Source organism: Gobio gobio (genome assembly GCF_949357685.1).
Source record: "Gobio gobio genome assembly, chromosome: 6".
Taxonomy (NCBI): Eukaryota; Metazoa; Chordata; class Actinopteri; order Cypriniformes; family Gobionidae; genus Gobio; species Gobio gobio.
In genome coordinates, this window is record NC_137102.1 from 26,539,087 (window position 1) to 26,611,175 (window position 72,089).

Genomic DNA, 72,089 nt, shown 5'->3' on the forward strand with positions numbered 1-72,089 from the left:
TCGGAGCAACGACTGTCCAGCAAAGCCCCTACAACCGACGTCCACTGGCTCACTGCGTACTTTCCAGCCGCTGCTCCTGCACTCCTCCACCAGCTCTGCATACTTGGCTCTCTTGCGCTCGTTTGCCTCCTCCAATCTGTCTTCCCAGGGGACAGTAAGTTCCACTATGACCACCTGCTTGGTCGACTCTGATGTTATCACCACGTCTGGGCGGAGTGAAGTGGTCGTGATGTGCTTCGGGAATTTAAGCTGTCTTCCCAGATCCACTTGGAGGTGCCAGTCTCTTGCATTGGAGAGGAGCCCACCTGGTGAGCGTAGCTGCTGTCGTGCCTTCTCCCCAGCTCTGACAAAGGAGATGGTATGCTTGGAGGGATACTGAAACTTACTGTTCTGTATCGCTGCAGTGATTGTATCTGCCAGAGCCCTAAGGACCTGATCATGGCGCCAGCGATACCGCCCATCCCCCAAAGCCTTTGGACAGCAGCTGAGGATATGCTCCAGTGTGCCACTCCTCTGGCACAATTGGCATGCTGGAGAGTCTACCAAGCCCCAGCGGAGCAGGTTGGATGGGCTAGGTAGAAGGTCGTACACTGAACTGACGAGGAACTTGGTGCGCAGTGGTTCAGAGCTCCACAACTCTGCCCAGGTGATCTTGTGCTGCTCTGCGTTCTCCAGGTGCTTTGCTGCTGCATACCAACCATCTTGGTCAGGCGGTTTGAAACAGTTAAATAGATTAACTTGATGTAGCTACATTAACATTGCAATCATTCAATCAGTTCGTCCTATGGACGTTCAGTATTGATTATGAATTAATTCTTAGAAAAGGATATTTTTCATGGCCACAGAAAAATAATTCTTCCTTTGTATTTGCATAAGCACCTAGAGCGCATAACAAGATCGATAATTTAAGGGACAATTTGTTTGCAGGCAGGGAATCAGGACCAAACATATATTGTGCACAATTTTTAATAACTAAATCATCTACAAGACTAAACTGACAGAAGACATACATACACAAAACATATACATGGTAAGAGGCAAGGTTAAAGTGGTTGGAGGGAAAAGGGTCAGAACAGATGTATGAAGTTATGCAAAGAGTCTAAACCTTGGGAAGAACCATCTTTGATAAACTCCTTTGTCTGAACGAAGGAGTTTACAGTTTTACTAACTACACAGCGATTTCTGTTTCGTACTTTACTTGCATTTAGCCTGAGCTGTAGAAGACCGTCTGAGGTGAAATCGCAGGAGAAAGTTTCGATGGTTCCGTCCGATGGCATTGAAGTGGCGATCAATTTCTTCTGCATCGATTGAAGAAGATATGATGAGCTTGCATGGTTGTTTCGACTCTGTCGAGGTTGAGGAAGTTGCACAGGCCTTAAGGAGTTTGGGCCTGCTGGCCCATGGCTGTGTGAGGCCATCAGGTTTCCTGTTCCACACACACACATGGTTCTGTGTGTGCAGGCCTTATCCGCCTGGCCTGCGGGATGGCTGATAGACAGCAAAGATGACGCGTCGTTCTGGTCCAGAGGTAGAAGCGAAGAGAGAGCGGGAGGGGTCTGTCCCTTTCTTTTGAGCTCTTGGGAGAAATCCCGCCTTGAAGGTCAGTGAGCCAATCGTATTCAGGCTCTTTGAGAGAAAGTTTTACGACCCTTTGTCTCAAGCAGATAATTTGGAAATTGGTTGCTTGATGAAGGAACTATTAAAGATTCTTGTAATACTAATATGTTGCAAAAGGGTCGACATATCATATACACAATCATTTAGACCTTTACATTTCAACTTCATAGACACCAAACATGCTATACACATGATTTTCGTTAACCATAGTATGCAATTCTGAAACATAAATCCAACAGAGATTGAATTACCACATAGACCAAACCCTATAAAAACAAATCATGAGATGGATATATGTTTATATATTTCTCAAGTGGTTACATATAGGCCATATGAGTTTAAGATGGTTTATTTGTCTTTTTCAGAAACACAGAGTTTCAGCTTTCTGCACATTCCTTTGAGTCGTAAAACAAGGGTTATCTGATGGTAACCCTGGTAACGGAGTATCCTGGTACCCTGTGCTATTGGGGGAAGGTCTGCTACTAAGCACAAAGCATTTGAAACATATATGTTAAATGTAATCTGCGATTATGTGTCTGATTCGCCTCAGTCGCTACATTACTGTAACCATTATATTATATTATATTATATTATATTATATTATATTATATTATATTATATTATATTATATTATATTATATTATATTATATTATATTATATTATATCGTCGCTGTCCGATGAAAACGATACTCGGTTACTTAACGTAACCTCGGTTCTCTTTAGAAGAGGGAACGAGTATTGCGTAAGTTTCCTTACGCATCGGGAAAGTATTCTTTCTTCGAGATTTCTGAAAAACCCCAAAATATCCTTAATTTTGTAACATTGTCAACGCAGTGCGGCAGCCTGGCAGACCATAGCAGGCTATTCCAGCGTGCTATTGGCTGCTCTGCTGGCAACTGCAGCAGCCTATCGGTGAGCCCGCGTGACGTGGCGACCAATGAGGCTTCGCGCCCACCTGGCTTCATTTGCCTACAGGTGGGGCGTGGCCACGTGTATATAAGTGGGACTCACGGGCTGCGTATTCGGTTTTCGTAGTTCTGAAGCGTAAAAGCCCGCGGGGCGCACGGCAAGGAACGCAATACTCGTTCCCTCTTCTAGAGAGAACCGAGGTTACGTTAAGTAACCGAGTATCGTTCTCTTACGAGAGGTTCTCTCGTATTACGTAAGTTTCCTTACGCATCGGGAACACATTGTCAACGCCGTGCGCACCTCGCGTACAGCATATGTATCCCAGGGAACCGGGGACCATCACACTGCTCGGGCAGGGTGGCCGGTAAGGAAAACGGGCCACCACATATACCGACACTTCATTCACTTCATAGTGGGGCGGCAGTGGCTCAGTGGTTCATGTAGGTTGTCTACAAACCGTAAGGTTGGTGGTTCGATCCCCGGTTCCACCTGACCAAGTGTCGAGGTGTCCATGAGCAAGACACCTAACCCCAGCTGCTCCCGACGAGCTGGATGGCGCCTTGCATGGCTGACACCGCCGTCGGTGTGTGAATGGGTGAATGTGAGGCAATGTGTAAAGCGCTTTGGATGGCCATTGGTCTGTTAAAAGCGCTATATAAATGCAGTCCATTTAGTCCATTTACCATTTCATTCGAGCTGACGGGTGGTTACAACAGGTGGTTACAACACCCTGTCCCATGAATGAGGGAACGGCACCTGCCGGTCTCCTTCAAATTCGCCACACCTTGTCTCATGAATGAGGGAACGGCAACGCCGGTCGCCTTCAAATTCACAATATCTTGTTATATGAGTGAGGTAACGGCACCGCCGGTCACCTTCAAACTCACAACAGCTTGTCTCGTAAATGAGGGAACGGCACCGCCGGTCTCCTTCAAATTCACATAAGCCTAGTACCGAACTTACTACCAGTATGTGAGCTATGTCTGCGCAGAATCACTGGGCAGAACCAACAGCCCTATTGAACTGATAACACTTTCGCCTGTAAGGCAGGAACTTCCAGATTGTAAAATCTCACTAACGTAGACGGGGAGGCCCAGCCTGCCGCCATACAGATATCGTGGATGGAAATCCCTCTGGCCCAAGCCCACGAAGAGGCCATGCCTCTAGTGGAGTGTGCTCTGACACCTAGCGGGCACTGCAGGTGTTTGGAAGCGTAAGCTGCTGCAATCGCGTCCACTATCCACCTGGACAGGGTCTGTTTCGAGGAGGCGAGACCTTTAGTGCGCCCTCGAAACGAAACAAATAGCTGCTCAGAGCGCCTGAAGGCGGCGGAGCGTGTGACGTAAACCCTCAATGCCCTGACAAGGCAGAGGACATTGCCACCGTACCCCTCATCGGATGCTGGCAGAGCCGAGAGGGAGACAATCTGCGCCCTGAAGGGAGTGCCTATCGCTTTGGGGACATAACCATGCCTCGGCCTAAGAATGACCTTGGAGTCATTCGGGCCGAACTCCATACACGTCGGGCTCACTGAGATCCCCCACGCGTTTTACTGAAGCCAGAGCTATCAGGAACGCGGTTTTTAGCGAAAGGAATCTTGGTTCCACAGTCTCGAGCGGTTCAAAGGGATGAGCCTTCAGGGCCTCTAGGACCAAGGCCAGATCCCATATTGGAACCGATGGGGGCCGCGGGGGATTCATCCGTCTGGCTTCTCTGAGGAAACGGATGATGAGCTCGTTCCTTCCTAGCATGCTACCTAGCGTCGTCTGAGCGAACGCTGCTATAGCCGCCACATACACTTTGAGCGTGGAAGGGGACCTGCCCAGTTCCAAAAGCTCCTGGAGGAAGGAGAGCACCCGCTGGACCCCACATTGCTGTGGGTCCAATCCCTTGGAAACACACCACTCAGTGAACACCGACCACTTACAACTATATAACTGCCTCGTCGAGGGGGCTCTAGAGTGTGAAATCGTGTTCATAACCCCTTCGGGCAGGTCAATGGGTATCCGTTGGTCACCCATACATGCAGAGACCATCGCTCTGGATGGGGATGCCAAACTGACCCTCCTGCTTGAGAGAGGAGGTCTGCTCTCAGCGGAACTGGCCAGGGGGGTGAGTGCGACAGCTTCACCAGCTCTGGGTACCAACTCTGGTTCTCCCAGCGCGGCGCTATAAGGAGCACCGGGCGGCGCGTCTCCCTGATTTTCGCTATGACCTGGGGCAATAGGGAAATTGGCGGGAAAGCATACAGCGGGAGGCTGGGCCAAGGTTGGGACAGCGCATCCTCGCTTTTGGACAGAAACCTCGGGCAGCGGGCGTTCTCTTTTGTTGCAAAGAGGTCGAGCTCCGCTCTGCCGACTAGGCGCCATACCAGCTGGACTGTCTGAGGGTGCAGGGACCATTCTTCTGGGAGAATGAGGCCCCTGGACAGCTTGTCTGGGCCCACATTGAGGTGGCCCGGTACGTGCGCAGCTCTCAGCGAGCGCAGCGAGCTGTGTGCCCACACGAGCAGGCGTTCTGTCAGATTGCCCAGACACCTGGACCTGACACCACCCTGCCGGTTCACGTAGGACACCACTGTGGTATTGTCCGACCGGACCAACACGTGGTGTCCTCGTATAAGTGGGAGAAACTGCTTGAGCGCGTTCTCTACCGCTATCATCTCCAAACAGTTTATGTGTAGGAGCTTTTCTCCGCTCGACCAGAGGCCCGAGGCCGATCTGCCCTCGAAAACGGCGCCCCAACCCGAGGTGAGGGCGTCCGTTGAGATGACCTTGCGGTGTGAGATGGCTCCCATCGTCACTCCCCGCTGGTACCAGTCGGCTACTAACCAGGGCTCTAGGGCTGAAACGCAGCCCTGAGTCACTCTGATCCTGAAGCCTCCGGACGCCCAGGCTCTGTGAGGCACTCGGGCGTTTAACCAGCATTGCAGCGGGCGCATGCGCATTAAGCCCAGCTGGAGCACAGCTGCAGCTGAGGCCATACGTCCCAGCATCCTCTGAAAGAGCTTGAGAGGTGCGATTTTGCCCGGCCGGAAGTACGCAGCCATGCGCCGAACTTGGCGCGCGCGTTGGGGTGACAGGCGGGCTGACATTGCCACAGTGTCCAGATTCAAACCCAGAAATGAGGTTGATTGCGTGGGCACTAATGAGCTCTTGGTCCAATTGACCGTGAGCCCCAGGCTGTCCAGATGGCTGAGCAGCATTGCCCTGTGGGCGAGGAGCTCGGCCTCTGACTGCGCCAGGATGAGCCAATCGTCCAGATAGTTCAATACTCGCATCCCTCGACTTCTCAGGGGAGCGAGGGCCCTGTCCATGCACTTCGTAAATGTACGGGGTGCTAGTGACAGGCCAAACGGAAGGACGGTGTATTGATAAGCCTGGCCGTCGAAGGCGAATCGTAAGAATGGCCTGTGACGCGGCGTTATCTTGATTTGAAAATATGCATCTTTCAAATCTAGGGAGATTAGCCAGTCTCTCGGGCGAATATGCGCAAGAATCTGCTTGGTCGTGAGCATCTTGAACGATCTTCTCATAAGAGCTTTGTTCAGACGCCTCAGATCCAGAATCGGTCTGAGCGACCCATCCTTTTTGGCACGAGAAAATACAGGCTGTAAAAGCCTGACTCGCTCATAGAATGGGGAACCGGTTCTATAGCCCCTTTGCACAGCAGCGTGGCTATCTCTGCTCGAAGTAGATGTGCTACTTCCTCGCTCACTCTCGTCTCCGTACGCGCACAGAAGCGCGGAGGGCGGCGAGCGAACTGCAGAGTGTAGCCGTGCTTCACTGTTTTCAGCACCCATTCTGATACACCTGGAATGGCTTCCCACGCTCTCGCGTGTGCCACACGGGATAGAACGGCCTCCGGGCTCGAAACGCCGCGCTTCGCGGGTTTGACGGCCTGTATAGGAGGGGCGGGCGCAGTGCGCGCGCTCTCTGTGCTGTGGGCCAGCCGATCGCTCGCGATGGCTGGCCGCCCTACACACTGTATCTCTGCCGCTTCGAGCGGGGAGTGGCTTGTGTGTGGCCCTACACTCATCGCTCCCGCCACCCTGGGCGGAGAACAAATGGTGTGTGGCGCGGCGCGTAGCGCCTGAGGCATAATGTTCGCGAAAATGTGTGAGCGCGTTTGAGCGGGCACAACTCTTACGTGTGGAACATGACCGGTTAAGAGTGGCTGTGTGACAGCGCGTGTGGTGGTTAGGCGTGGACGCAAACAAGCGGACACGTGACCTAACTCTAGCACTCGAGCGGCCGGTGGCCGCTTTATGTGAGTGAGAGACACAGGGTTTATAGTGCTTGTGTGCAGGGGTGAACACAGAAAAGTGGGCACATTTACTGCATTTGAAACACCTACGGCGTGAGCCGTGCAACCAGAAATAATGCAACTTTTGTGATTTCTCTGGTTCGCCATAAAAACGGCGGTTATTGACAGGCGAGAGGGCAGTTTTGCCGGCTCGTTGGCTGTGTGAAATCCATCTGCAGCAGCCACAGTGGTGGGGGCTGACAGGAAAGAGAGTTTTGACGGTGGTCCGGCCGCGGCGGGACTTAACCGTCGTTTCTCGCCTCTGGCTAGGAGGACTTTGGAGGCTCGGACTTCAGCGCGATCCTAGGCCGGGGGCCCTGAGGGGGAGGCGGCTTACCACGGCTGGAAGAGCGCGATCTGGGGCAGCGGCTCGGTCTTCGCTGAGACGAAGGGGGCCGCGCTGGGCACTGCGCGGAGCTCGGTGCTGGCTGGTCACGAGGACGGCGAGCAACGGAGCTATTGCTAGCGCCGGGGCGTCGAGGCAGGAAGAGGTTCATGGCCTGAGTCGTCTTCTGCACTTCAGAGAAACGATCGACGATCCCCTCGACCGCTGGTCCGAAGATCCCAGACGGGGAGAGCGGGGCGTTTAGAAAGGCCGCGCGCTCTGTTTCTCGCAAATCCGCGAGCGTGAGCCAGAGGTGGCGCTCAGCTACCGTCTTGGTAGCGCGAAGGGCGAGATCCGTCGCGCTTCGCAAATCCGTGACCAACTCAGTGTCATAGCTTTTCTCGTCCAGGTCGCGGAGGAGATTAGCTTGGAGTATTTGCAGCACGGCCATACAGTGCAGAGCAGATGCCGCTTGACCGGAGGCAGCGAAAGCGCGGCCGATCAGCGATGACATCACTCTGCAGGCCTTAGACGGGAGGGCTGCCTTTGAGCGCCAACCAGAAGGCGGGCAAAGGTGCGCTGCGACCGCCTCTTCCACCGGAGGGATAGCATTGTAGCCTTTCTCAGCCGCGCCGTCAACTTGTGAGAGCGCCGAAGAAGCCTGAGACGAGACCCTCGCGGAGAATGGCGCGTTCCAGGACTTCGCGAGCTCCTCGTGAAGCTCTGGCAGAAAAGGTGCAGTCCTGGAGGTGGGCGAACGGCGGCGACTGTTTAGGAAGCATCCGTCAAGTCGATTCGGCGCTGCCACCTTGGGCGGGGCCCATTCGAGGCCTAGCTGCTCGACAGCCCGGGTGAGAAGGCGCAACAGTTCCGCGTCCTCACCCGCTCGAGAGCGTCCGGAGGCCCGGACTCATCCCCGGAGGCGGCAACAGAAATGGCGGTCTGGGGTGGGGACGGGGAAGGCGATAGTGAAGCCGGCGGGAAGGGTTCCGGCGAGCTTCTCTCTGCGAACTCCGGAGTCCGCTGCGAGCGGCGCTTCTTTCTGCGCGGCTTAGCAGGGACTGGAGGGATGTCGTCATCGAACTGATTGAGTCGAGCCCGCAGGGTCGACATCGTCAGTTCCTCGCACATCCGCCGGCGAGTAGTGCGGCGGTGGCATGATCACGGCCCAGGCAGAGAGCGCAGATCACATGGCGGTCCCCGGAACTGAGCTGCGCGTGACACGAGCCGCAGGTGGAACGAGACATTTTGTATCAAACGCTCGGCTCTTTTTGAGAAAGTGTGACGCAGTGGCGACAACACTTGAGCATAAAAGGATATGGGCTGCCGGATAGCAGAGCAGGCACGGATGGCTGAAGGTGGCGCGATGCTGCCGGCTTCTTCAGGCGCTGTCCTCTGCTTGCTCGTCTGCACGATCACGGCGGCGGGTTCCAGATCCAGATGCCGCACTGCGTTGACAATGTTACAAAATTAAGGATAATTTTGGGTTTTTCAGAAATCTCGAAGAAAGAATACTTTCCAGATGCGTAAGGAAACTTACGCAATACGAGAGAACCTCTCGTAAGAGAACCACGTATGTCCATATTGCCGATTTTGAGATTTTTCGACGGATTGAATGTCCAGGTTCATTTCCGTATATAGTATGCTTCACATATCTAAATGGCCAATGAAAAGTTGTGAAATCATGTCATCTGATTTTCACGTATATCCATTTGGTGTCAAAGCTGTCAATCACGCCGTGTATCTCCCGCCCTGTGGAAGCATCTCGCCGGTCTCGTGAAGTTTCATCGAAGCTCAGCACTGGATAGCCGAATAACACTGTGAGGTAAAGTATCAGCAAATGTTTGTTTTTGACAACTGTTCTCAAGTTTATTATATATTCACAACTATTATTTATCGGTAAATGGTCTAAATGAAGTAATTGTCACAGAATATTGTTTTTTTTTTTATATATTTGTGAACCTGGCTGACGAAAGTACGACATTGAAGCTCTCCACAGTTTAGTTCTAATTTAATAAACTAAGACGTAGGCTATTTAATAAACTGAGCGTATTCCTCTGTCAATATGAAACGCGAGTTGGCCATTCTAATTAATGATCGGAAGAACGCGTATCGACCACCGTTACTGTAAAATATGCACGTATGTCCATTTAAACTCCATTTTGGTCAAATGTGGATTATATCATTACACTGGCAAGAATATGGTTACATGTAAAGATGCCGTACCAAGTATGACAACGCTACATTCAACTGCTTTTGAAATACAGTGTTTTTTTTTGTTTTGGACATACGTGAGTTTCATCGGGCAGCGATGATCTATTATATTATATTATATTATATTATATTATATTATATTATATTATATTATATTATATTATATTATATTATATTATATTATATTATATTATGTTTCACACTGCAGCTTTTAGGGTTAGTCAGTCAAAGTTCCTACTACATGGATGGGATAAGAACATCACAGAGGGCAAGAAAAAAACTGCAAATTCCTTTAAAAACTCTAAACACCTCTCCTCATCTCTACTCTTTCATTTGGTGGCTAACGGATGTAAACATCAAGATAACAAGGGGTTTTTGATGGATGTACCATAAATCAAAAAAAAGAAAGGAAAATGAAATGATTTTGGAAGAGAACAGACATGCTTTTACTTCTCAAAAGTGACGAGGTGAGTACCATCAATCCAAAGCTCACAGTATGTGTGTGTCCTCGTTTTCAGAAGCCACAATGCAATGGCAGCCAAGGGTCAAGATATGGACCTTCAGCCCAAATGTCCATCATGCTGTGGCCAGAGTGGATTTTCGGAATAGTAATTGCAATTTTCTGAGACCAGGCTCAACTTGTCCTAACCATGTCCTCACCTGCGGTTCATTGGGGAATGATGTGTTTCATGCTTTTACAGAGCCAATAAAAATGCTGGTGCTGTCTTGAGTTTAACATGTGGCATTTTGGTAACCTTCTGCTCCGACCCAAGCTCTATGTTTGAGTGTGTTATAGGGGAGGCCGTAAAGTGACCTCGTCGATCATCGCCGTGTGAGGACTCGGAGTCGCAGAGCAGCTGTCACTCTCCTCGCATCCAACCCACAGATGGAGCTTTTATTGGGAAGGCTGTTGCTTTGAACAGACCTACAATGGCTTTTCAAGATGAGATCAAACTGTTCCAGATCCATCTATTGGCTTCTCCCTTTTCCATCCCGCTTTAATTCCCTCAACAATTTATACTGCAGATAAATGAAGACTTTGCACAATGACAACTACATGTTACTATGAGATTTTGAGGTGGACAGCATCACTGAACAGATGAGAGGGTCAGCATTTTGAGTTTCCACTGTTCATCAGTTTGGATGAACTAGCTCAGATGTAATGTTCAGGTATAACTCATTACCTGCATTACTCGTTCCTTTATATTACTCGTCATACTTGTTTAAAAATCCAAGCTGTAATAACAAATGCAGCATATTATAAAATAGTAATAGCTATAGGAAGTTTGCCTGTGCAAATTCTAGTAAGGAAAGATTTTTAGATGCAACTGAATTTCATTTGGATTCCATTAATGGAAATATTAATATTTGCCTATATAGCAAATTGATTCATATTATCAAGGTCGTAACCATGTCGTAGACATTGGTGGGAGGGACCACATTTTTGTTTAGTTTTTTTGCTTGGGTTGGGGGTGGGTATTGGTCTTATTGGTTTATTTAAAGGTTCCAGTTCTATTGTAGTTATGAAGTAAACTATTTGCAAATAATATATATTAAATATGCACACATTCCCTGTTATTTTCTTCTGCCTAATATGTAAAAATGCTAAACGTTTCTTGTCACGTCAAATTCAGTTATGATTTACATAAATAATGTCATATTTTCAATTCAAAACGGTGAAATTCCATAAAAAAATTACGGTAACGTTTTATATTACAGCCGGAAAGTACTGCTTAAGTAAAGCAAATTTACAGCATAACTTTCGGTAGTAAGTATTTTTTAATTAAGGGGTAATTATCCGTGTAGTTACAGGGTAAGTGGTGCTTGTTATTTCGTGTAGTTACAGGGTAAGTGTGAATCTACGGGCTGTAAATTAAAGTGGTCCTTGTTCCCCTCTTCTTTCATGTAGTTACAGTGTAAGTACAATAAATAAATAAAAAACCTACACAATCTGATATCATTGAGAAACCTTTATTTAAAAAACAAGTTTTAAAAACATATTTACAACACTTATTCGTTTCTCTTGCTTGGCTTCATCCTCTTCTTGTTCCTCTTCTTCTTCGTTCTTGCCACAGATGAATCTTAAGAAGGAATCCCATGCCTCTAGCTATTCTGCATTATGTATATAACTGTTACACTGAAAATACAGTGCACACAGAAATGTTTGAAACCGTTTACTCATCTTTCACCCTCATGCCATCCGAGATGTATGCAACTTTATTTCTTCAGATGAACACAGAAAAATAATAATCTCTGCTAATGAAAACTCATGGGATCCTAAAAGTTGAAGCATCAAACAGCACATACAGCAATACAATACAGTAATCCATACGATCCCAATGGATGAATCAATGTCTTGTGAAGTGAAACAATAAGAGTTTGTAAGAAAAAGAACAACATTTAAAAAAAAATTTAACTGTAGACTATTGCTTCTGACCAGCAGTCATCTGCATGAATTAGAGGGTTGAGTTCACACTTGACGTAATTTGAAGCGTAACGTGAGTGTGCGCCAAGAAACTCTGGTTATGCTGATGTCGGATGCTGTCGGTTTTTATTTTTTTAATTAATGCTCACAACAGTATACAAACAATAACATAATAAATGATAATAGCAATGAGAAACAAACAAGACTAGAAGACAGAACTGGTTCTCATGACAGAACATCATGAAAGCTTGAAGCTTCTTTACTCATATTGCACACGCTAGGAACAGTTGGTCGGATGTGAAAAGATTAGTAAATTATGAGAGCATTTCTTTCTATACTTTTTGTTTTAATAAATAATAATACAAAATATCAAAAGACATGGGATTCCTCTTAAGATCCATCAGTGGAAATAACGAAAAAGAAGAAGAGGAACAAGAGGAGGATAAGCCAAGCAAGAGAAAAAAAAAAAACACAAAGTGCCTCTCTGTCATGACATTATTATTTGAAATGAAAAGTTTATTTAAAAAAAATGAATAAGAAGTGACATAAATCTGTTTTGAATTAAGTTGTTTTTCAAAGAAATGTTTCCGGGTGATATTAGATTTACATGAAACAAGAGGGGAACAATCACACTTTATTTTACAGCCCGTAGATTCATACTTACCCTGTAACTACACGGAATAACAAGCACCACTTACCCTGTAACTACATGGATAATTACCCCTTTTTTTAAAAAAAGACTTACAGTATAAATAATTTGTTAATTTTCCTGATAGTTACCCCTTTATTCCCCCAATATTACATATTGTTCCCTTATACCTACACATACATACTTTATAGTTACACTATAATTACTGAAAATTACGCTGTAAAATCGCTTTACTTATGCAGTACTTTCTGGGCTGTAATCTAAAGCATTACCAAAATGGTAAGTAGTTTTCATCACTTGATATTACTGTTGGTTGCTGAATGGTTTTATCATAAAACAGTTATTAAATATTAAATGTTTAGCTACTTACATCTTACGAAGCACTCCCACTACGTTTATGTTGGTTATTGTCCTGGGTTTTATATAACGGCCATACGTGAGTCTAGTTCTGGTGGAAGCGTGACCTCTGACCTGACGCATGACGTAGGCTTAAGAGGTAAGAGTAGACACCTCTCGTGGTTCAAACTAATAGGTCTGGGTAACAAACTCAAGCTCTTCTTATCTTATATCAAAATCCTCGTTTTAGGCTTCTAAATGATGACCGGTTTTTTGTTTTGCTCTATTTTCTGTGCTTCTGCGTTCCTCTACACATCAAACGTCTGGTCAGAGGTCACTCTTCCTCCGGAACTAGACTCGGGTATGGCCAGAAGCCAGTGATTACTGTTTATAAAGTTATAAATATGGATATTTTTCTTACAAATATGCATCGCTTAACTTCAGAAGGCTTTTATTAACCCCCTGGAGCCGCAAGGATTACTTTTATGATGGATGGATGCACTTTTTTGGGCTTCAAAATCTTGTCGCCCATTCACTGTCATTATAAAGCTTGGAAGAGCCAGGATATTTTTTTAATATAACTCAGAATTGTTTGGTTGAAAGAAGAAAGTCATATACTTGAGGGTGAGTAAATTATGGGATAATTGGAATTTTTGGGTGAACTAGTCCTTCAATAATAACACCCTGTTAACACATGGTGTTACACTATGTTTAGTGTCATTTACAGCATACATTTAACCAATGTGTACTACAACCCCAAATCAGAAAAAGTTGGGACAGTATGGAAAACGCAAAAAAAAAAAAAGAAGTGATTTCTAAATTTACTTTGACTTGTATTTCATTGCAGACAATATGAACACAAAATATTTCATGTTTTGTCTGGTCAACTTCATGTCATTTGTAAATATGCATCCTTTCCTGTCATTCAGACCTGCAACTAAAAAAAAGTTGGGACAGGAGCAATTTAGGGCTAGTAATGAGGTAAAATGGTTAAATAATGATGTGATTTGAAACAGGTGATGTCAACAGGTGATTAAAATTATGATTTGGTACAAAAGCAGCATCCAAGAAAGGTCCAAACCTTTAGGAGCAAAGATGGGCAGAGGATCGCCAGTTTGCCAACAAATACGTGAGAAAATGATTGAAATGTTTAAAAACAATATTCCTCAAAGAAAGATAGGAAGAGATTTGGATATTTCACATTCAACAGTGCATAACATAATTAAAAGATTCAAGGAATCTGGAGGAATTTCAGTGCGTAAAGGACAAGGGCGCAAGCCTAAGCTGAACAACTGTGATCTCCGATCCCTCAGGTGGCACTGCATCAAGAATCGTCATTCTTCTATAAGCGATATCACCACATGGGCTCAGGACTACTTTGGCAAACCTTTGTCAAGTACCACAATACGTAGTTACATCCACAAATGCCAGTTAAAACTGTACTGTGCCAAAAGGAAGCCCTATGTTAACAGTGTCCAGAAGCGCCGTCGACTTCTCTCGGCTCGGAGGCATCTGGGATGGACCATCACACAGTGAAAACGTGTACTGTGGTCAGATGAATCAGTATTTCAGGTATTTTTTGGGAGGAATGGATGCCGTGTGCTCCGGACCAAAGAAGAAAAGGATCATCCAGACTGTTACCAGCAACAAGTCCAAAAGCCAGGGTCTGTCATGGTATGGGGTTGTGTCAGTGCCCTTGGCAAAGGTAAATTGCACTTCTGTGAAGGCACCATTAATGCTGAAAAGTACATAGAGATTTTGGAGCATAATATGCTGCCTTCAAGAAGACATCTTTTCCAGGGACGTCCATGCATATTTCAACAAGACAATGCAAAACCACATTCTGCACACATTACAAAGTCCTGGCTGCGGAGGATGAGGGTACGGGTACTTGACTGGCCTGCCTGCAGTCCCGACCTGTCTCCAAAAGAGAATGTGTGGCGCATTTTGAAGCGCAAAATGCGACAACGAAGACCCCGTACTGTTGCCCACCTTAAGACTTGTTTGCAGGAACAATGGGACAAAATTACACCTGAAACACTTCATCACTTGGTGTCTTCAGTCCCTAAACGTCTTTTAAGTGTTGTGAAAAGGAATGGCAACAGAAGTGGTAAATGCTTTACTCTCCCAACTTTTTTTGAAATGTGTTGCAGGTCTGAATGACAGGAAAGGATGCATATTTACAAATGACATGAAGTTGACCAGACAAAACATGAAATATTTTTTGTTCATATTGTCTGCAATGAAATACAAGTCAAAGTAAATTTAGAAATCACTTCTTTTTTTATTTGCGTTTTCCATACTGTCCCAACTTTTTCTGATTTGGGGCTGTAATTAAATCTTGGCAAATTACTTATTTGACAAAAATATTAATAAAAAATACATTATATTTATGTAATAATAATTACACACACACATATATATATATAGTATTTTTTATTCATATTTTTTGTAAAATAAGCAATACTGAACAATATTACAATAAAAATAAATCTGTTTAGTTAGTTGGCAATAGTTTTTTAATATGCTTTTCATTTGTCATGTCTTCCTGTGGTCATATCATCATATTTACTTAGTCCATCCTGATGTCTTTAGCAATACAATATGAACTAAGACTGTTCTCAAAAGGGTATCTACAATCTTTCCATAGCTCAGTATGAATGTGTTCACAAGTAGTAACACATTTTTTAATATGTCCGGCAGAACCACTGTGATTTACAGCAGTTGCTCAGAATTTATCAGGTCATTTATTCAGCTCACGTCTCCAGAGAGCAGCTCTAGGAAGATACCTGGCACTCTTAGACACGCTCTCATCTCTGACTGACACTAACAGTCTTTGTAGTGATCTTAAGTGTGACATCACTCCATTTCCACAATCATTTCCACATCACTTTCTAGTCTAACACAATGTAAGGGATGTTGAGACAGCACATGCTTTTCTCTATTTTGTGTCTTATAGACTATTTGTTGTGTTTGATGTTTTATTTAACATATAGGTTTAACTTTATTTTGATGGTCCACATCAACTAACTCTCATAAATTTGGAACACCATGTCAGCAAACTTCCATTAGAATATCAGTAGACTGTTAGGATCATAGTAAAGTTGACATAATTTCAAACAAGTTACTTAGTCAGTAGAATGCCTGTTGGGGGAGCTTCAATATAAAGTGTTAGCAGATATTAAACAGACAGTCTAATAATAGTGACATGGTTGACATGTAGTTTAAAATGTACTTATAGATGAATGTCTAAAGTGGACTATCAACATAAAGTGTTTATTTATATTGTATTGAATTTATTATTGTCTTAAAGGAAACAAGGATCTCAGTTATTGTGACATTTTTAATTAGCATTTGAGCAGATCAATACACAAATGTATACCATATACAACTGAGTTGACAACTGATGAACAACTAATTAGTTTGTTTTGAAAAGATGTGCATTATATGTATATATACATCTGTGCTGAGATCCCTTTTTTAACTGAACTAATAAAAACTAATAAAAATGTAATTGGACTTCCCAATTCACTAAGCTTTTTCAGTCTTCCTCCAATGAAGGTTCAAATCAGCTAAAATGACAAAAGATACATGCAACTACCTTGCCAGGCTCAAGTCTGCTAGTACACATCAAATGCACCATTTGGGACAGGGCCAGAGAGAGTGGATATTTTTAGCATTTGGATATTTCAAATAATGTCTTATCTGCATGTTGTTTTAATGCAGCTCTGTCTAGTAAATATCAGGAATTTCTGAACTTACCGCCAAATGCCTTTGACACTCTGGGTGGGTGAAACAGAACTTCAGGCCTTTGTAAAGTCACTCTCCTGTAGGAAAGACATTGGATCTATGCTGAAAACACTGTTAGCTCAGGTTAAAGGGATAGTTCCCTTTCAAGGGAACTCGTACTGTGTCACCGCTGTGGGAACGCCTCTGTGTGATTGCGTCCTGTAGCACTTATGTAACCAGTCTAATGGAGTGACAGAACGTCATAGGGGGGTGACGTCATAGACTAAAACTATAAAGCATCCATGAACACAAACAGAACCTTTCAGCTCGTAAGGTAGTAATAACTTCAAAGGATCCAATAGCGAGTCAAGAGTTATATTTATTCTCAAAACACAAGAGAAAGAGCATAGAAACCACAGCGTGGAAACAGAGCACGGAGATCCACAGTGCGGGAACAAAGCACGGAGATCGACTGGGCAGGAACAGAGCACGGAGATCCACAGAGCAGGAACAGAGCACAGAGATCCACAGAGCGGGAACAGACGATGAGGCAGAGGCCGAGTGGCGCAGGGACGCAATGGGCAAACCGCAGCTGATGGACTCAAGGAACAGGAATGGAGAAGTGACTCGAGAGCGGCCCAGATCCACACACACACACACACACACACACACACACACACACACACACACACACACACACACACACACACACACACACACACACACACACACACACACACACACACACACACACACACACACACACACACACACACACACACACACACACACACACACACACACACACACACACACACACACACACACACACACACACACTGGACAAACAGGAATGGGTGATGAGAAAATAAATAGGCAGGTGTAATGCGGTGCAGCTGGCTGTGATAATGAGCGGTGATAATCAGTGACTCTGCCTCCAACCCAACCATACACACACAGAGAGAGAATGAGTAAGTGAATTCATGAATCATGACATTACCCCTCCCCCTAGGAGCGCCTCCTGGCGCTCCCAGGAGAACCTACCCGTGATCGGAGTGATCAAAAACGTGTGACAAAGCATCGGGTTTGATGTTCTTAGACCCCGGATGGTACGAGAGAGAAAAATCAAACGTCCGAAAAAAAAGAGCCCACCGAGCCTGCCAGGAGTTAAGTCTTTTAGCAGATTGGATATATTCTAAGTTCTTGTGATCGGTCCAGATGATAAAGGGAACCCCCGATCCCTCTAACCAATGACGCCACTCCCCCAATGCTAATTTGACTGCCAACCACTCTCTGTTACCAATGTCATAGTTACGTTCGGCTGAGGACAAACCGTGGGAAAAAAACGCGCACGGATGCATCTTGTCATCCGATGAAGAGCGCTGAGAAAGCACAGTCATAGGGACGATGTGGAGGTAGAGAAGCTGCCCGAGATTTACTGAACACTTCCTTCAGGTCGAAGTACTCCCTCGGCACGCTTGACAAATTCATCTGCTCATCCTGTAACACAGAACTAGACACAGACATACAAGCAGACACAAGACAAGAGGCGTAACACTGATTACTCCATGCAGAAACGGAATTGCGGCCCCAGTCCACCCTGGGGTTGTGTTCCGTTAACCAGGGGTTACCAAGGACAATGGGAATCAACGGAGAGTCAGTAATCATAAACTTGAGTTTCTCTGTGTGATTCCCTGAAGTGGTGAGCGTGATCCTGTCGGTGGTGAATGAAATGTCAGGGAGTTCTTGTCCGTTGAGTGCACTGACAGAAATCTTGTGATGAAGTGGTGTAATCGGAATGTGATGGTGAAGTGCAAAAGTCTTGTCCATGAAATAACCTTCCACTCCCGAGTCCACTAAAGCCTGACAACGATGAGATATGGTTGCCCATTGCAGTCTTACTGGGAGGAGAGTGGTGGACGAGGATTTACCCAGCATAGACCCACCCGACAGTAACCTCCTACCTACTGCCGGGCTTGGTCTTTTGCTGTGCAGGTGTTCAGAAAATGTCCCGCCACTCCGCAGTAAAGGCATAGTCCTCTCGATCGGCGGAGTTCTCTCTCCTCCTGGGAAAGCCGAGCTCTCCCCACCTGCATGGGCTCATGATCGAATGGTGGACTGACCATGTTCACCCTGGAAGATTCTGGAAACTCCGGAAACAGTCTGGTGCGTGGATGCTGATCGTGTTGTTGTAAGTGCGCATCCACGCGCATCGCCAGCTCCATCAACTCATCAAGGCTCTTGGGCAATTCCAAAGTGTATATCTCACCCTGAACACGGTCAGCCAGCCCATGCAGGTAAATGTCCCACTGCACCTCCTCATTCCACTTGCACTTAGCCGCTAGGGTACGAAATTCGATGGTGTAGTCGGAGACGGGTCTATCTCCTTGACGAAGTTCCGCCAATCTGCGAGCCGCCTCGCGGACCACAATAGCCCGGTCAAAGACCCGTCTCATCTCTTGCGTGAGTGCCAGGAATGAGGAGCAGCAAGGTTGTCTATTCTCCCACACGACGTTCCCCACTGAGCCGCGCGTCCCGAGAGTAGGGTTAACACCAACGCCACTCGGACTCCTGACTTGGACTCCTCTGTGGCAAACGTCAATAGCTGTAATGAGAAGAACATTGAGCACTTGGTAAGGAATGATCTGCATAATTCCGGCTCACCAGAATAACGCTCAGGCGTGGGAATGCGCGGCTCGTGATGACTGGTGGTGTTGGATGGGTTGGGGGGAACAGGCGGTGGGTCTGGTGCAGTGGGTGGTGACAGTTGTTGCAGACGGGAACAGACGACGAAGCAGAGGCCGAGTGGCGCAGGGACGCAATGGGCAAACCGCAGCCGATGAACTCCAGGAACAGGAATGGAGAAGTGACTCGAGAGCGGCCCAGATCCACACACACACACACACACACACACACACACACACACACACACACACACACACACACACACACACACACACACACACACACACACACACACACACACACACACTGGAACTCTGGACAGGAAATGACGATCTGACAAACAGGAATGAGTGATGAGACAATACATAGGCAGGTGTAATGCGGTGCAGTTGGCTGTGATAATGAGCGGTGATAATCAGTGACTCCGCCTCCAACACAACCATACACACACACAGAGAGAATGAGTAAGTGAATTCATGAATCGTGACAAAACTAGCTTCTGTGCCTTCAGTAGCGCTCTGTGTAATCATTGTCTGCCAGTTCTGGGGTTTTTGTCCCTCTGTTGTTTGAAAGGAGTTTCATCGCACACAAAAAACATTATACTGATTGCTAACACATTTAAGTTAAAATGGCGAGCAAACAACCACAGACTCAGCCTGTGTGCACGGTGACCGTTTACCATTGATAACGTTGCGCTCCCGCCAGGCGCTCTTCGAGGAGGGTGCTTTGGCTCACGTTCCCCGCGGCTCCGGTCCTGCTGCTGCTGAGAGCGGCGATCGCAATCATGGGGTATGCAGATGGATCAGACAGTGGGGTTAGAGACAGGCTCTGCCTTATCTCTACCTTTACCTGTTAGATCTAGTGCCTCCATTCAGGGTTTGGATGCCCGCGCTGCGGTTTCTTCTGCCCCGGTGGAGGCATCGATACAGCAACTATCCAGCTCTGAGGAGTTAGAGAGTTTCAGTATCGAGGCAGGTGGAATTGAGGACTCACCACTTCGTTCCCCTGCCAGTGAGGAGCTTGTGGAGGTTTTAAGCAGAGCAGTGGCCAGGCTCAGTCTGGACTGGCCACATGAAAGTCAGGAACGCCCGTTTGTTAAAAGCAGATTAGACGAGTGTTTCCTACCAGCGCACTCTGCTCAACCTCCACGTTGGGGCTTGCCGTTCTTTCCCGACCTCGACACTTCGGTGTGGAGGTCGGGAAAGAACGGCAAGCCCCAAAAAACGTCAAAAAACGGAAACGTCCGGTTTCGTCCAGAATTTTCAGTCCAAAAACATCCACATATAGCAATATATTAGGGCTGAAAAAACATGGATATGGTCCAATGCCGAGGGTGGAGGAGACGCTCGCGAGCCATCTCTCTCCTGATTCGGCATCATCCATTAAAGCCCCAACATTGCCCACCAAGCCATTAAGAGCCATATTAGCGCTGGTGGGCAAAGAGTACTCGCTAGCAGGTCAGGCTGCGGCATGCTTGCACACGATGGCTATTGTGGAAGCATACCAAGCTGACCTGCTAAAATATCTGGGGGAAAGTGAGGAGATCAGAGCTGATGTTGTTCGCAAGCTCCGGTCATCAGCTGATTTAGCTCTCCGTGCCACCAAGGAGACGGCCAGATCTGTTGGCCGTTCTATGGCAGCCCTGGTGGCCACGGAGAGGCATTTATGGTTAAACCTCACTGAAATAAAGGAGAGAGATAAGAGCTTTCTGTTGGATGCGCTGTTGTCTCCTGATGGTCTGTTCGGTGATGGCGCTCCAACAGTTTCTCCCTCACAAACTCCAGACTCCAGCTGCTGCTGGGCGGGAGTAGCAGAAGCAGAGTACGAGCTCCTCATATCGAGCGCAACAGAAACAGAGTGTCGCCACTCGTACTCCCCCACAGAAGGGGAGGCGCTCTCAGGTGCAGCCTTCGAAGGGTAAGATGGATCTGAGGACGTCATTATTTCTAAGATGGCTGCGTCGAAAAGATCCTGACACCAAGAGTGTCAGGATCGTAAAGGTGGTCCCCTCCGAAGGCAGGCGGAATCCACCTCAGTATACGGTGCCCGCCTCCCTTTGGTGCCCTCACAGGGTCGATCCACTAACCCCGCCGCAATGCTGGGGCTTGGAGAGCCCTCGCAAATCAACCGAGGATGGTTCGTGCCCTTTAAGGAGGGCCACAGTGCAGTCGGACCAGTTGTTTCCTGCCAGTTCGCGCTGCGCTCGCTGTGCAGAGTACATCAGAGGCCAGTCTTGAGAGGCTGGTACCCTTAGTAGATTTTCTGGCAGAGTGGGAGAATCTTCCAAATATATCTCGTTGGGTCCTGCATTTTATAAAAAAGGGGTTCATCGCCATTCAATGCAGGTGTTGTCCACCCAGTTTCAACGGGGTTCTGCCCACAGTGGTGGGCCCCAAGCAGGCTCTGGTTATGACTCAAGAAGAACAGACTCTTCTGCGAAAGGAGGATATAGAAAGGGCTCCTCCAGGACGTCAGGGTTTTACAGCCAGTATTTCAGTATTGTGCCAAAAAAGGATGGGGGTCGAGATGTTGTTCTCGCACACATGAGAAAGCTGGGGCTGAGACTAAACTCCAAGAAGAGCATCCTTTCTCCAGCACAAAGAACGATGTATCTAGGGGCGATTACCATGTGGGCTCGCCTATCAGAGCCTCGTGTGGGGTCGATTCTCTCAGCAGCGAAGGGGGTGAAACTAGACCAGCCACTCACTGTCAAGCAGTATCAGAGACTGTTAGATCTGATGGCAGCAGCTTCCAATGTGATTCCTTGCGGCCTGTTGTACATGAGACCGTTGCAGTGGTGGCTCAAGACCAAGGGGTTTTCTCCAAGGGGAAATCCATTTCACATCATCAAGGTCATGCGGCGTTGACTTTGTGCGTTGGTGATGTGGAAGCAGCCTTGGTTCTTGGTTCAAAGACCAGTGTTGGCAGTGTTGTGTCGTCGAGTCACTCTAACGATGGATGCATCCCTCACAGGGTGGGGAGCGATCATGAATGGTCGCTCAGCCCAGGGCCAGTGGCAGGACCATCATCGTTCTTGGCATATAAATTGTTTAGAGATGTTGGCAGTGTTTCAGGCTCTGAGACACTTCCTGCCAGAGCTCAGGGGCCATCATGTGTTAGTCCGTACAGACAACACATAGGTGGTCTCCTGTATAAACCATCAGGGAGGGTTGAGATCGCGCCCGTTATACAAGCTGGCTCGCCAGCTCCTCCTGTGGGCCCAAGGGAAACTGCATTCAATCAGAGCGGTTTATGTTCCGGGGTATTTAAATGTGGAAGCAGACATCCTGGTGCAGTGCTGGACTTCCTGCAGGAGAGATTATCCACAGGGTTAGCTCCCTCCACAATAAAGGTGTATGTGGCTGCCTTAGCAGCTTACCACACTCCTTTGGGTGGTGTTTCATTGGGGCGACACCCGCTAATTACTTGTTTCCGTCGTAGCACTTTGAGACTTAGACCGGTGGTTCACACCAGGATGCCGGAGTGGGACTTGGCCATTGTATTACAGGGCCTGTCTTTGGCTCCGTTTGAGCCAATTGAAGAAATTCCTGAGAAGTTTCTGACTCTGAAAGCTTTACTTTTGCTCAAAATTTCGTCTCTTAGAAGAATTGCAGACATTCAAGCTTTATCTGTGGCACTCTCGTGCTTGAAATTTGCGCTGGGTTATATTCCTGAGGTTCTTACTAATGTTGTAGGACAAGTGATACTGCAGGCCTTTTGTCCTCCTCCCTTTCGGACGTCAGACCAGGAAACACTCAATCTGCTCTGCCCAGTTCGGGCTCTAGATGCGTATGTCCACAGAGCTGCCCTGTGGAGGAAAACTGAACAGCTGTTTGTGTGTTTTGGGCCGCCCTCAAGAGGGGGCGCAGCATCCATGCAGAGAATGAGCAAATGGGTGGTCAAGGCCATCTCAGTTGCTTATGAGGCGGCCGGTCAGCCTTCACCTTTGGCTGTACGGGCCCACTCTACTAGTTGTATGGCGGCTTCTAAAGCTTTGTTATCAGGGGCATCCCTGCAAGAAGTCTGTGATGCAGCAGGGTGGTCCTCGCCGCACACGTTTGTGAGGCTCTACGAGCTTGACCTCAACTCCACCCCAGGAGCACGGGTGCTTGTTCCGTGAGACAATGACGGACGGGCATCTGGCTCATATGAGGACGTGGGTATTGTTGTTCCCAAAGAGGTGACGCAGCGTGAGTTCCCTTGAAGGGGACCTCTCTGTTACATATGTAACCTTAGTTCCCTGAATATGGAACAAGACACTGCGTCACCCGGCCATACTCCCTGCATGTCCGTGAACGCCGATTTCAGGCTTTTCAGAAGCTAGTTTCTGTTTGTGTTCCTGTTTGTGTTTGCTTTATAGTTTCCGTGTCTATGACGTCACCCGCCTATGACGTTCTGTCACTCTATTGGACTGGTTACATACTGTACATGCTTCAGGATGCAATCACGCAGAGGCGTTCCCACAGCGGTGACGCAGCGTCTCGTTCCCTATTCAAGGAACTAAGGTTACATAAGTAACCAAGATGTTCACCTCCCCAAAATATGAAAATTCTGTCATCATTTACTCACCCTCATGTTGTTTCAAACCTGTAAGAGATTCTTTCTTCTGCTGAAGACAAAAGAAGATATTTGAAAGAAAGTTGATAACTAGAAAGTTGACGGCACCCATTGACTTCCGTAGAAAGAAACAGGTGTGGAAGAACTTGATGGTGAGTAAGTAATGGCAAAATGTTCATTTTTGGGTGAACTTTCCCTTTAATTACTCATAAATATTGTAAAGCTGTCTATTCGAAGTCAGATGAAGTTCAATCTCGCATATATAGTCAAAACATTAAGTCTGGCCAACACCGAAGCCTCTTCTAGGCCAAGATTCTCTACTGTTCAAAAGATTGGCGTCAGACAGAGTCTCTTATGCTCAACAAAAGCTGCATTAATTTGATCAAAAATAGTAAAAACAGTCAAAGTATGACATATTACAATTTTAAATATCTGTTTTCTATTTGAATTTATTTTAAAATATAATTAATTCCTGTGATGGCAAAGTAAAATTTTCCGCAGTCATTACTATAGTCTTTTGTTTTACACAATACTTCAGAAATCATTATAATATGCTGATTTGATGCTTGAGAAACATTTAAGCATTTATTTTTTTTAACAATGTCAAAGTCTTAACTGTCACTTTTGATCAATTTAATGCATCCATCCTGTATAAAGTATTGAAAAAGAAAAATCTTACTGACACCAAAGTTTTTACTGTTAGTGAATATTATACCACAAAAAGAGCAGAATAGATATAGAATCTGTGCTCTTCTACACGTCTAAAAGTAATAAATAAATACAGACTATTTTACAGACAAAACTCTCTTTTCCAGAATATACAGTTCTGATCATTGGTATCAAGTTCATTTGTAAGTGTCTCAAACTGAAAGATTCAATATCACTAATCTGGCAAACCATTCAAATGCACATCAATCAACTAGCTTGTAAATATGACTTTGGGCCACATCAGACGGTCAGTGAACGGACTGTGGTAAACGTGTCATCTAAGGCTGAGACTAGATCAAGTTATACAGTAAACCTTTCAATGATGTCACTGTCGTGTCATCAGCTGAAAGATACACAAATAACAAAATCTCAGCAGGCTGACAGATTCCCATTGTCTTTCAAGGCACCGAAGTATCCAGACAAAAGGAATTTGGTTTAAATGTAGATGAGATTGATTGTTTTTCTTACAAGATTTAAAGTTTGACTAAAGGAGTGTCAGACTGAGTTGCCATTGACTGTGTCTAATTCAACATTGTGAACATGATGACAGGATATGAGTCTGACTGACAAAGTCTGTATATGACTCTGACAACAAAAGGATTTAGTTTCTTCAGTCTAGACTTGGAGTGAAACTTTGCAACAGTCTGATTATGAAAGTTTTCTTACCTTTCCTGAAGCTGTCTTGAGGGAATCAATCCAGCCCTGAGGTTGGCGTCACCGTGCTGTCTGGCCTGCCACCAGGTGTCATCTTCTTGGCTTACAATCTGTAATACATCTCCTCTCCAGAATTCCAACCCGGCGTCTTTGCATGGAATAGCAGGATCTGCTCGGGGATCATAGTCAAAAAGTGCCCTCACAAAGATCTGCAAGAATCCATAAACACATGTTGATGTCACCAAGTTTGTCTTAAATTATCTGGAGTGTAAAATACAATGCAGAAAACGGCTCTGTACGCTTTGATTTTCATAAAGGGACCTTGGTATCTATGGTCTCCAGCTCTTCATTGGTGCCTGGGATGACTTTGAAGGTCACTGCTCCTTCTGACTGGGCCTGGAGGGTGTGATAAGGACATACAAGATCATGAAAAGCTTACAAGATTCAGATTCAATAACACTTAAACTACCGGTCAAAAGTTGGGAATTATAGTTATAAGAAGCCATGATTCCATGCGGGAACCAGGAACACGCTGGTGACCAGCAAGGCATACCAGTATGGGAATGATCTCTTCTGGGTTCATGTCCTCCATTGGAACTCCATTCACTTCCTTGAGCTTGTCACCTTCATGGAGTAGACCTGTAGCATTAACCAATGAGGCAATGAGAAGAAAGTCTGGTGACACTTTATGCAGTGTCCTTGTTACATGTTCTTACAGTAGTAATAACAGTAACAGTAAGTAAATTATGCATAATTAAATGCAACTAACCCTCAACCAAACCCTAATCTTAACCCTATAGTAAGTACATGTTGTTAATTAATATTACACAGTACTTAAATATGTTATTACACTATAACAATAACACCTTAAAATAAAATATGACCGGCAGTCTCAACAGAATGAATTATGTTGAACATTGTGAGGTAAACAGTTATTTCAGTACAAAGCTCTCTGTCTTAATCACTAACCCCTCACAATCCAGCTTCAGGAACTATATCAACCGGGTCTCACAGAATTCCGTGAAATGAACACGGGCCCCTTAACTCAAAATCCATGGCAGTTTCACAGAATCGCCGAAAATTCCGTGATGTGTCCACGGAAGTGATTCCTATGTAAATCAATGACAGTAAAAAGTAGATATGAATATTTATAGGCTACTTTTATATTTTGGAGCAACTAACTCCACTCCTACCCTAAACCTACCCACTCTCAACAATATAAAACACAATCACAGGTATTTATTTCAAAAACTGACCAAAAACAGTATAAAAGTATTAACTCATGTTGCATTCCAAGTCTTCTGAAGTCACACAATGTCTTCATGTAAAGAACAGAGTTGATCTTAATGTTTTAATAGCTAAAATGATGATCCCCCCGCTCCGTGAACACACTCATTCATATCTCATTCAAATGATACACACGACTCTTTAGCATGACGCAATCTGTCACGAGACACACGAGAGCCAATGGCATTTTACAATAAAATCCGACGTAATGACGCAGTTGGTCACGAGACATACGAGAGCCAATGCTGTCAAAGCTGACGTAACGTTTCTTCCGGCGGTAAAATTTGAAATGTGTTTATGATCTTTGGCGGATGGACTCGACGCTGCTGATCACTTTTGGGGATTTTCTTCACACAAATCAATCATTTGGCCTCGGAACACTTGGAATATTTGTACTTTTTGAATAAATTGTGCCTGCAGTCGTATCTGCCTGTTATATCCTGTATTTTATAATACACAAATGTGTAGGTTTAGGGAAGGGATTGGATTACGTGTTAAAAATGTGTCTGAATACTGTAAATAAAAAAAAAAGAAAATAATTGTAAATAAAATTAGGCTGATTAAATCGAGAATCACATCACTTCATGTCATAATGGCAAAATCATAGTTTCATGACGATAACCATGCCCAACGCGTCTGTATACTGTCATTGACTTACATAGGCATCACTTCCATGGACCCATCACGGAATTTTCAGCGATTCCGTGAAACTGCTACGGATTTTAAGTCAAGGGGTGTCACATGCCTGTCCTGTCTTGTGAAGCACTTGGTGTTTTGTTGTTTTGGGCATTGTGCTCGTGTCTCTGTCTGATCCCTCCCCCTTGTTATCTGACTAGTGTTTGATTTCTCCCACCTGTTCCCTCCTGATTTCTTCCTCTTTATATAGTTCCCTTGTGTTCACAGTCCTTGTCGGTACGTTGTCTGATGTCTCCCGTTTTTCCCGTGATCCTGTTTTTGGTATGTTTTATATTAATGTATTTCTAGTTTATGTTTTCCCCCTCGTGGGTTTTTGTTTTGTCATTATGTTTTATTTGTTAATAAATATTCAGTCCTTCACCCGCAATTGAGTCCTCACCTCAGTATCTCCGCTTCACGTAACATAACGTACCGACCATGCCGAGGACTCAGCGGAAGAAGATTTCGCCTCACCCGCCAGCCTCCACTGTCTCCTGCCCCCACTATGAGAGAATTCTTCAGTTTCAGGCCTTAGTTTCCCTCCGTCAACAAGGGGCTGATCTGAGGAGGTTTGCGGCCGAATTCATTAGAGCAGTGGAGGGTCTAAAACTCAAGGAAGGGCCTCTTATGGACCTTTTTAATTATGCACTCGATGAGCCATGGACTGGCTGCTCAGGAGTGTATATGATGGGGGTACCTTTGAGGCGATGGTGGAGGGTCTCGCTTGCCAGCAGGAGCGAGCTGCCAGGGAGGTGGTCCCAGTTCCGGTGGTCCCAGCTCTGGTGGACCCAGCTCCGGTGGTCTCTAAGCGGAGGAGGAGAAGGAAGGTGCCATCCGTGACTGCACCGGTGGTCCGTGTTCCGGTGGTCACTGTTCCGGTGGTCCCAGTTCCGGTGGTCCCAGTTCTGGTGGTCCCAGTTCCAGTGGTCCCTGTTCCGGTGGTCCGTGTTCCGGTGGTCCCAGTTCCGGTGGTCCCTGTTCCGGTGGATCGTGTTCCGGTGGATCGTGTTCCGGTGGATCGTGTTCAGGTGGATCGTGTTCCGGTGGTCCCTGTTCCGGTGGATCGTGTTCCGGTGGTCCCTGTCCCGGTGGATCGTGTTCTGGTGGTCCCAGTTCCGGTGGTCCCAGTTCCGGTGGACCCTGTTCCGGTGGACCCTGTTCCGGTGGACCTTGTTCCGGTATTCTCGAAGCGGAGGGCGATGATTTCTCCCACCTGTTCCCTCCTGATTTCTTCCTCTTTATATAGTTCTCTTGTGTTCACAGTCCTTGTCGGTACGTTGTCTGATGTCTCCCGTTTTTCCTGTGATCCCGTTTTTGGTATGTTTTATGTTGATGTATTTCTAGTTTATGTTTTCCCCCTCATGGGTTTTTGTTTTGTCATTATGTTCTATTTGTTAATAAATATTCAGGCCTTCACCCGCAATTGAGTCCTCACCTCAGTATCTCCGCTTCACGTAACAAGGGGCCCGTGTTCATTTCACGGAATTCTGGTTGAACTTTATGTATTGGTGCTGCACTGCGCCAAGCATTTTTCAATTCAATGATTGCAATTCTTATCAGCGAAAACAAGTCTTTTAATGCAAATTGGGCTTACTATAGATGGTTCACCATGATCAGATATTAACGTTTTTTTCCTAATAAAATGTAAAATCATCCAATAATAAATAAGATTATTCAAATCGCTGCTATATGTATTTTCCATTGATATGTATTTTTCATGAAAATAATTTTATTTAAATTACACATCAGATATCTAGTGATCATAGATGCAGTAACCCATCAAATTCTAATCAAAGAATTGGAGAATAGCATAATAATCGCATTCACTGTGCAGTTGAGCACACTTTCTGCTTTTAAAGATTCATAGGCTGGAATCATAGTTGAGCAATGCTGTACAGTTCCAATGAAGTATACCAGATTGTGATAGTCTGCTGCATCCTCCACAACTTTGCACTCAAAACCTGCAAGATGGAGAATTGTGCTGTGAAATTTGCAGTGAGCACATATTTGGAGGTGTGTATTTCACGCACGTCCGGATATTGCAGAGTTAGACGTGTTCCTGGGTCAACATATTTTGTTGATCCTGGAACAGCATTCCTGAAAATGTAATCCTAACCATAAACCTAACCCTACTTAACACTTATGTAGAAGCACCAAACTCTGGTTGTAAGCCTAAACTTGCCAAAAACTGTAAACTTGTCCCTCAAATCTGATTGGTTGATTGGGATGTTGTTCCTGGATCAACAAAGATGTTGATCCAGGAACATGTTGCACTTGGTGAAATCAGGTTCTACTGTATTTCACTGTTGCCTGATTTGCATTATTTCTTTGGTCAGTAGCATTTAGAATTCTGAATAAAATCTTAAAAAAGCAAGACTTTTTTGAGTGTTTTTCAGCATATGTATTTGTTTTAGATTTGTTGTTGTTGTTGTTGTTGTTGTTTTTACATAGTGCATATTTTACGTTTACAATAATGTTTTAAACGACTAGCTTTTGTCTTAGTTCTGGACTATGATAATAACCTTGCAGTAGATGATTGAAAGTTACAATGTAACGGAAGTAGCAACAAGTTTTCTGGTTCCACTGTACTTAACACATTCTGTTGACTATAACTAACGTTGCACCTATACAGTACATGTCTACTAACTCTCATCAGAGTGTTAGTAGAGTATTAGTAGATAGGGTTAGAATAAGTTGACATGTAGTTGCAAAGTTACTTCAAGTTAACAGAATGTTCAAAAGGGACCATCAAAATATCATTTCATGTTGACTTCAAGGGTTCTAATTACAACCTTTGTTTATTTAAGAGTGTTGATCAAGAACACTATGGTGAAAGAGGTTGCAATATTAATACAATTAAAGTGCATCTCACCACACCGATAAGCAGCTCCTCCTCTCATGACCCGAGCTACAACTATAGCTCCAGTGGACTCGTCTCTTTTTATGGTGGCTCCCTGTAAAATAAACATGGTTGGTGAGGGTCTGTAGGCTGTCATTCATAAATACAAATCTACAAATGTAAAGCTCGGGTTCATATATCTGGAGGGACCAATTACTACCAAACAATCCCAGTTTGCATTGTAAATCAATATGTGACTGTCAGGATAAGTCCAAGTAGAAATCTGTACAGAAATTTCTTTAGAGAGGGAGATATAGGTGTGAATATCACAATAGGAATCTAAAACATGTTATGCAGTGTGAGCGGAGCGTTAAATGTTCCATGAAGCCATGACGAATAAGTCAAACTTAATGAGGGAAAATCTATTTATGAAAGCTCAAATTAAATATCACACAGCTTGTTGACATATGTCAAACATCTGATCAGTTTTCGTTTAGTGTCTGAAGGGAAAAAAAAATCAGCAGCCAGTGAAATTAATCTTTCAGGTTCATTGGATCTAAACACACATTGGATTTGACCTTGATAAATTAGATCCACATCTGTGTTTTGCTTTCAAGTCCATATTCATTAGCACTATTTCACATTGCTTAGAGAGAAAAATAATTTCTGTTTTATTCACTCACCAAATTATGAATTTCACATGCATCATCTCCCATTACAATCAGTACACCAACCATGACCACCACACCACAGCTGCACTAATACTGTAGTGCTAATACTTGCAGAGGTCCTAAAATAAACTAGTCCAAACTATGGTTAAAAGAACATTTTAGTCCTCAAAGGGCCTCTGATATGACCCGTTTCAGGAGACCAAGCTTTAACAAGCCTGTTTAGAAGCAGACAATGAGGTACATAATTGTAGTCAAGCCACATGGGACACTGATACAGGAGTTAGGAGGCCCAGCATAGTTCCTTGACCACAGAAGCCAAAATGGCCTGTAATCCTTAATCACAGGGCTCAGGTCCCCTATTAGAGGCACAAAAGATATCTGGATTGTGAAGAACTCCCTTCTCATGCTTCTTAAATATAAAATGGAAAAGCCATGTCCCAGTGTTTATAGCTCTCTACCCATGGTGTGGAGAAAACAGATGGGTTCTGGACTGGGCCTCTTTAAAATGGTCTGCTCCAAGACAAAACTATCATATTTAAGGTTAATAGTTTAATCACTGAACACTAACCCCATCTGCCCAGTCTGACATCCACTACAGTAATCCTTTTAAACCACAAACATTTTCACTGGAACATCGAGCTCAAACCAACCCTGATGACGGCAAATGCTGGAAATTTTGCTTGTATCTATGTATGTTCTTGGTGAAGGGCAGAGTCAGGTAGAGGTAGACTACAAGATCCAGTGTTGCCAAGTCTGCACAACAAAACCCACCTAATTGCTAATTAAAACTAGCCCAATCATGGCCAAAACAAGCCCAGTAGCATTGCACTCGTTTTGGGGGGTGAAAATCATTGTTTCAGTGTGTGTGTACGGTCTTGTGGGCTTAAATCCATGAGATCATAGGGTGTTCCATTTCTCATTTTAGGTTTCAGAAAGGTACTTCAGAAGGTCGATATGTGCCCTCAATGCACACTTTTGTGCCCTCAATGCACACTTTTCGCACCAGTGTGGGCACACTTTTGCCGAGCCCACACTGGTGCAAGCTCCTCAGCAGACTTTTTCCAAACAGCCAAAGTGGCGTTACATCACAAACGTGTGGATTCATAAGAAGACTGCAAGTAGCCTGAGGTCATCATACTAAGATTCTAGTCAGAATATGAGTTTGATACTGCTCCATTGGGCTGTGATTATGTGGGCGTGTTTCAACCGAACCAGGAAAGAAAATGCCTCTGCACTCAATTGGATAGACCTACAACCAATCAGAGTAACAGAGTAAGTGACGTGTTGAGCGACGCATAGTTCTCAACAGAACTCAACTGCACGCACTGGAAATAGAAGAAGAAGATGAGTGTAAACGATCTTTGCCGGGTGTTGTAAAAATAATTTAAGGATTCATTTACTTACCAATACGATCATAATTTTTGAGAGAAATAGTAAAGGTGAATGCATATACGAACAAGTTCTCCATTTAGGATTAGAACAAATTCAACCCAAGCGCTCTTTGGGGACGTGGATGATTACGTTACTGTTGATCATCTGTCCATCATCGTATAAAGCCCGCCCTGACAATTTGATTGGTCCGAACAACTGTGGTTCCAGCATAGTGCATAGAGCATAACTTCCCAACCTCAAATGTTGTGGGCGGGGCTAAGTTCGGCCGGCATCCAGGCTAGACTGCAAGTGTTTAGGGTGCCAAATGGGTCAGGGCCTGTGTCTCCAACCTGCGGACTACAAAAAATACGGCAGCAACAGTGTAAAAGTAGCCCAATTCCATGGGAAAACCACAGACTTGGCAACGCTGACTAGATCTAGATCACTATGCAAAGAAATTGAGAAAAAACACTGAAATAAAAGACATGAAAGTGTAGATACCGTTCAAAAGTGTTTTTTTTTCTTTTCATTTTCTGAAAGTAGTCTCTTATGTTAATCAAGGCTGCATTTATTAAATAAAAAATACAGAAAACTAATGTTTTAAAATACTATATTTTAACTGTCATAAAAAAAATTGGGGGGCCAAAAAAGTCACTGTTTGGATTTAAATAGACAAATGCTTAAAGGATTCACCCAAAAAATAAAATAATGTAATTTATTACTCACCCTCATGCCGTTTCACACCCGTTAGACCATTCATCTTTGGAACACAAATTAAGATATTTTTGTTGAAATCCGATGGCTCAGTGAGGCCTGCATAGCCAGCAATGACATTTCCTCTCTCAAGAGCCATTAATGTACTAAAAACATATTTAAGTCAGTTCATGTGTGTACAGCGGTTCATTATTAATATTATAAAGTGACGAGAATATTTTTGGTGCACCAAAAAAACTAAATAACGACTTATATAGTGATGGCCCACATTTCAAAACACTGCTTCATGAAGCATCGGAGCCTTATGAATCAGCATGTTGAATCATGATTCGGATTGTTGAAATCACTTGACTTTGGCGCTCGAACCGCTGATTCAATATGCTGATTCATAACGCTCCCGAAACTTCATGAAGCAGTGTTTTGAATCATCAGTCGTTATTTCGTTTTTTTGGCGCACCAAAAATATTCTTGTCGCTTTATCATATTAATATTGAACCACTGTACTCACATGAATTGATTTCAATATGTTTTTAGTACATTTATGTATTGAGGAAAATGTCATTGCTGGCTATGCAGGCCGCACTGAGCCATCAGATTTCAACAGAAATATCTTAATTTGTGTTCCGAAGATGAACGGAGGTCTTACGGATGTAGAATGGCATGAGGGTGAGTAATAAATTACATTATTTTCATTTTTGGGTGAACTAACCCTTTAAGAGTCTAAGATTGGATAATTATTGCTGTGATTATTATGTGTCCAGCATATTATATGTTTGGCAACAGTTCTTATAACCCTAGTTGATGGAGTGTGATGCACCTTTATTTCCATCAAGAAATGCATACATTTTTGGTCAAGATCGATCTTATACTGACAATGCAAGTCCAGCGCTCTATAAAGTCTCCTCCAGCACATCCCAAAGACTTTCATTGAATTTAAGTCCTGGACTCAGAGGTGCCAATTCATGTGTAGAAAAATGATTATTCATGCTCCCTCCTAACCATTCTTTCACAATTTGAGCCTTATGAATCTTGACATTGTCATCCTGCAGAGGTGTCAAAAGTATTCGCATTCATTACTCAGGTAGAAGTATAGATACTGGGATTTAAAAAGACTTCTGTAGAAGTTGAAGTATCAACTCAAGCTTTTTACTCAAGTAAAAGTGTAAAAGTAACTGGTTTCAAAACTACTTAAAGTATAAAAGTAAAAGTAATGTAAGGGGAAACAATGTCATTAAAGGGGTAGCTCACCCAAAAATGAAAATTCTGTCATAATTTACTCAAATTGTTCCAAACCTGTATGAGTTTCTTTGTTCTGAAGATTGAAGAATGTTAGTAACCAAGCAGATTATATGCAACCATTGACTGCCATAGCATTTCCCCCCTATTATGGCAGTCAATGGTTGCTCTATCTGCTTGGTTACAAACATTCTTCAAAATATCTTCAGAACAAAAACTCATACAGGTTTGGAACAACTTGAGGGTGAGTAAATGATGACAGAATTTTCATTTTTGGGTGAAGTATCCCTTTAAGGACAAAAGATTAGGCCGCGCCACAGTGCATACCCCACCTCCTCAAAAAAACATTTTTCTGATGGCCATAATGACTATAATGTTATATTAAAAAGTTAATGTTGAACATTTTTAGATGCACTTGGCTACGCGTTTCAGCCGCATATATTCCCATTGAAAATGAACACATTTTAGGACAATTCAAATACATTAAAGAACCATATTGTGTACTACTGAGCATTAACGTGTTTCATGGAGTGGAAGATTGGATGACTAGTTGCCTATAAATATTGTAAAGGTGCAAAAAGTCAAAATTCAGAGGCATGTTATCAATAACCATTTTTTGAATGTGTGATCAGTGTGGCCAGATTGGGTCAACAATTTCCAGCCCAAAAACCTCACCAAATGTACATTTATATTTTAAAAAAAATGGTTATTGATAACATGCCTGGTTATTGATAACAATTTTGCACCTCTTACAATACTTAAAGGCAACTAGTCACTCCAAGAAAAAAACCCAAAACTTTAACTGCCAAAATAATGTGATATTATTTTATTGCCATACCAATCAATGTTGATAAGTAAGTTACCATTTTATCTCCTTAAAGCATAACATTGATGATTAAAAAAAAAAAAAAAATCCCAGTAAAACGGTTCAAATATGACTATATGTCCAGGTAGAAACTGTCAAAACAGCTATCCCTTAGAAAAACACAAGATTTTCAATGTCAACAGTAAGAAGCCAATTTACGTGCAAAAAGTGCCCAATATAGAGATTGGAAAAAGCTATGTAATTAACAGGCATTTCACACGTTAATGCACACACCAATGTCAAAATGCGTAACGTTAATTCATTTATACTGTACAATAATCCGTCAACAAATAAATAACAACAATGCGCTTACCCTTGTGTTGCACTTTGCTTTGACAAAACTACAGTATGTCTTTCGTGAAGTACATGGCACATGCACATTTAGCACAGTCCGAACGGGTTAATCGTTGATTTAAACCTCTTTCAGCATCTGTCGGGGTTGCTAGTTGCAGATGTCCTAAGTGTGTATATGACGATGGACAGGAGTCACGGTTATATTTAAAGAGTCTTCGAGTCACAGGTGTAATTCACGTTTGAGAGTTGAGTCACTCTCCCACTCTTTACTGTAGATACAACTTACTGTATATTTATGCCACTGGCATAGCGATCACTGGAATATACAGCTATGAGTTATCGTGCTAAAAACCCGGCTAAAGTCATGAATGAGGCTGAGCACGTCTGCCTGCTGATCGCTGATTGGCTGAAAGTACAGGCTCGTCGGCGAGAACCCGCCCTATCTGGCAACATGGTGTGTGATTTGTGCAGGTGCAGGCGTGATTGATCGCCTACAGCGTGTCGGAATGGTTTGTGTTTATCCTTCTCATCCAACCACAATCAAATTCACTCTGTCCGGATGGCGCGATTTATCTGGATAGTTTTAGTTTTTTTTATGACAAGCCGGAATGAAAACATGCCGAAATGGAATAGGAGTAACGAGGCTATTTTTAAAATGTAAGGAGTAGAAAGTACAGATAATTGCTTGAAAATGTAAGGAGTAGAAGTAAAAAGTAGTCTGAAAAATAATTACTCCAGTAAAGTATAGATACTCAAAATTTCTACTTAAGTAAGGTAACGAAGTATTTGTACTTCGTTACTTGACACCTCTGTCATCCTGGAATATGGCCATGATGTGTCTTCCTAAATGGTTGTTTAAGAAATGACACAATCCATCAATTAGGGTTAGAAGAACTGTTGCCAAAGGTAATGGTCAGTGTATATTTTGGCCATTTGATTTTCCTTATAGAAACGGGTATTAAAAAACAAAAAACGGATCCTTTTTCGTTTTTTAAACAAAACGAAAAACAAGAATTCAGCTTGATTTTTCGTTTTTCTTTCAGAGGTGGAAAATTAATAAACGGCTTGAATATTCGATTTATAGACGTAGGCGGGAATTATACGCCCCTTTCTGCTGATTGATCAGCTGAAGATCAAACTGTTCCTTCATCAGTTCTTCCTCAGTTCCGCACAGCAGAATAAAAGTCCTGCGCTGCTACAGCTGTACGGATTCTTAACGCGTTTATTGCAGCTACATTTAATATAATATTCTTCAAACAACCAGACTAACAAATAGCTCGACACAACACATACTGGGGCTGAGCCTATACAGGGCTTTCTTCTGTGTAGATAGAAATTCACATAGCCTACCGGTAGTCCTACACTTAGCATCAGCTGGGCATGGCAGGATAGGTCTATATGACGGCTGTCCACCCCGGTTGCCCAGTGTTTAAAAAATAATAATAATTAAGATATAAATTAATATGATTAGTTGTAAATTAAATATTTTAAACGCTAATACAAAAAGGAAAAAAATAATGCATTGACTTGGGTATGTTGGGCCTATTAAGTTCACACAAGAACTGTTATTCTGACTGACAAACGGAGAACAACAGTTCACACAGTTCCAATAGCCTAAGTTGCGATGAGTTAAATAAACTAAAGCAGATAAACACGCCAACAGTCACTACACAGCTGTTATAGCTACCTTTTGTTTTTGAGTTTATCTTTAATAGTGAGTGTTAATTGATGTCAAGCAAAACGGTGTGTGTTATTTTCTCTGCCAAGAAACTTCCAAAGCACATCATGTGCGTTCTCTCCGCGCTGTCCTGTGTGTCCCGCAGCTTTCACACATATTGTGAGAGTTGACCATCCAAACAAAACAGGCCAAAGAAGTGTATGGGACATGCGAGGTAGCCTACATTCATTTATGAAATAAACACTAACAATAGCCTAGCCTATGTCTCTTTTACATGCGTATAGCCATAAGTGGATTTTAAATTTACAAGGACCCCATAGCCTAATTATAACAGTGATTCAGCCCAAAATTAATGTGGGTGGGGCAATGAACACAATGTTTTTTGTTTTTGTGTGTGTGTGTGTGTGTCTGCTTTTTGTATTAATAGCCTGCAACTTTTATAATCGACCGTCGCTATTTGCCTATTTAAATAAGTTGAGAGAGACGCGCGCGTTGCATCGTTGTTAAAACTGCACTTTATTATTAGCCTACATTCAGAATTAGTATAAAATAGGCTACCAGTAAATAAAATAGCTACAACACCACAGGCTATACGCATTCTACTTGCCCAAAAGACCAATTGTAACCATTGACCATTGTACAAAAGACCAATTAATTAAAGCAGAATATTTTTAAATGTTTGGCTGTCTGTGTTTTATTTTGATAATAATGTGAGGCGCCGGCACCAAATTAGATGTTTTCCTCAGCAGGGGAAATAACTTAGCCTAATACTGTCATCATCATAGGCTACAGATGAGTATGACATCATAATCATCATCGAAACTAATTTTATTTGGGCACATTTAAAATGACTACAAAGTCATGCCTTTAAAAATAAATAAAACAGGATGTGCTGCTTGCGCCTCGGTCTCCTTGAACATCTGGCCCACACTACAAACATGAAACAAAATAGCCTACAGTGAACGAGTCTACTTTTAAAAGTCAACATTTCGATTATTTGATGTTAAATGCATTATTTAGTCACTTTGGAATAAATCACAGCATGTTTCATGATAATAAAAAACGTATGGTATGATATAGCAAAAAACATTTTTTTTTTTTTACATCTCTGTTGTTCTCTGGTTGTCAGTTAGTCAGAATGACAGTTCTTGCGCGAACGTTATATGCCATAGGCTATGTCAACGCATGATTCTTTCCTTTTTGTAGGCCTATTAGTGTTTAAAATATTTAATTTAAAACTAATTAATGTATATCTTAATCTATTTATTTTTATTAGTGTTTAAAAGAGCCTATTTAATTTACAACTAATTAATTAATATCTTAATTTATTCATTTTTACTGGGCAACCAGGGTAGGCTATGACAGCCGTCATAGGCCTATCCTGCCATGCCCAGCTGATGCGAAGTGTAGGACTATGTGAATTTCTATCTACACAGAAGAAAGCCCTGTATAGGCTCTGCCCCGGTATGTGTTGTGTCGAGCTATTTGTTTGTCTGGTTGTTTGAAGAATAATATATTAAATGTAGCTGCAATAAACGCGTTAAGAATCCGTACAGCTGTAGCAGCGCAGGACTTTTATTCTGCTGTGCGGAACTGAGGAAGAACTGATGAAGGAACAGTTTGATCTTCAGCTGATCAATCAGCAGAAAGGGGCGTATAATTCCCGCCTACGTCTATAAATCGAATATTCAAGCCGTTTATTAATTTTCCACCTCTGAAAGAAAAACGAAAAATCAAGCTGAATTCTTGTTTTTCGTTTTGTTTAAAAAACGAAAAAGGATCCGTTTTTTGTTTTTTAATACCCGTTTCTATAAGGAAAATCGAATGGCCAAAATATACACTGACCGGTAATGCAAACATTGATCCTTTTTTCTGAAATGCTGATTTAGTGATCAAGAAACATTTCTTATTATTATCAATGTTGAAAACAGTTGTGCAGCTTAAAATTTTTGTGGAAGCTATGATGCTTTTGTTCAGGATTCATTGATGAACAGAAAGTTTGAAAGCATTTATACACTCTAAAAAATGGTGCTATATGGCACTAAAAGTGGTTCTTGGTCGTAATCATAGGGGAACCACTTTTGGCGCTATATAGCACCATATCTTAACATGTTCTGTATATGGTAGTGGTATACGGTGGTATATAGCACCTCAGCCAAAGAACCGCTGAAGAACCGCTGAAGCACCAAGATTGGTGCTATACAGCACTTAAAGAGGTTCCCCTATGATTACGAGCCAAGAACCACTTTTAGTGCCATATAGCATACCAGTGTATGCTTCTGCTCCAAACAGCATTTATATGATTTTAGTTTTTGATGCATTATGTCTTAATGTCACTTTTGATAAATGTTATGGTCCCACTTTACATTAGGTGGCCTTAACTACTATGTGGTTACATTAAAAAAAGTACAATGTCCTCATTGTGTTCATATTGTATTACAAAACACTTTTACTGATATTGAGGTGGAATACGGGTAAAGTTAAGTGACAGATGTGGTGGTATGGGTAAGTTTAAGGGTAGGGGTAGGTGTAAGGGAAGTGTCAATGGTGTAATTATTAAGGTAATTGCAGAAATGTATTACATGCAGGTATTTTTTTAAGTACAAACATAAGTAAAAACATGTATGTACACAATAAGTGCATTGTATCAATAATTGATACATTTTAATGTTAGTACATAGTTAAGGCCACCTAATACAGAGTGGGTCCAATTTTATTGCTGAATAAATGTATGAATGGTATATAGTGTATATAATTATGGCAGACAAACATAAAGACCGATATTTATTTGGTGACACTCTGAATCTCTTTGTTCCCTTCAGTCTATGTTGTGTGTTTGACTGTTCCCTTTCAGTCGGTCACTACGACGTACGTCGGTAATACCGACAAATTGGGATCACTTCAGAGAGCCCCTATCAGCTTCGAGAACTTAAGAACAGGCCAATGAACAATTGGCGTGCGAGATTTGCATCTCGCGCTCCGCCCCGCGCCGCGGGTATAAACAGGAAGCGAGAGCATCGCACTGACGTCATTCACTTCGGAGCCGAACCGGCGTTTGAAGTTACAGACTGCTTTCCTGATTAATTCAGCGACTGTCAGAGAACTAACAGAGGAAGAGGATCGTTGTGTTGGTGTGACGGCACTCTCCAGCGGGACCGCGAACTCAAGCTGCAGAGGAACAACTGCTGTTATCACAGCAACCTGTTGGTTTCGGTGGGAGTTCCATTTTCTGAGTGCAAACACAGGCTGCACTATCCCCTGTGTGTTGCCGCGGTTTCCCTGGGTGCTTCAGCACTCTCTAAAAGAGCGTTTCCTCACAAAAAGAGCAACACAGGTGTGACTGCGTCTTTCTCAAGATGTCATTCCACCCGTGCGTTTCTGGATGCGGTCGTTCCCTCTCGCCCGCTGACGGCCACACTCACTGCATCACGTGCCTGGGCTTACAGCACGCTGAGGCAGCGTTTGTGAATAGCTCGTGTTCTCACTGCGGGAACATGACTATTGCGGTGCTTAGATCTAGACTCACCTACCTCCGGGAAGGCGGAGTCCCCCTCCCCATACCTCGATCTAGAGCTATCCCTAACCAGGATAGACCTACTTCGACGGATGACCGGGGTGATCTGAGGATAACGTTCAGGACAAACCCGCCTAGTGTCCCTACGCAGGTCCCTGAACCCTCACAAGCACCGCTGCCGGTGGCGCCACCGGAAGAGATCGCTGGTCCCGCCCACGGGCGCCCAGTCATCTCTTTCGGAGAGCCCGCGGACGAGCAGATGTCGATCGCAGCATCGGAGGGGGAGTTCCAGTCCTCGGAGGATGAGGACTCAGCTGTACTGCCTCCCTCTGGGAGAGTGGCAACGGTTGAATTGGACCCCGAGTTGACGGCTATGCTTTCCCGGGCCGCCGAAAAGGTCGGGCTTGTATGGAACCCTCCACCACGTCCCGAACCTTCTAGGTTGGATGATTGGTTCCTGGGTGGGGGTCGCGCTGGTTCTCAGCGTCTCGCCCCAGTGCCATTCTTCCCGGAGGTGCATGAGGAGCTTTCCAGGTCGTGGACGACACCCTTTAGTGCCAGAAACAGACCTGGAGGCTCCTCCCTCCTCACTACCCTTGATGGTGGACAGGCCAAGGGTTACGAGAGGATCCCGCCAGTCGAACGCGCCGTCGCGATGCAGCTGCGTCCGGCGACCGCCTCCGAGTGGCGTGGTGATCCTCGTCTCCCGTCCAAAGCCTGTAGGTTTTCGTCCAGTCTGACTGCGAAGGCCTACAGGTCCTGCGGACAGGCCGCGTCTGCCTTGCATGCCATGGCGTTGCTCCAGGTGCACCAGGCCCAGGCACTCATGGACATGCACGAGGGTAGGTCTGACCCAGAGCTCCTCCGGGAGCTCCGGGCGGCGACGGACCTCGCCCTCCGGGCGACGAAAGTTACCGCCCGTTCCGTGGGTCAGGCGATGTCCACCTTAGTGGTCCAGGAACGGCATCTCTGGCTCAACCTGGCGGACATGAGGCGGACTGACAAGAACCGGTTCCTGGACTCCCCCATATCGTCGGCCGGGTTGTTCGGCGACGCGTCGAGAATTTCGCCCAGCAATTCTCGGCCGCCCAGAAGCAGACGGAGGCCATAAAACATATCCTGCACCGGCGGCCCGCTGCTGCCTCCACCCAGCCGCCGGCTGCAGCACCTACGCCTGCCCGTCGCCGAGGACGTCCTCCTGCGGCCGCCCCCGCTCCCGCCCCAGCCCAGCAGCAGCCTTCCACCGGCCGTGGGCGTGGAGCCAGTCGCGGGAAGAACGTCCAGCCCGCTCAGGCCGCTGCCAAGCCAGGTGGCAAGCGTCGTCGGAAGAGACCCTGAGACGGGCCGCCCAGAGATGGAGGAAACTGCTCTTCGGGAGATGGCTGCAGCACCACTCCTTCCCCCGGTGGAGGGCCGGGGGAACACTATTTGTATGTCTGTTCCGCCACTGGCCTCAGTGCCAGTGGCACCCAAATTTTCAATAAAAGAGCGGTTTCCAACATCTCTGGGTGCCAAGAGAGCGCGTCTGACGGTATGCGATGCTACCATGGCTCGTACCCGTCAGACACCACTCTCCTCGCCAACAGGGGTCGTCGGTTGTGCGGACGCACACAATGTGCCTCCCCACGCTCGCCCGTCCCCTCAGCGGATGCAGGTCGTGTGTCAGACCCAGACCCCTGCACGGACCACTCCCATGTCGTCCTGGGGCCCCTGCGTTCCGCTGCGCTGCCCCGCTCCGGGTACGTCCGTGGTGCCGATGATCCCGCTTGCTCGGTCTCTGGGGGCCTGGCTAGCGCTCCCCAGCCCGTCTCGCTGGATCATCCGCACCATCAGACTCGGCTATGCGATTCAGTTCGCCCGGCGTCCCCCGAAGTTCAGGGGTGTCCACTTCACATCTATACCGATGGAGGGCGCCCCGGTGCTTCGGGCGGAGATCGCTGTCCTATTGGCGAAGGACGCGATAGAGCCGGTCCCTCCAGCCGATATGAAGTCCAGGTTCTACAGCCCGTACTTCATTGTACCCAAGAAAGGTGGCGGGTTACGACCGATCCTGGACCTGCGTTACCTGAACCGCTCCCTCCACAGGATGCCGTTCCGAATGCTAACGCAGAAACGCATCTTCAGGTGCATCCGTCCCAGGATTGGTTTGCAGCGATCGACCTGAAGGACACTTACTTTCATGTCTCGATTCTCCCTCGACACAGACCGTTTCTACGCTTTTCTTTCGACGGACGGGCATACCAGTACAAAGTCCTGCCCTTCGGGCTGTCCCTGTCGCCCCGTGTCTTCACAAAAGTCGCGGAGGCGGCCATTGCTCCCTTGAGAGAGCGTGGTGTTCGCATCCTCAACTATCTCGACGACTGGCTGATTCTTGCCCAGTCGCGGGAGCAGTTGTGCGAACACAGGGACATGGTGCTCCAGCACCTCAGCCAGTTGGGTCTTCGGGTCAACTGGGAGAAGAGCAAACTCTGTCCCGTACAGAGGATCTCTTTTCTCGGGATGGAGATCGACTCGGTCGCCATGACTGCGCGCCTCACAGAGGAGCGCGTCCAGTCTGTGCTGAGCTGCTTGAGTACGCTCAAACGCAGTACAGCTGTTCCACTGAAACATTTTCAGAGGCTCCTGGGGCATATGGCAGCAGCAGCCGCAGTAACGCCGCTAGGGCTGCTCCATATGAGACCGCTTCAGCACTGGCTACACGACCGAGTCCCGAGATGGGCGTGGCACAGCAGGTCCCTCCGTGTCCAAGTGACACCGAGATGCCGGCAAACCCTCACTCCGTGGTCGGACCCTTCATTTCTACGGGCAGGAGTGCCTCTAGAACAAGTGTCCAGGCATCTTGTTGTCTCCACGGATGCCTCACCCACGGGTTGGGGTGCCACGTACAACGGGCTTGCAGTATCGGGTCTGTGGACGGGGCCCCAACTGCGATGGCATATTAATTGCCTAGAGTTGCTGGCAGTTCGTCTTGCTCTCAGCCGCCTCAAAGGGTCGCTCAAAGACAAGCACGTTCTGGTCCGGACGAAGGGCACGACGGCCGTTGCGTACATCAACAAACAAGGTGGTCTACGCTCCCGCCGTTTGTCCCAACTCGCCCGCCATCTCCTCCTGTGGAGTCAGAAGCATCTGAGGTCCCTTCGTGCTATTCACATTCCGGGCCTGCTCAATCGTGCGGCCGACGAGCTGTCACGGTTGCCAGTGCTCCCCGGAGAGTGGCGACTCCACCCCCAGGTGGTCCAGCTGATTTGGAGTCGCTTTGGGGCCGCACAGATCGATCTGTTTGCCGCCCACGACACGACCCACTGCCAGTTGTTTTATTCCCTGACCGAGGGGACCCTCGGCACGGATGCACTGGCACACAGCTGGCCCCGGGCTCTGCGCAAATATGCGTTTCCCCCAGTGAACCTTCTTGCACAGACACTGTGCAAGGTCAGGGAGGACGAGGAGGAACTCCTCTTGGTAGCTCCGTACTGGCCCAACAGGACGTGGTTCCCGGAACTAGTGCTCCTCGCGACAGCACCTCCTTGGCCCATTCCTCTGAGGCAGGACCTCCTGTCTCAGAGACGGGGCACCCTATGGCACCTGCGTCCAGACCTCTGGAAACTCCATGTCTGGTCCCTGGACGGGACGCGGCGGTTCTAGGTGACCTACCGCAAGCGGTAGTCGACACCATCGCTTCTGCCAGAGCCCCCTCTACGAGACGGCTATATGCGTTGAAGTGGAACCTGTTCATCGACTGGTGCTCTTCTCGCCGAGAAGACCCCCGGAAGTGTTCGATCGGATCTGTGCTATCTTTCCTTCAAGACGGGTTGGAGCGAAGGCTGTCTCCCTCCACCCTCAAGGTGTATGTTGCCGCTATCGCCGCAAGCCATGACCTCATTAATGGTGAGTCCTTAGGCAAGCATGATCTGATCGTCAGGTTCCTGAGGGGAGCGAGGAGACTAAATCCTCCTTGCCCCTCCTCTATACCCTCTTGGGATTTGACTCTGGTGCTGACCGCACTGCAGAGGGCGCCCTTCGAGCCTTTACAGTCAGTAGAGCTTAAGATCTTGTCTCTAAAGACAATCCTCCTGATTGCATTGGCCTCAGTTAAGAGGGTAGGGGACCTGCAGGCATTTTCGGTCGACGAATCGTGCCTGGAATTCAGGCCGGGTGATTCTCAGGTGACCCTGAGACCCCGGCCTGGATACGTGCCCAAGGTTCCCACTACTCCCTTCCGGGACCAAGTGGTGAGCCTGCAAGCGCTGCCTTCGGAGGAGGCAGACCCAGCCCTGGCTTTTCTCTGTCCAGTTCGCGCTCTGCGCGTCTATGTTGACAGAACGCAAAGCTTTAGGACCTCAGAGCAGCTCTTCGTCTGTTACGGAGGACAGCAGAAGGGAAAGGCTGTCTCCAAGCAGAGGATGGCCCACTGGATAGTGGATGCCATCGTCTTGGCGTATGAATCCCAAGACGTGCCCTGCCCGCTCGGGGTTAGAGCTCACTCCACCAGGGGTGTAGCTTCTTCCTGGGCGCTGGCTTGTGGCGCCTCGCTGACAGACATTTGTAGAGCTGCGGGCTGGGCGACACCTAACACGTTCGCTAGGTTTTATAGCCTACGTGTAGAGCCGGTGGCTTCTCGTGTGCTCGCTTCCCATAGTCAGCTTCACTGAAGTACCCGTTCTAGTGTCGGCTTGCTGCGCCATTCCCTTCCCCTGGAACGGATACGTGCGCTTATTTTCTCCAGTCGAGTTCCCCAGGATTGGCGAACCCTGTTGAGTCCTCCGCACCCCTCGGCAGTCGGATGTTGCGGAGCGTCCGACGCCAGGTCTGGCACTCGTATGCATTGGTGGAACTTGTGTCAGACTGGGTTCCGTATGTCGTGACCCCTACGGTGGTCCCATACGTGTATTTTCCACGGTACAGCTCCCTACGGCGAGCTCGTGTCTTTCCCTTGGCAGAGTTCCTCTGCCGTCTCAGTACGGTGTCGTCCCCCGCCTGCATTAGGCCGGGGCCACCCCTGGGACTTTCGTATGTTGAGCTGCCCACGGCCAGCCCATACGTTTCTTTCCACATGGTAACTCCCTCTGGGCATGATGTGGCTCCCGCAGCGTCCTTCGGTTACGCTTTCCCAGCGTTATCCAATCAGTCTGCTGAATGGGTCTTGCGGAACAGCAGTATGACTCTCCTGGCGTGAATCTCCCCGCCCGCTTCAGAACGGGGTCTGAGGGGCTCTCGCTGGGTGCTGGTAGTGGTAGTAACTGTGGAGCTTTCCATAGGGATCCCAATTCGTCGGTATTACCGACGTACGTCGTAGTGACCGACTGAAAGGGAACGTCTCGGTTACGTATGGTAACCCTCGTTCCATGAAGGAGGGAACGGAGACGTACGTCCCGTCGCCACAGTTCCTTCCATCACTGCATGGCCGAGTCACTGGTTCGGCTCCTCAGTGAAAAACATCAGTGCGATGCTCTCGCTTCCTGTTTATACCCGCGGCGCGGGGCGGAGCGCGAGATGCAAATCTTGCACGCCAATTGTTCATTGGCCTGTTCTTAAGTTCTCGAAGCTGATAGGGGCTCTCTGAAGTGATCCCAATTCGTCGGTATTACCAACGTACGTCTCCGTTCCCTCCTTCAGGGAACGAGGGTTACCATACGTAACCGAGACGTTCTCTGTTTAATTCATCATAGACTATTCCATTCAAATCACAATCATGGTGTATGGCAGTTGGAAAGAAAAAAAAAACATTGAGTCTACTGAGTGGATGGCAAGGTAGGACTCTCCGTTACGGTCGTACCAAAAAATGATGATGCTCTTTCCTTTCATTCTCTGGAATTCATAAAGCCCAATTCAAATGGCTGCCTCCTTCGGCGTTATTCCCCAGATGTTATAGACGAAAGCAATAATAATGGGGAAAATCGCCATTTTACAAGCTATGCATTATGAATGGGAAGACAGCCACATTGTGCGTCAGAAGGAGAAGGATAACCCACAGTAAAAAGATAAACCTTGTTTGAGAGGGTTCGATCTGAAGTCATGCATTTTACACTCAGAGCGCTGAATGAGAGCGCTACAGTGTTTCCTATTTGTATTCAAAGCATCCCATATAACTAACACAAATGTAAGTGCAGATGGTTTTGTTCAGTAATGGAAAATATGATTCTGGAGGTAGAGTTGAGGGCAAAACTGATCCGGGATGCACTTTGATACTGTTTAGCATTATTATCCAGATCTTCCCTCTAAATATGTTGGCCTTATTAGTGTTCTGCTGATTATAATCAAAAACAATTCAGCGAAGTAATCAGTTTCAGTTGATTTCAGTTGATTCCTAATCAATTTTAGTTCCATGACCTTAATCTAAACATGAGGGATAGCTCACATTTTAATTTATGGAAAGTTAACCTATGAATGACTTTTCAAAACAATATTCTTCAGAAATTAGTTTTTAAAGGCATCTGACATTATGACAGGATTGAAGGGAGTCTGAAGCACTTTATATTTAAAGCTGAAGCAGATCTCTCTTCTGGATTGTTGATATGATTATCCATAATGAATTAACTGCTGAAATTCTACTATAACCTGTTTTAACCAGCATAATATAGATGGACTATATTCTTATGTTTTACTGCTGTTATCCAGGGACCTACCAGTGGCTCCTGGTTTTTAACCAGGCAAACAATCTTGAATGAATCTTCCTCTTTCTCATCATAATCAGGCAGTGGAGGCAGAGGCGGCAACCGAGGGTCAAACTCTTTCTGCGCCACCATGTCATGCACTGAGAGAAAAGCCTGAAGAAGGTAATGAAAGCACAGGTATGATATTGTATGGTTAGGAATTTGGATGGCAGTAAAGGGATAAAGTTGGGAAAATGTATTTATTATTACAATTTTATAATTTTATGTAACATTATTATAATGCTGGGTAGAAAAAAAGATTCCAAGATAAGATTTAATAATTTTGCAGATAAATATTGAATAATTTGCTTTAATAAAAGAGTTATTTAATTTAGGTGAAAAAAACCAAACATTTATCTTTACAATACTGTCTTTATATATTTTGAATTATTCTTAAATTTATGTTTTGAAAGGGTCTTTATATATAAAAATATATGCCTTTATATTTTAAGAAAGGGGTCCATTGAAAGAAGATCATATTTTGGGGGAGTTTGAAAACACTTGTTTAGTTGTCATTATACAAAGCCGTGTAATAACAAAGATTAATTTATCCTTTACAATACCATTCAAAAGATTTTATTTCAGAAAAGATACATTAAATTGATAAAGAAGGAGAGTAAAATATTTAAAATTTTACAAAACATTGCAATTTCAAATATATATATTTTAATTCTATTTATCAAAGAATTCTGGAAAAAAATGATCATGGTTTCCACAAAAATATTTTCTCTTTCAGCGTTTAAAAACAAAAAAGCCATCCAGCGCCAGCATTTTTGATAATTTTCAGAAAATTTTCAAAGCCCCCAGAATACTTTGTTGTATAAATATCTGAACATGCAATATGTCAAAAAAAAGAACAGACCCTTACAAAAAAAAAAAACAGGTTTTAAAGCTTCATGCATCCTTTTTTTATCAACACTTGAATATAGGCATTTCATTAAAAAAAGCTAAATTTTGCTGAGAAAATCATGTTTTTGTCAAAGCTTCACAGTCCTTTACCTCGTTCAGGGTCGACATTTCATTCAGTAACATTAGGCAGTTTTGATTTATATGCTGTTTAATATTGATGATCGCGTTTTTTTACATATGCATCTGCTTACTTATCTTATCACTTATTTCTGCATCTTTTTCACATATTTTGATCAGGAGATTCTGTACTCTTTCAGAAGATGTTTAATAGTGCCTCACCATATAACATGGAAAACATGGACATTTCCATTAATGACGAAGTAAGAGGTAACAGTTTTCCAACAGCGATAATAATTAAAAGGGTCATGAATTGAGAAATCAACTTTTCCTTGAGCTTTTGATATACAGTATAATATCAATGTAATTTAAGAATATCCCGTAAGTTTCGGAGCTAAAAAACGTCCTTGTTAGTCAAAGAAAAGCTTTTATCGAAAGCTGGCTCAGCAAATGATTGATCTGCAAATGTGCTTCCCCGTGAAGTCAGAGTGCAGTGACACTGCCTCAAGACCAACACCTTATTCTGTAGCCCTGCTCACCAACTCACACCTGACATTTTATAGATAAATAACATAGGCCTACGTGGAGCTAAACCGGATCAAACTTCCCAGCAGTAAACATGCCGCATAAACTTAATTCGGATTCCAATATTAGGAATGCATGGTTGAACATTTTTTAATGAAGTTCCAGCTCATGTGGGGAAGACATTGGCCGTTTGTTCGCTTCATTTCACTGTGGATTCATTTGTAAACAAGAGACTGGATTTGCAGACAGGATGAGATTAAAAACTATGCTGTGCATTCTATTGGACCCAAAAGGAATGGTGCAACACACTTATGTGAGTTTTTTTCATATGTGATAGTATTGCATTTTTACAGATTGTTTGATATCTACTGATTATGTGTACATGTCTAACTAAACATAATTAACAATAACTTACCATGCTGTCACAGGCTGGAGTATCCTTTGTATTTCAGGTGTTGTTGGTTTATTGTCCTGCGAACATGTATGGGCCAGGGCTCGCCAAAGCACAACTTCCCGGGGCTATGTTTTCAAATCGGGCTACCAAAATGTATCACCGGCCTGCCCGACGGGCTATCTTAAATAGTGAAATAACATTCCCTTGATGTGACTTGATGTGCATTGTTCACTCTCTTGACTTGATATTTGAAGGAAAAATACAATTGTGGAAGTTTTGAACATGCTGATTTGTCTGCAGTGAGGTTTTGCAGATGCTTGTGTGTGTGTGTGTGTGTGTGTGTGTGTGTGTGTGTGTGTGTGTGTGTGTGTGTGTGTGTGTGTGTGTGTGTGTGTGTGTGTGTGTGTGTGTGTGTGTGTGTGTGTGTGTGTGTGTGTGTGTGTGTGTGTGTGTGTGTGTGTGTGTGTGTGTGTGTGTGTGTGTTAGTGATGCGGTTTGTGTTATATCCACCGATCGGGCAGGCCATGTAATAAAAAATAACATTCCAATTAATTGCGGGTAGATGAGAGATAAATCATTGTGTTTGTTTGATTAAGACATATTGCGAGCCCTGTGGGCGAATCATTCCGGTTGCTGTTTTCAAAACAATTCCCACATGTCGAAGCTCATTATAATATGCAAAACTATTATCCAATCATAGCAGTGGCTGTTTACTTCCAAGTCTTCAATGTGGCACGCCCGTAAAAACCAAGGCTCAAAACCAGGGAAGAAAATAGCCTATTACTTATTCATTATGATGTTTTTGAATGTAAAAACCATGCAAATGTCATAAGTTGACCTCAGACAACAGTATAACAAAATTTAAAGGTCCTGTTCTTCGTGATCCCATTTTTCAAACTTTAGTTAGTGTGTAATGTTGCTGTTAGAGCATAAATAATACCTGTAAAATTATAACGCTCAAAGTTCAATGCCAAGCGAGATATTTTATTTAACAGAAGTTCCCTTTCAAAGCCTACAGCGAACGGCCGGTTTGGACTACATCCTGGTACATCCTGCTTTAATTACGTCAGTAGAACAGTTTGTTGACTAACCTCCGCCCACAAGAATACGCGAAAAAGGGGGCGTGGTCTTGTTGCTCCCTCGTGGAGAAGAGGAAGTGTTGCATTCGGTTCGGTTCGGTTCGGTTCGGTTCGGTTCGGTTCGGTTGCGTTTGTCGCCATGTCGTTCAGACGCTGTTATTTTCATCCCGGAGTCAAATCACCTTTGTTTGGCCTTCAGGGGCTGTAGTTTGAGCGCGTTCATCTCCCCGTTATGGTAAGAGGCGTGACCTTCCCGGGCAACGTGCCCTAAGCTGCTGTCGAATCACAACACGGGAACCGCTGGCACAATCAGAACTCGTTACGTATTTCTGAAGGAGGGACTTCATAGAACGAGGAAATTCTCAGGCCGTTTTGAGGACAGTGAAAACAGCAGTATACAGATAAGTAAATTGTGTGAAAAATACTGTTTTTTTACACATGAAACATGAACACATGCTATATTGCACACTGTAAACACAATCAAAGCTTCAAAAAAACACGAAAAACGGGACCTTTAAAAAGCAAGTTCATGACCCTTTTAATGTTTCTTGAGCACTGTGGCAAGCAGTCAAGGCAGAGGGACCGTAAGAGAACAGCACAAGGCCGGTGGCTTGATTGCCACAAGCAACAAATCAGCAGAATGATCATAGAATGCTTTCTGAAGGAACATGTAACACTGAAGATTGAAGATTGTGAAGCTGGATTAATGACAGCTGGATATTCATATTTGCCATCAGAGAATTTTAAAATATATTCAAATGGAAAAGTTATTTTCGATTACACCGATCGGGCATAACATTATGACAGGTGAAGTGAATAACACTGATTATCTCTTCATCACAGCACCTGTTAGTGGGTGGGATATATTAGGCATCTAGTGAACATTTTGTCCTAAAAGTTGATGTGTTAGAAGCAGGAAAAATGGGCAAGCCTAAGGATTTGAGCGAGTTTGACAAGGGCCAAATTGTGATGGCTAAATGACTGGGTCAGAGCATCTCCAAAACTGCAGCTTTTGTGGCGTGTTCCCGGTCTGCAGTGGTCAACAACAGGGTCATGGGCGGCCAAGGCAGATTGATGCACGTGGGGAGCGAAGGCTGTGTGGTCTGAACAAACAGACGAGCTACTGTAGCTCAAATTGCTCAAGAAGTTAATGCTGGTTCTGATAGAAAGGTGTCAGAATGCACAGTGCATCACAGTTTGTTGAGTATGGGGCTGCATAGCCACAGACCAGTCAGGGTGCCCATGCTGACCCCTGTCCTCTGCCAAAAGCAACATTGGGCATGTGAACAACAGAACTGGACCAAGCAATGGAAGAAGGTGGCCTGGTCTGATGAATCACGTTTTCTTTTACATCACGTGTGCGTCACTTACACGGGGAACACATGGCACCAGGATGCACTATGGGCAATATGCTTTGGGCAATGTTCTCCTGGGAAACCTTGGGTTGTGCTATCCATGTGGATGTTACTTTGACATGTACCACCTACCTAAGCATTGTTGCAGACCATGTACACCTTTTCGTGGAAACTGAACCCAGATAGCATGTAAGCAGGAGGCGCAATGATATTACTCAGTGCCTGAAAATAGGCTAACTTCCATCAACATAACCAACGTGACAACTAGGGTTGGGTATCGTTTTTTTTTTTTTTTCTCGATACCGGTGCCAAACCAATTCTTTTAAAACGGTACCAGTACCTAAACGGTGCCTGAACTGATACTTAAAAATAAAAAAGGGCCACAAAATGAGGTGGATGACATTAAAGAATGGCTTTTTTTTATTATTTAAATTGAACAATTTATTAAAAGTTTAAAGTATACTTTAATATATAAATATAAATAAATACAAAACACAATTTACTTAACAAATTGACAGTAAAATCTAAGCCACCTAACCCAACTACAATAGGCCTAAATTAACACTAAATAACACTTACAGTACTAATAACAGCAAAGTAGTTGGTATTCTTGGTCTGCCAGCTTCAAGGTTCAGCATTATTTTGCAGAAATATGACCATATTCTCTGGCTAAATATTTTAGAACGCATTGCCTTATTGTTTCCATGCCGACGCGTCATGCTTCTCACATGACACACAGCAGCCGCAACAGCGCTGTATGACAGCTCAGCTGTATCGAGTTTATTTAGTTTTTTTTTTCTTTTTTATTCAAAATATCACAAACTTGCTAACTATGTCACGAACTATCTGATATTCTGATTTTCAAATATGTGTAAGTGAATATGTGTTTTCAATCAGTGTTTCAATCAGGGTATCTTCCATAATCTGTGTATCATTCGTTCAGTCGATTTTTGATTTAATATTGAAAGTAGAAAATTTTTAGTTTTTTTCAGAAATTATCCGTCCCTTTCTGCTGATTGGTCAGATTCAGATTTCTGCTGATTCTTCCTCAGTTCCGAACAGCACGCGTTTATTGGAGCTACATTTCATATTTTTCTCATCAAACAACCAGACTAACGAATGGCTCGACACAACCCGTACCGGGGCGGGGCAGAGCCTAGACAGGGCTTTCGTCTGTGTAGATATAAATTCACCTCTTTGCATCAGCTGGGAAGTAAATATATATATAAAGCCAGTTAAAAATGTAATTAAATTATAACTTGCCATTTCGGTTTGTTTCTCAAACCAGTAGCTATACCTTCAGAGTGCTTGGAATATATAGCATATATAGTTGCATATATGGATTATGTTACAATATATTTGCATCCGCTTTAAAAAATAAATAAAAAGAGAAAATACGAACAGGACATTACAGTGATTAAGCCCAAAGTTAATGTGGGTGGGGATAATTAACACAGTGTATAGCCTATAACGCATCGTATGCATTTTGTAATAATACAGCACATTTTATAATTGACCGTATTTGCCAGAAAAGTTGTACAGAGTCTAATTCATATGACGCCGAGTCATGTTGAGAGAGAAACACGCGAACGTTGCATTGTAGTAAAATCTGCATTTTATTATTAGCATACATTCAGAAAAATACTGGTAAATAAAATACAACATTAACATTATAAACACTATTAACACGTACGCTATGTAGCTATTTTACTTCCCATCAGTGTATGAAAAATCCTTAAATGAATGGTATACAGAAAACAACAAGAATGAAAAATATAAGTAGCCATATAATAATATACGCAGAAGCCTAGCCTATATAAAATTGTCTATACAGTGAGGAAAATAAGTATTTGAACACCCTGCTATTTTGCAAGTTCTCCCACTTGGAAATCATGGAGGGGTCTGAAATTGTCATCGTAGGTGCATGTCCACTGTGAGAGACATAATCTAAAAAAAAAATCCAGAAATCACAATATATGATTTTTTAACTATTTATTTGTATGATACAGATATAGTATTTATACACCAAATAAGTATTTGAACACCTGTCTATCAGCTAGAATTCTGACCCCAAAAGACCTGTTATTATCCTAAATTAGATGCACCTGTTTGAGGTCGTTAGCTGCATAAAGACACCTGTCCACCCCATACAATCCGTAAGAATCCAACTACTAACATGGCCAAGACCAAAGAGCTGTCCAAAGACACTAGAGACAAAATTGTACACCTCCACAAGGCTGGAAAGGGCTACGGGGAAATTGCCAAACAGCTTGGTGAAAAAAGGTCCACTGTTGGAGCAATCATTAGAAAATGGAAGAGGCTAAACATGACTGTCAATCTCCCTTGGACTGGGGCTCCATGCAAGATCTCACCTCGTGGGGTCTCAATGATGATGTTGGTAATACACTATACACGTCATGGTTTGAAATCATGCATGGCACGGAAGGTTCCCCTGCTTAAACCAGCACATGTCCAGGCCCGTCTTAAGTTTGCCAATGACCATTTGGATGATCCAGAGGAGTCATGGGAGAAAGTCATGTGGTCAGATGAGACCAAAATAGAACTTTTTGGTCATAATTCCACTAAACGTGTTTGGAGGAAGAAGAATGATGAGTACCATCCCAAGAACACCATCCCTACTGTGAAGCATGGGGGTGGTAGCATCATGCTTTGGGGGTGTTTTTCTGCACATGGGACAGGGCGACTGCACTGTTTTAAGGAGAGGATGACCGGGGCCATGTATTGCAAGATTTTGGGGAACAACCTCCTTCCCTCAGTTAGAGCATTGAAGATGGGTCGAGGCTGGGTCTTCCAACATGACAATGACCCGAAGCACACAGCCAGGATAACCAAGGAGTGGCTCTGTAAGAAACATATCAAGGTTCTGGCGTGGCCTAGCCAGTCTCCAGACCTAAACCCAATAGAGAATCTTTGGAGGGAGCTCAAACTCCGTGTTTCTCAGCGACAGGCCAGAAACCTGACTGATCTAGAGAAGATCTGTGTGGAGGAGTGGGCCAAAATCCCTCCTGCAGTGTGTGCAAACCTGGTGAAAAACTACAGGAAACGTTTGACCTCTGTAATTGCAAACAAAGGCTACTGTACCAAATATTAACATTGATTTTCTCAGGTGTTCAAATACTTATTTGCAGCTGTATCATACAAATAAATAGTTAAAAAATCATACATTGTGATTTCTGGATTTTTTTTTTAGATTATGTCTCTCACAGTGGACATGCAGCTACGATGACAATTTCAGACCCCTTCATGATTTCTAAGTGGGAGAACTTGCAAAATAGCAGGGTGTTCAAATACTTATTTTCCTCACTGTATATTGTGCCATTTATTACAAACAACATTTAGTTTAAACACCAAGCCTGAATGAATTTATTTGAATTGAAACATATCGACGCTGGGCTCGTCGCTCATGCATCTTTCATTCTGTCCAAAGTTTCCATATTTGCAATGTAACATTTGGATGCTATTATACTATTTATGTAAAGAAGGCTTCATACTTCAGTCCAGTCCCATACGCGTATAGGCTAAATCGGCATCTTCACATGCAGAGGTATGAGTTTGGAATAACAGCAAGTACTGACTTGCACAGCCTTAATATTGTACAACAGACAAATCAAATTAAACCAAACTTTTTATATGTTTGGTTTTATTTGGATAATGAACAGGCTGCAATGCCAGAACTATGGAAGCAGAATAGTCTCGTTAATAACTCACGCAAAAAACAAGATGCACACATGTGTAGCCAATTTCCCATGCATGAAACCAAATTCACATGCACAAAAAACAATTCACGAGCGCAAAATAAAATTATACATTCATAAAATACATTTCACACATGCAAAACACAATTCGTAGATTTACAACTGTGCACAAAAACTTTCGAATTTTTAAAATTTACAAGTTCATCCTGTAATGTGAATGTGCAACTCGTCATTCACGTGTGAATTGCCTAGGATTTGTGTGTGTGTGTGTTTTTGAGACTTTCCTGGCAGCGCTCTCCTCCCACCCGGATCAGTCGTACGCTTTAGCCAATCAGATTTAATCTTATCAATCGGCCAATCATAACCGCGTGAGGACCTGGGTGTTATGTCATCAGCGCTCGACCACAGTTAGAGATCAAGGCTAAGATCATGGCTAAGCAGCAGAGGTATGTGCAGGTTGATCGGTTAATTTCTGTGTTTACTGAAAATAAGATGTTAGAGATCAGTTGAACAGAGGTGTAAAAAGTACTCAAAAATGTTACTCAAGTGAAAGTACAAGTACTGAATGACATTTTTACTCAATTAAAAGTAAAAGTATCTGGCCAGAATCATACTTGAGTAATAGTAAAAAAGTACCACATTAAAATTGTACTTGAGTATTAAAAAAGTAAAAGAAGCAGCAAGAATGAAAACTAGATATTCTTCTTTAAGCTTTTAATCTCTAAAAACATGAAGTGAATGAACCACATACAAGGTTTTATCCTGCTTTAGAACTGTTTGAATTTAATGGTATTTAATTATAAAACTATAAGACTACTACCTAATGCCAGTATGCAACATGCTACTCACAGTTGTAAAACCCCGGATTTAACTTAAAGCGATAGTTCACCCAAAAATGGAAATTTGATGTTTATCTGCTTATCTCCAGGGCATCCAAGATGTAGGTGTCTTTGTTTCTTCAATAGAACACAAATTAAGATTTTTAACTCCAACAGTTGCAGTCTGTCAGTCGTATAATGCATGTGAATGGAAACAAAATCTATGAGAGTAAAAAAAAAACATGCACAGACAAATCCATATTAAACCCCGCAGCTTGTGACGACACATTGATGTTTTAAGACACGAAACGATTGGTTTGTGTGATAAACCGAAAAGTATTTGTAAATTTTTTTTACCTCAAAAACGATCTATGTCCGACACCCGTTCAGCGCGCCATCACTTCCGGTAAGTGAGGTCAATGTACACAATCTGGCATAGAGATACGTGCAAGAGATCACTTCCGGCACTCTGTCTGATCATTTGCCGGCAGCCATATCACCCTTTTGCCCAAGACTTGTTTCCCACTGAAGCTAAGCAGGGCTGAGCATGGTCAGTACCCGGATGGGAGACCTCCTGGGAAAACCAGGTGTCTGCTGGTAGATGTGTTAGTGAGGCCAGCAGGAGGTGCTCACCCTGTGGTCTGTATGGGTCCTAACGCCCCAGTAGAGGACACTATACTGTCAAAGAGCACCGTCCTTGACATGTGAGATGGTGGTCCAGTGGATTAAACCATGGAACTGATACGCAGAAGGTTGCTGGTTCGATCCCAGCGGTCACCACCAGTGTGTCCTTGAGCAAGGCACTTTACTCCATGTTGCTCCAGGGAGATTCTCCCTGTACGATTGCTCCCTGCTTTGGATAAAAGCGTCTGCCAAATGCATAAATGTAAATGTCCTTCAGATGAGACGTTAAACCGAGGTCCTAACTCTCTGGTCTTAAAAAAAATCCTAGGATGTCCTTCGGAAAAAGAGTAGGGGTGTAACCCCAGCATCCTGGCCAAATTGGCCTCCTAATCATCCCCATATACCGATTGGCTTCATCACTCTGTCTCCTCTCCACCATAAGCTGGTGTGTGGTGGGCGTTCTGGCGCAAAATGGCTGCTGTCACATCATCCAGGTGGTGCTGCACATTGGTGTTGATTGAGGAGATTTCCCCCTTCTATATGTAAAGCGATTTGAGTACCCAAAAAAGCGCTATATAAAATGTAACAAATTATCATTATTAATGTACATTGACCACACATACCGGAAAGTGATGGTGCGCCTAACGGGACATAGATCGTTTTTGAGGTAAAAATATTTTATAAATACTGTTCGGTTTATCACACAAACCGATCGTTTCATGTCTTAGGACATCAATGTGTTGTCACAAGCTGCGGAGTTTAATATGGATTTGTCTCTGCAGGTTTTTTTTACTCTCATAAATGATGCTAGTAGTCATGTACCATTCACATGCATTATACGACTGATAGACTGCAACGGTTGGAGTTCAAAATCTTAATTTGTGTTCTACTGAAGAAACAAAGACACCTACATGTAAGCAGATAAACATCACATTTTCATTTTTGGGTGAATTATCCCTTTAAGCAGAAGCTGATTTTCAAAATTGTGAGTGTCAAGTGTCTTTTGGGGCTGAAAAGCTATCTTGCAGTGCTGAAAAGCCTCTCACTCTAATTTCCAGGGCTGCGTTTCCCAAAACCATCGTAAGCTTAAGTTGATCGTAGAACAATTGCCACCAATGGTCTCTACGATCAACTTAGGCTTACGATGGTTTTGGGAAACGCAGCCCAGGTCAAGGTGCTGCATTGTGGTAATTGATGCAACATGACGTCACTTCCAAAGGACCAATTAACATGTCTGACCAATTTCATGGAATGTGAAAATGAATCTCATTGGCAGAATAAATACATTTAAATTAAACATTTAAATTAAACTGGGCATCAGCGCAATTCAATTGGTTTGGCAATAGCAAGGGAAAATAGAATGAAGTGATCTCCAAAAAAGAAGTACTTTTTGACTGTATATAAAGTTGTAAGGAGTAAAATATTTTTTTTTTTCTTTAAAAATGTAATTATGTAAAAGTAAAAGTATTGATTTTTAATTGTACTCAAGTAAAGTAAAAATCCCCAAAAATAATACTTAAGTATAGTAATCAAGTAAAATTACTCAAGTACTTTACACCTATGCAGTTGAAGTGATAGTTTATTAAATATTAACAGATGTAAGCAACTGATGTGGTAATCAGATGTCCCATATGAAGAGGAAATTATGCTTGTTTTGTTGTATTTTAGCTGCAGATACAGAGCCCCTCAGATCATCTGGGTGGCCAATAGCTCCCCCTTGGCACTGGCCTCATCGAGATTGTTTTTCACATAGTGAAAAAAATATTTTTATGAGCACTCATTGTTTAGTGAACAAGATATTTTGCCATTTGTGCAACAGTGTTAAATTATTATTACACACTTATTGTTCCCCTTTATTTTTCAGGATTACACACTTTTGGCGTGACATCTGTATAGCAGTCACAAACATCTAAATTCATGTTTCTTTATTCTCTTTTATACTTTGTACATGTCTTAATCTATTCACTACACATGTACTTTCATGATCTGTGCTGTATTGTTGTGAAGCATTAATTTTACTTTGCCTGGCAAAAAAAGCAGTTTTTATGCTGATCAGACAAAGACATACTGATCATAGAGATCCATTAACATCATGCAACTAAGATTACTCAGTAAACTATATTCAATTATTTTACCATCACTTCATCTCCTGCTTCCTGCTCTTCCTCTGTCGCCACCTCTTGTACTACGTGCTGACTGCTTTAAATATCAAATCAAAATCTGATGTGTTCTGACAGAGAAAGGTCTAGTGATGACTAGATTGAACACATTTCATTTGTTAACTTTCACCTGATGGATTGCACTTAAATGTATCATTTGGCCATAAACATCTATCTAATTTAGAAGAAAATAAAACACTGACTGGAACACTACCAACATCACTGACCAGCCATGCAATGACATTGTGCTTCCAGTGTCCCGTGACTGAATGACTTGTAACCCAGCTTCAAACTGTTAGTCAGCCAATCTCACAACTATAGAAGATGTATATTTTTCTCTGTACTTCATGTTGTGCTTCTTCATACTTGAGATTGTCAGTTCATCATTTAGTCACCCTCAAGTTGTTCCAAACCTGTATGAATTTCTTTGTTCTACTGAACACAAAGGACGATATTTGGAAGAATGTTTGTAACAAAGCAGCAGTCAGTAACAATACAAATCAAACGCAAATAACAAGCATGCAATATAAAGGAACGGAGAAATAGTAAGGTAGATGCAGCATTGTTTGAAACTCTGCTAGACAAGTCATGTAAGTATGTCAGGTGTTTCAACACACAAGTGTGTTCACCTGTTTTTTCCCTCTAATGATAAAGCCTAAATTAAACTACTGAGAAGTGCACAGGCAAAACCAAAATGGGCGTTTACCAATCAGTGGCCAATTTCAAACTACAATAAATGTTTTTGAACAGACTTGCTAAAACCATGAAGGCCCACCCCTAAACCAAGCTCCCAGTGGATTAGAGCAAATCGGGTAAAGTGGTTGAAAATGCCCATCTTGGTTTGAAAACGTCCCACTGATTGTGAAACACCCTCTAGTGTTCAACAGAGATACACACCTGCATAATCTTATTCTCATCAACTACACATCACTGTTAGTTCAATGTCACTGTCTCCACCCATGTGTGCTGTTGACTTTCATCACAATTTTATGGAGCCCCACACATGACGTGCAAGAAAAGAAAAGTAGCCTAAATTGTGCGCATGATTTACTAATTCGTTCCCTCGATTTATAAATCATAAGCACAATTTACTATTTTGTTCCCTCGATTTATAAATTGTACGCACGATTTAGCAAATTGTGGGAACGAATTAGTAAATTGTGCACACAATCTATAAATTGAGGGAACGAATTAGTAAATTGTGAGCATGATTTAGCCTACTGTTTTTTCCTGCATGTCATGTGCGGGGCTCCTTACAATTTCAATGCTGACACAACACACTTTAAACATAAAACTTTAAACTCGTGTTAAAAACTGAAGCCAAAACAGCTCGATCTACCCCAGGTGGTTGGTCCCAGTAACCCCCGCCCCTTCTAATGGACGCGAGACAAACTAAACTATTAAATTACACTTCATATATTTTTTGCCCCAAAGTTGGTTTCTGTCATTTTAGGCAGTTTTTATCATGCTGATTTCATTGCATGATAAAAGTGTTTGTGTTTTAAATAAGTTTGGTTATAGTTAGTTATTTGATGCTATAAAAACGGGGGGTGTGACGTTATAATTGACAGCTGAGATTGACGGCTTCTCTGAGCGAAGTAGTCACTGAGGCACCAACAGACTTTTTTCGGGATTTTCGGGAGGAGATTGGAGCTTTAGCTTTAATTTCTACATTTCCATAATTGTTTATTTCACACCAACATTATGAATTGTTCTGCATCTGCAAGAGTGTGGGCGGGCTTTTGATATTGCGATCTACTTCCTGCTCTCTACTACGCAGACTCCAGTCCCGAGGTCACTACTGTGCAGACTCGTTCCCAAATCTGCGCAAGATGTCGGCGCCATATTTGGACCTCCGGCGGCTACACTTTTCTTCAGTGCAAGAGAATGAAGTCGAGTCGTCCATATTTTTTTACGGTCTATCTCAACCAAAACGATGGTTTGGATCAAAACTCAACATTGTATCAATGTCACCATGCTATCTGGAGTATTCTCTGGTGGCTGTGGCCTCTTTCAGCAGGATAATGCGCCCTGCCACAAAGCAAAAATGGTTCAGGAATGGTTTGAGGAGCATGAGTTTGAGGTGTTGACTTGGCCTCCAAGTTCCCCAGATCTTAATCCAATTGAGCATCTGTGGGATGTACTGAAGAGACAAGTCCGATCCATGGAGGCCCCACCTCACAACTTACAGGACTTAAAGGATCTGCTGCTAACATCTTCGTGCACACCTTCAGAGGTCTAGTGGAGTCCATGCCTCGACGGGTCAGGGCTGTTTTTGCAGCAAAAATGGGACCAACACAAGGTCATAATGTTATGCCTGATCTGGGTATTTTAATATTTTACAATATTACTGTTTTACCGTATTTTCAATCAAATAAATGCAGTCTTGATGAGCATACTAGGGACTTTTTTTTGTCAAAAACATTAAAACAATCTTAAAGACCCCAAACCTTTGAATATCCATGGGTAAAAATATTCTCAGCAAATCAAGCAAGTCAGCCATCAGCACTGTTGATTGGTCGTTTCACTTGGCTTGATAAAGCCTCTTTCCACATTGAATATCACCTCACTGAGGCAACCCAGCTTTGCCTTATAAAATGTGAGAGCCAAAAAACGATCCAAAAAGCAACATATCCTTAGACCAATCACAAATAAAGCCGTCAAGGCCCTCATAAGTAAAACTCACAAACTCTATAAACTTAATGTGTGGGTCTGGTTTGGTGGTTTTATGTCCAGTTCATGCTTGATGTCAGAGAGTGATGTATATTTCTATATTTTATCAGTTGTATATCCACTCTTATATGCATGCCTACAACAGACAACTTGAGAAAAGAAAGAAATACTAAATTTTCCATGAATGTACTTTGTCTGATGACACTGGCCCACCATAAAAGCAGGAATACTTTTATCTGCTTCTGTTTTCAGTCAATCAGATATGTCTATCCACTTTTCTTGTGATCTTCACCAAATCTTGACCCACATCTACATTCTCTTCTCACCTGTACATGAGGTTTGGAGAGCAGGTGTAACAACTCTGTTGTCTCTGGGCCGGTGACAACACCACGCAGCTCTTCTGCCAACTGGAACGAAAAATGAATAACAATAAACATTTAATAATGTCTAGATGTTATAGCAGGCAAAAGTCTCTGACCATCCATGTTGACTTATAGTTTATTCTCCAGGTATCATGAACTGATCTGGTATCAGTTTTCTTTGGCAATGCTTGGTGGTCTGGTTCAATCTATCCCAACCCACTTGACAATACTATATGCGAATGTTTGCATAGCAGGTCAAAAAGCCACAGAACCAGAAGCCCTGGAGAAATAGCTGTTTCTGTTGTGGATCAGCCAAGCAACAACCAACTAGACTGAATGCGGTTGTGAGTGACACCGGACCTGACATTAAACATACTTTAAATCTGCAAAACTGAAATTTTACACTGAGCTGAGACGTAAGGAAAACGCTTTTAACGGCTTAATGCTCCAAAATGTCCTCCTCATTTTCAGTCTGAGAGAAGATGGAAATTGATATCACTTCAAAACCACTCTTTGCCTTAATGAAATACAGTGTGCGCAGTCTGGAGATAATCTTTGTTTTGAGAGTCTCTGCAGAATTGAGCTGATATAGACAGGGCTGATTGTTTTGGCAAGAGGAAAAACTTTAGTTTTATAATAAAAATGTGAATAATGTTAAAGGGAGATAATTGTAATGAAGAAAGGAATAGGTTGACGTGTAGTCCAACTGATAAAGTAAAACTGATAATGATTTTAACTTGTTAAGGCAGCAGTTTAAAATTTTTGTATATATACACAAAATACGATTGAAATGTTTGGAATCATTAAGATTATTATAATTATTATTTTTTAAATTTTCAAAACTACATTTTGGCTGCTTTTATTTGATCAAACGGTAAAAACAAAATTAGTATTTAGAGTGATTTTTCAAGGATCATGTGACACTAGAGACTGGAGTAATGATGCTGAAAACTCAGCTTTGCCATCACAAAAATGCCCAATTACGGAGTGTCTATTTACGCTGAGTGCAAATAGCACACCTTGTTGGCAAGTGCTACTTACACTAGCTCCACCAAACAATGCCTGATTGGGCCACACAACATTAAAAAAGACGTGCATGATCTAATGTCTTCAGTGGTGTATCAATAGAATGTAATGTTCATGGAACAATAGGAATTTTGACGCGATCGACTAATGTTCGAATCTGCCTTCTGCCGAGCTTGCTCTTGTCCCTTTTCCCATCACATATCACATCGGAAAGGCTTTAAATTTCAATAAAAATGAAGAAAATGTTATAAAAGTGGAAATAAACTGCCTAAGGTAATGTTAAATAATATTAAAAGTATTTATTGGGTAGGGTTAGGGGTAGGTGTAGGGAGGGGTTTTATTGTCCCATTAAGGCATCCTTTTAATAATTTTAATAAATATAATCATTTACACTCTATGTTATACGTTTAATCCTGTAAATATACAACAATACTGAGGTACAAATAGTATGTATATTCCCAAATAAAGTATAAATAGCATCTAATTACCAGTGGTGGGCTGTCAGGGCCATCAGGGCCTTCTCTGCTGGCCCTGTCAAAAAAAAAAAAAAAAAAAAAAATTATATATATATATATATAATATATATATATATATATATATATATATATATATATATATATATATATATATATATATATATATATATATATACTTTTTTTTCATAATTAAATTAATGTGTGTCTGAACATATCTAAATTCAATTACTCTCTATTTCAGTACATTACAATTATATTTCCAGAAAGAATGTGGTTATTTTTTGTGAGGCTGAGCTGTATTTTCATCATCTAAACGCATCACAGCTCCGTGGACCAGCACAAGTAGAATAGCAAGCCTTCAGTTGAAGCTGCCATTTTCCATTGGTTCATAACTTTGACTGACGTGGGTCATCAGCCAATCAAATTTTGATGTGTAGTGATAGAACGCCCCAAAGGCCCAGCGATGTGTCGGCGCTACCCCCCGCTGATGTCATCAGCCGATTGAACTTTTCGCGGGTTGTGAGCGATCTATGTGAAATGAGCTATGGCCGCTGTGGATGACGGGCTGCGTAAACTTTGTGTGCATCCTGATGTCAAGCCGGTAACGTTAGCTGACAAGCTGTGTTTACAGGGTTTTTCCTACATTGAAATTTTTTTGGCGGCCGCCAAAACAAATTTTTGCCCCGCCAAAGCCTTATTTGATCAGTTATTGTGATTTATGAGTGATGTAGATCTACTGCGCTTGTGATCGGCGCATGTTAACTGATGACAGAGAGAACGAGCGGAGAGCCCTATCCCGCGCGCACGCTCTCGGTCTTCAAAATAAGCACCGTTTTAGCATTCTAATATTTCACATATCACGTTAATCAAAAGGTCGGAAGACCGAATCCATGTTGCACGTGGTGGATTCGGACATTTTTTCCCTTGAACTACCGCTGGATGTGAATTGCGCTCAAAAAACGCTAACTCTTCACCGACCAGCTGACATAAACCATACTTTCAATAAACGGGAAACAAATCCTATTCAGTTATTAAGTGTTTTCTGTGTGTTGACAAATCTTTCGCGATGTTCTAACAGACGGGATTCACACACAACGCGTCTGCTAGTGTCCGATTCGCGACCTAATGACTCCTTTGAATCGAATCATTTTAACGACTGGTTAGAACAACTGAACTGTCCAACACTGAACTCACCAATCAGTTTAATCATTTACTCAGAACATCTGAAATGAGAACACAAGTGTGCTCACCCAATTTAGCAAGAGTGGATAGTAAGAATTAGTTTGAATTATCCACAGTCTTTCAGCTTATTTCTGTTGACAATTGGTGTAGTAAATAAATAGCCTAAAATCATTTAGTTTAGAATGGAGTGAGGTGAAACCAGAACAAAGTTGTTATTAGCTAGCTGATAATTTTATGAAATTGTAGCCTATATGGCAGAAAATTAGGCTATTTGTTATTTTTTTTAATACTATTTTTTAATATTGATATGGTTATATACCAAAACAATTATTTGTAAATAGTGTAAAAATGAGGAACAAAAGAAACAAAAATCAAGGTATCGAAATAAAATAAGCAAAAATTACAAACTGTTTCTTTGAATTTATTTTAAATGTATTTTCAGTATTGCGCTTGCAGATCACGTGGGTAGGGTACTTTTTACTGTGTATGTGTGGATGACCATGTCGGTCAGCCACCACCGAAGACCATTTTTGACCCAGGAAAAACCCTGGTTTATCTGTGTCTCTTTTGATGCTCTTGTTGGTCCGTGGTTTTGTTTAAGAGTTTTTTTGTAAGTGAGTTGATTTTGATTAATTTCGCCAGTTGCCTAAACGTTGACGCGTGACTGCAGTGGTATCAATAAATAGTTAAATTGCCTTTTTGTCTCGCGTGACCTTTTATGTTGCTTGCCCCCTTCCCAACGAGCACTTTGAAAGCGGGGTTCGTAACAGTAGTGCATACAGTGCATGATTGTATTGTATATGTATCGGTGTGTGTGTGTGTGTGTGTGTGTGTGTGTGTGTGTATGGTGTTGTTATGGCAGCGGTGTGGGGTGTGTTGATCGTTAGTGAAGGCCCTGACTGAAACCCCACGGTACGCCACTGCTAATTACTATTTACATATAATGCAAAGAACTGCTACTTTTACATTGTGTAAATAGATTATATTACTATTTTCACTTAGTGTTAATAGCATCGCTAAGAAAATGCTGCTATTGTCACTAGTGTAAATAGAATATATCACCATTTTCACTTAGTGTAAATAGTATCTATTGCTATTTGCACTTAGTGTTAATAACATCTATTTCTATTTGCACTGCCAATAAATTACATTAAAAAAAATCTAATTCACATTATGTATATTCAAGACTTATTATTTTAAATTGTAATAATATTTAAAAAATTCAGCTCCTGCATCAGCATCACACGCATGCGTGAAAAGCATCGGCCAAAAGTAAGACGGCGTGCTGCCGTAGCTCTGACGTAACACGGAAGAGCTGTACTGTATTTAGCTTCATAAAATTAAGGTTGAACCACTGTAGTCATTTGGACTATTTTAACAATGTTTCTACTACCTTTCTGGACCTTGAAAGTGTTAATTAAACAGCTGTCTATGGAGGGGTCAGAGAGCTCTCCAATTTCATCAAAAACATCTTCATTTGTGTTCCGAAGATGAATGAAGGTCTTACAGGTTGGGAACGACATGATGGTGAGTAATTAATGACAGAATTTTCAATGACATTACATTTTATATAGTATTTTTTATTATATAAAATTATTATTTGCTATGATTAATTATTATTTATACTATTAAATATTCATGTTATGTTATATTATTATTAATTATTATCATTTATAATTTTTATAGTTAATTAATACTAAAGCATATTTATATCTATATATTTGTATTAAATTTCCTTCCACTAGAGGTCGTCTATTCTAAACAAAGGCGTAGTGTGATGGAGCCAAGTTTGAGCGCAGAATCAATGTGGTCTCCACCTCACAGCCGGTGGAAAAGAATCGGGATAGGACTCGGGCAAAAATCATGTTCATGGATGTGATTATTACCGTAACTGTAGTATGAAGCAGACGCAGGAGCGATTGTTAATAAGAAGAGCGCAACACAAGCCTCGCGAGCAGCGGGACCTTTACTATGCCATAGTTGCTGGCGCCATTTCCGCTTTTCCAGTCATGAGTATGAGGTAACGCAGCTCTGTTTATCATATTAGATGCATCTTAGTGTGTTGAAAATTTTGTTATGACGTTACTCTGTGCTTTCGCTCGGTGGCTGCTATGACACTTCAGCAAAATAAAACCGGAAACCGAGGGGAATGCAGATATGACACCATCAACAGGTGACTCCCTCACACGTCCCGGTTCCTTGGTTAAAATAGCAATTTTCCCACATTTGGGATATTGTAAGTACTCAACTGAACAAAACATATAACACTGGCCTAGTGGTTTTTGGATATTTTACTGAAAAAATGTTACATAGTGCACCTTTAATTTAAAGGGTTACTTCAGTGATTTAGCATTAAGCTTTGTATTTAAACTGGGTCATTTATGTGTAGCAGAAATGTGAAATTATTTTTAAATTTGGTGCCTTCTAGACTGTGAAAAGACAGAAAATGTATTTTTGTCTCATGTGGATGAAAGACAACAACTCCCATAAGGCACTTGCTTCGCTGCCCTACGAGGCCACTCCGTACACCGTTGTTTTGATCTTAATAGTAATACAATAATTTTGTTCAGTTAGAGAATAAACACTACAATTAAAAACTAAACGTGTCTTTTCAATAAAGTGTGAGTGAGCTGAACGAAAGTCACGGCACAGACGCAGCAGTGTCAGATTTCATTCATCACGAAGAGCTGAGCAGAGCTGAGGTAACGTTAAGCGCCAGTCTGGCACGTTTTCAGATCGCATATGGAAGCTAAACTATCACAGGAATTCATTGAAAAGTTGAAACACTAACTTTGCTCCGTACCGCTCCGTCATGAATGTCCGTGCGGCCGTCACTCACTTTGCTCCGTCATGAATGTCCGTGCGGCCGTCTGTGTCTTACATTCTGTGCGTGCGATCTCTCCCATATGGGCGGGTTGATGACATGCGGAACAGCTCCATCTAGTGGCTGTAGTCTTTAGCCTCTGGCCAAAAAAATCCTCCAATGACGCAAAATGACGATATTTGCGTCATCTGAGGATTTTTTCCAGAAATACAATGCATAATTCTCTCAGTCTCTGCAGTCAGTTGTGCCCAAAGTTCCCACCACTCCTTTCTGGGATCAGGTGGTGATCTTGCAAGCACTGCCTCTGGAGGGGGCAGACCCAGCCGTCTGGATATTGGATGCCATCATTTTGGCATACCATCCCCAAGACGAGCCGTGCCACCTTGGGGTGAGGGATCACTCCACTCGAACTGTTACCTCCTCCCGGGCGTTGGCGCACAGCTCCTCTCTGGCAGACATACTATGAAGAGCTGCTGGCTGGGACACATAACACCATAACACTTTCCCTGGGTAGGTTCCACTCTGCCTGTCTGTGCATCAGTAATGGTTCCCTCCCGGTCTAGACAGGACCTACCTACCTACCGTCGCGGCTCCTCATCACAAACCTGAATGAGTGAGTTTCTTAGATATGAATGAGTGAGGGAAGCTTATATACTGGGGGAGTCCGGGGGAGTGGCATTCCATGCAAATCTCACTCCCCAATGTCCATTGGCTGGTTTTGTTACCACTTGAAGGTGATTGGACTCCCAAGTGAGACCCCACAACTAGTCTGTCACCGTAACATGCAACGGTAACCGAGATGAGCTTCATAGGCTTTAAAAAAGTTGTTTTGTTTTTCACATTCACAATGGTACAGAAACATATATAGCATCTAATAATATAGATTTTATATAAAAATATCTTTAGTAAACGATTAGATTTTTTAAAATATTTTTTTCCAAACTTTCCCTACTTTCTGAAACAGGCCTTTGACCAGCATTACATAGCAATATTGGCTCAACCAATGGCACAAGTTTAGGGCGGGTCTATATTTGCCAAAACAATGGCAGATAAAAAGGTGTGTTCAGGAAACTTGTTTGAAACACTTCACACTGAGTTTTTTTACATTTCCGTTCCGTCATGTCGGTGGTTATACACTGCAGTTTTATGACTTAAGGGAAACTGGTAACATTTTATAATAACTACACGCTATGAAGCATTAGTTAAAGCTACACTGTGTGATATTTTCCCCCATCTAGTGGTGAACTGGTATATGACCATCCAGTGAATTTTAGTTTCTGTTCTGTTCAATTCCGATTTCGTTTTAACTCCTACGGTGGCCGATTTAGTCCAAGATTAATATGGCTTCCAGTTCGACCTCGTCCACATTCGACACGGTGCCTGTGGGATATTCTGTGCGCAGTGGGATGGTTGGAACTCAACTGGCCTAATTATTCGGCTAGAAAGAACTGCAGCTAATCCAGAGTGAACTTTGATGATAGTAATGTTTATTCAGTCATCCAATTGCAAGGCATAAACAGGTTTGCATGGATATGTACATAAATGTGGTTTCTGTGAGAGAACAAATTAGGATGGTAAATATACATGATAATGACATGACAGAATATACACAGTTAAGAACTGTATAACTATACGTATAAGTTACATTTGTATAATGTAACCGTAAACCAGAGCTTATTGTACCATATATAGGCGCTAAATGCAGCTGCATTAAAAGGAGCGGAGCTGCCGCTGCTGCTGCTAACAAGCGGTGTCCGGTTACAAAAGTGTGTGCGCAGGTTTAGCTCTGTATAACAAGTGTTAATATGCCGATCAGACCTGATACATATTTCCATCAACATACATTATAAGCAAATATTTTCTATGAACGAATAAACATTGTTAATAACTGAATGATTATTCAAATAGGTGAGCATTACGCTATTGTATGTTGACACAAAAATACTTCTGAGGTGACATCAACTGAATTACGCGATGACACACTCTGAAACACATCCACAATGACAATAACTATTATTACTTACGGAGTTATTAACGCACAGAAATACCACACAAGGAAAAACAGACTTTTGAGGAATAAACAAGCCAGGAAAACGCCGTATAACTCTGTTACTGGAGCTGCTGAGATGAAAACTCTGCACATGCACCAGACAAGTCTGAACAAGTTGACGCGCACAGTGTTAAAACCGGTTAAAACGCGAAAGGCGAAGCTTGAATTTACGGGTATGTCCCTCTTTGGCTAATGTACTTTCAAGATGGAGGGGCAACATGGCGACCACCGTTAGATCCCATTACCTTATGTATTTTCAATGGCATATTATAAACTTACGAGAATACTTTATTACTTGAAAGAAGTAAATATACATTAATGAGCACATATATTTTTGAAAGTACTAAGTGTTTTTAGCTAAGAATAGACTAAAAAAGTTACACAGTGTAGCTTTAAGCATTAGTAAATAGTTAATTCATTGTTTATAAAGCATTAATAGAAATTAATAGGCAGTTTATAAATACAGCTATAAATGCTTTATTCTTGATTTATAAGCATATATCATGTGTTTAATAATTGTATTTTCATACTTTATAAATTATCAATTTATAATTTCTAAATTAAGTATAACATTATTTACAAACCAGTTATTTAGGAGTTGTCAGTGGTTCATCAGATAATTTAGAAATTGTAAGGATTAATAAACTATTTAAATGTACATTTATACATCTTAATATTTAGACATATAGTAATAGTTAATCAGTGTGTTAATACATTATTTATTAGCATGTATTCCTACAGTAATTCATGATTAATTCAGGTAGTTATAAAACATTTAGTAGTTGTCAGTTAACTATTTCTGTGAGCTCATCTAAAGTGGGGACTATTTATGCCTTGTAAAGCTTTTACAAAGGAGATTTAAAAGCTCAGTTCTCTTCTGAACAGAAAAATGAAACAAATACTATGAATATAGCACATAGAAATATTTATTTCAAAATCTAAAAATGGAGACTGTTCAACTAGTAACTTAATATCAAATGAAAATTAAACCTCTTTAATGTCATAGAAAATAATATTCCTGTAGACCGCCAAACAATAACTGCTGTCAAATGAAACTAAGCCTCTGCAATCTGATATAAAAATAAATTTCTGTAAAGTGTAAACATTGCTGAATAAAAATGTACCAGTGGTTAACACTGGATTACAGGAGAGCCAAAATACAACAAATAAAATTGAGATAAAACAATAATATTATAATAAAATATTTTGCAGTGTCAAAACAGCACTAACTTTAAAACATTAGAGAACAGCATGCAGAAGAGAACTGAGCCTTTAAATCTCCTATCCACTTTTAATAAGCTCACAGAAATAGTTATTTGAAAACTACTAAATGTTTGATAACTACCTGAATTAATCATGAATTACAGTAGGAATAAAGCATTTATTAACACACTGAGTAACTATTACTATTTGTCTAAATAATAAGATGTATAAATGTACATTTAAATAGTTTATTAATCCATTACTTACACTTTCTAAATTATCTGATGAACCACTGACAACTCCAAAATAACTGATTTGTAAATAATGTAAAACTTAATTTAGAAATTATAAATTTATAATTTATAAAGTATGAAAATACAATTATTAAACACATTATAGATATTATAAATCAAGAATAAAGCATTTACAGTTGTATTTATAAACTGCCTATTAATGTCTATTAATGCTTTATAAATTATGAATTAACTATTTACTAATGCTTAACTAATGCTTCATAGCGTGTAGTTATTATAAAGTGTTACCGGGAAACCTTGTCATTTTGGGCATTTATACACAAAAATGCAGTTTTAGGAGTTGCCAAACAATTTCATTAAAAAATAACAATAAATAAGTGAGTGTCTGCACTGTAAAAATTAAAGGTGCCTCAAATATCCTATCGGATACTCAAGGAACTTCAAAATGTATTTTAAGTGCCTCAAAGCTCTTTCTCCTATAGTAGGGTTACTGGTGGAACCACTGACAGTCTTTATGGTTCTTGCAGGAACTTATGGGATCCCTTAAGAACTCTGTATTCAGTTCTGAGGTCCTGTAGTCACCTTTTCATTACCATGAGACCTTGAAGTGCTTTGGGGGAACTTAGAGGAACTCAAATTCTATAAAAGGGTTCTTGTAAGATCTGTAAACAGTTCAGTGGTTCCTAGAAGATCTCTTTTGTAAAAGCCAGCATCTGGTGAAACCCAGAAGTTCTGTGAGGCCATATTACGATGTACAGCCTGTTCATTATTATTATTATAATGTTGTTGTTGTTAACAATTATTAATAAATCAAACTCACACACGCACACAGTGTGTGTGTGTGTGTGTGTGAGAGAGAGAGAGAGAGAGAGAGAGAGAGAGAGAGAGAGAGAGAGAGAGAGAGAGAGAGAGAGAGAGAGAGAGAGAGAGAGAGAGAGAGAGAGAGAGAGAGAGAGAGAGAGAGAGAGAGAGAGAGAGAGAGAGAGAGAGAGAGAGAGAGAGAGAGAAAGACTTATGTTGAAATTAACTCTATTGGAGTTGATTTCCGGATTTCAAATTTACTGTGAGTTACACACACACACACACACACACACACACACAGTTTTTTATACTAACTTGTATATTCTATCCCCCTATAGGGATATAGCCTATATAGTAGGCCTACCCCTACCCATAAACCTATCCATCACAGAAAACATTCTGCATTTTTAATAAAACATTGTTTAGTATGTGTTTAAAGCTATTTTAAATATGTGGACAAAAAAAAGTCTGAAAATGCTGTTCTTAGGCATTTTACCACACAGTTTACACAATTTGAATATATTTAATGTTTCAGAGGCCTATTGAAATAAACTGTGCATCATTATAAGTGAATATTGTTTACCATGAAATGAAATATTTTAGGCTACATTCTTAATAATAATAATAATAACAACCCGAAGAAGAAGACGGCGAAGGGCTCTCTGGCGTCCTGCTCGCGCGCAACGCAAGTAGC